Here is a 60,948-nt window from a genome sequence, read left to right as displayed (position 1 = left end):
GTCGGGTTTAAAATCCACACATCATAAGTGAGTTCAGGAAAACAGCTGTTTTGGTGGTCTATTGGACCTATGTCAAGAGCAAAAACAATGGGGGTTTGGTTATATAATCAAATCAGAGGATAAAATATGTTTGCTCTTCAAACAAACAACATCAGTCAAACTTCTTACACGGTAACAGAGTTGTTAGATGAGGCATCAGAACCACTGAAATCATCGTCACAAGTCAACACAGGAAATAAGTCGGGTTTTTGAGATGAAAGACAACATTTGTTATCATGCAAGTGAGGAGCCGAAGGCGATTTCATCATAGAGATAGAATCAGCATCATTTACACATCTTCTGAGCAGCGGCACAGCACAAGAGGAAATAACCATGAGAACGACTAGTGCAATCAAAACAGGAGTCAGGAGTCTGATCAGCAAAGCCGTCCAGTTCCCAGAAGTCAACCAGGAAAACCAATCAATATTCTATAATAGTCAGATTGGTCAAAGTCATGATTCGAAAATGTAAAGTATCAGCGAGGAGAAGAGCTTTTGCGACGGAAACAAAGACAAAACAACCCTGTTTCCTGAGCTAAACCTTAGTTAGTGGAAGCACATCATGCTTCAGGTTTGACTGGCAGAATAATTGCCAGGTTTTTGTTTGTTTCTTAACCTTCACCTTCATCTTCATCAGCTTCTTTCTGCTGCAGTCTGAGCACGTTCCTGTTGACTTCATTGACTTGATGACTTTTGACTCAGTGAGCCCTTGTTTTTACCAAAGTCACCTTCATCATCAAGTTTGACTGAGTACCTTCCTGTTGGCCTGTTGCATTGTTGACTTGATAACTTTTTGAATTGTTGACTTGATGACTTCACTGACCTGACGACTTGTGACCCGGTGAGCCCTTGTTTTTACCAAAGTCACCTTCATCATCAACTTTGACTGAGTACCTTCCTGTTGGCTTTTTGCATTGTTGACTTGATAACTTGGGGACTTGAAGACTGGATGACTTGTTGACTTGATGACTTGTTGACTTGAAGACTTAGGACTTGTTGACTTGTTGACTTTCACTCCCTGCTGTATGTCAGGTGTTGTTCTCGCTGATGTTGCTATCAGATCAAAACCTTGTGGCTGCGGCTGCTGTAGAAGTCAGAGAGTGGTGACCATCGCTGGAGGAAACTTGTAAAATTCACTTGTTGTTGCTTGTTAGAAACACACTTGGCCTTTGTCTCATGATGACTTGAAGGTGTGTTGCTACTGGCTCACTTCTTTTCTTCAAATCATTGTTTCGCACTTATGTGTGCGTCACTAAGTTTCTGTTTGGCTCAATTACTGTTTAGGCGGCGAATCAGGCATCAGTGTTCTCAGTATCTCATGTCGTATCTCTCACTGTTTGTCACCTAATGCATGAAAGCTGCACCTGTGCAGTTGCTACATACTGACCTGCCTACCTATGTGTGTTCAGCACTGCATTGTTATCAGTAGCATCTTGATGTTTGAGCTTTCATCGCGTGTCGCTTCCCCTTCATGCCGGAAACGATGCAGCGGTTTTGTGTCAACCAGATGCACAACAACACCTCAAACAGCCTCAAGGTCAACAAACATTATTGGCTTCAAGAGTAGATTTTAATTCAGCAGGACAGTCAAAACAGTCTTCGTGTCTAAACAGAGGTCATTATCCAAACAGAGACAAAATACACATTCTCACTGCAGGTACTTTCACATTTGAACTGAGTTTCAGTGCTAAGTGTTGTTCAGACAGAATACAGTTTAGTCTTTCTTAACAGGCTTATTCACTAAACGTTGGATCCTGATGCCACCCCTGATGTCTTTGCTGGTCACTGGCTGAAATAGAACCACACTGTAGATGGATTCATCATTGTAGTCTGGGAAAACAGAGAAATAAGTCATTATTATATACTGCATGTTAAATTTGAGCTATTAAGCATCTTAACAGTGGGTTACATAAACAACAAACAAACACTGAATAACACTTGGAGGTTTATGTTAATTGGAAATCGTTGTGCTAAATCCTGTCAAGTAAAATGTGACGTTTGCAGATGAGACCCACTTGGTTCTAATAAACAAAGAATGTGAAAACATGCAGAGAAAACTAGCAACACAATGCAAGTTTTAGTAGAGGGAAATAGAATAGATCAATTGTGATCATAGATATTTTATAATTGCGTAGAAGTAAAGGGGTGATTCAGAATTTGGATCATCATTGGAGACCATTTCTACACATTTCATCCAGTCTAATAGTTTTTGCAGAGTTGACGGGTGCTAGGCTAACTCAAGTCAATGGTTTCCTCCAGCCTGCCAGTAAAATCAGTCCTCCCCACTCCACAGTGGATAAGACTAGTTTCTCAGCAGCGGCGGAGTTTTACTTTTCTCTGGTTAGTAGCGTAACGCCGAAAGGTAAACAGAGGAGACCAATAATATCAGTCTGCCTATGTTGCAGGGTTAGGATGGCTACCACCAACTACAGGAAGTACAGCCACGCGCTACCTGCACATGAATCACTAGTCCCTCAAAATGCAATGTGATCGTTGCTATGGAAGAGTAGTTGTATTTCCCCACATTGTTCCATCAACACAGACATGGACATCAGTCCTGCTCACCATCAGCAGCTGCTCCTGGTTTGAAGTTTCTCTTCTCAAGATAAACAGCTGCAAGAAGGACGAGGACACCTCCGACAGTCATCGCTACCACAGTCGCAGTCACCAAGTGAGGAGAAAAGACAAATGCACGACCATACAACCACCTGCAGGATACATTCACCGAACGCAGATCCTGCTGTTGGCTGAAGTGGTTCCAGACAGTGCACACCAGCATTCCCGTCCTGTTGCCGGGAAGCATAATGCTTCGTGACCCTGGACGACCTTGTTTGAGCTGCAGCAGTTCTCCATCCAGCGTGAGGTTGAAGTTCAGCTGGTCACCCTCAGCATAGCAGGTGACGATCCTATTCTCTGCTGACTTGCACCACTGTGACAGGTACACCATGGACACAGCAGCTGCCAGAGACATTCAATCTCACTTCAATGTCTGTCTGCTGTAGACATTGTATCTCATCTTCTCTTCACTTACCTTGTATCTGGACATGCATGACTTCCCTCTGAATAGTTCCATTGTTTCCATGCCGCTCCAAGGTGTATTTTCCAGAGTGGGACGTCTTGGCACGTCCCAACATCAGTGTTCCATTGCTGAGGAACTTTGTTTCGTTGGTATATTTCATATACAGTGTGCCCGTGCCATTTATTGGGATTTCCAGAATTCTATCACTCTCATCTTTCTTCAGCATGATGCCTGATTTTGGTAAGTGGAAGAGCAGAAGCTGCCCAGATGCTCCTGAACATTCTGTCTGAGGTGGAGTGATTACAAAATTGCACTCAATGGAACCTAAAATGAGCAGTAAAATAAAGGAGTTGAGTAAAAGGATTACACACATAAAAGGATTGAGTTGGGCACGATGGAAGAACCTTTCGCCTGGGCTGAAGATGTCAGCACCATGAAGACGGCCAAGATGGAGATCATCTTTCATCTGTTCAAATACGGTGATGATGTTGAAATGACGACTCTGTGTTACAGAATTAAGTTGTTTTTTTAAAATCTGTAAATGAGCAACTCACCTGTTTCACTGACGCAGTGGACCCTCAAACTCCTCTTTTGTCCTCCTTCTCTTCTTGAGTGAAACTCGTCCAGGAAGTGGCCGTTAGTTCATTTGCAGCCCCAGAGGAGGCGGAGACTTCTTCATCTATTCCAGTCAGTGACGTCCTGCTGCTGATGGCTGATGGTGACGATGGTGGCGGTCAGTAAATACTCCCTTAATGTTACTGTGCTCTGTTACTGTACTTGGGTAGGTTTTTCAGGTCCAACTCGAGTTGAAACAAAAGCTGGCTATGGAGTTTCATTTCAGATCCTGTACTTTGTACTTTTAATTGAGTAGACATTTGTATCAGTACTTTTTAGTTTTACTCAAGTCAACGCATTTTATACTTTACTTCTACTCAGTCATATTTTACTTGGTGATGATGATGATGATGATGGTTGTGGTGGTGATGGTGATGATGATGGTGGTCTTGGTGGTGGTGATGTTGATGGTGATGATGATGGTTGTGGTGGTGATGGTGATGATGATGGTGGTGTTGATGGTGGTCTTGGTCACAGCCATGAAATGTTGTCTCTTTGCTGTGTAGCCTCGTGTGGCTTCCAACAGGCGACTGGGTCACAAATTGAAATAGAAAACCACGACCATCTAACTCAGGGCTATTTATTTGTGTCACAGACGCTGCAGTCGACCACCTGGCTGAATGTTTTCAGACACGGGTCTCTCGGCTTCAAAATAAGACTGCAGCTGGTGAAAATGGGAGTCTCCGTTCTACTGTAGATGGAACATGTTTTTTGGTTCTTCTCCATTGGTTTGTGGTTCACGTCCAGTTGATCAGGGATGGAGAAGCAGCAGGATGCGTTCACACCTGAACGGCCTTCTGCTCTCCTTTGATCGGCAGCGACGTGCACGCAGGCCAGAGCCAAGGAACTAATGGTAAAATGAATAATATAAAAGCATTGATGACCAGTGACTATAATGGCACTAACCGGTATACTGGTACACGGTATACCAATGCTGTTTTTCTCAGGGGTAAGAAAAAATTCAGAAAAAGTACTTACAGTAGCTCAAAGCTCTCCGAGATTATTGTACAATGATAATTTTGCAGGAGACGGAGTGGTAGAACGCAAACTCTAAAATCAAAAGCATGTCCAAAGATAGAAAACTCGACACACTAGACACACTACAGTGGCAGGAGTTGCCAACCTTTTTGGCACTGAGAGCAACTTCATGGGTCCTGGGTCACATGAAGGGTTACTAGTCTGCTAGACTCTCCTGAAATAACAAACTCTCAGAGTTATATATTGATGATACACATCTACTGTGTGTGTGAAGACACTTATCAAGTTAATGAGTTCTGAATAATTATCAACAATGACTTGACAAGGTTGAGAGAACCAATTGAAAGGCTTGTCAATAGGAAGGCTCGGTTTGAGAGGGCCAATATCAAGATTCAACTCTGAGTCGCTGCACCATCCTTTATACAGTGAATCTTAAAACTTTAAATAGGTAAACAGCCTTTACACATGACAATGTGTTCATTCAAAGGAACAGAAACCTTAAGTAGGGCAACACGGTGGCGCATGTGGTTAGTGCTGCCGCCTCACAGCAAGAAGGTCGTGGGTTCGATTCCGGGGGCCCGGACCTGGGACCTTTCCGTGTGGAGTTTGCATGTTCTCCCTGTGTCTGCGTGGGTTCTCTCCGGGTTCTCCGGCTTCCTCCCACACTCCAAAAACATGCATGTGAGGTGAATTGAAGACTCTAAATTGTCCGTAGGTGTGCATGTGAGTGTGAATGGTTGTCTGTCTCTATGTGGCCCTGCGATGAACTGGCGACTTGTCCAGGGTGTCACCCTGCCTTCGCCCTAAGACAGCTGGGAGAGGCTCCAGCAGACCCCCGTGACCCTGAATAGGAATAAGCGGGTATAGGAGATGAATGAATGAATGAATGAGAAACCTTGCTCGACTCGTGTCTGCCTTCATGACCACTGGACCAGTGAGAGGAGGCGCCAGAGAGGAGAGGAAGCAAAGACGACAACACGCAGGGGCATTTGTAACAGAGCCTGTATATTTTCTTTTTCTGCAAAATACAAATACTCGCACATTTGTGAGTGAAGGAGTTGCTGTACATGAGACCGTGACAGCTGGGGTGCACTTTCGTTAGGTTTTTTTTTTGTTTTTGTTTTTGTTTTTGTTTTTTTCATTTTCTTCTTCTTCTGAGACACATTGTCTGCAAGTGGCGACAAAGGCCAGCTTATGCCGCTAACAATCTCTACGAACATTCTCCCGGCGGTTATTAGAAGCATTTTAGTGCATGTAACAGATGGCTACAAGGTCATAATACAGCCCAACGTGTACAGTTATAATACAGAGGGGACATTCAAGTCATGTGGCCAAATTCAAAGCAACAGAAACTATTTAATCTGGAGGGAGGGTGGGGGGAAGGGGGAGGGGTGTATTTGACAGATACAGATAAAATGCAGGCAGTTACTCATTAAAGAAACCAAACCAAAAAACACAAGTAAAAGAGCGCATTTCACACACGGGGTTAGTTTTACATTTCACGTTGCACCTCCGGAGGCCCACCCGCCCGGAGACAACATGGTCTTGGTAAAAGAAAGACAAAAATAAAGAAGAAGAGTGCGAATCAAATGGTCGGGCTCTGCCCTTTTTTTTTTTTTTTTTTTAAACCTACAGCAGCTACTGCGGGGGGGGGGGGGGGGGGGAGTGATTGGCTGGTGGGGGGTGAAAGCGGCGCGGCCGAGGGTCCAAAGCTCCAAATATACAGTTTGAGAAACCAAAATATTCAAATGTGAACGACCCTTCGGCTGCCCGCCCTTCTCTCAGAGAAAACAAAACGCCGACCAATCGGTTGACTCTTAGCCGCGGCGGCGCGTCTGACCACGGCGGTGGGGTGGTGGTGGTGGTGGTGGTAGGGGAGGGGTTTACAAGGCACAGGGTCTTTTTTTTTTTCCAAATGTTTCATGATGCCCCTTGTAGAGTCACAGGCAAGATCCAGCGGGTTGGAGGAGAACTGAGAGCGCCTGCTCAAGTCGAGCACTGACGACTACCGCTAGCTTTCCTGCGTGCGGACAAATCGAGTCGTTGAGAACTAAGCGATTGTTCTACTTTCCTCCAATGAGCTGCGAGAAATGATTTCAGATTTGCAGACTGGCCCTTGAGTGATTTGCCCTCAGTGCTCCTCCACCGCTGGAAGTGCTGCATATTTCAACACTCGCCACATAAATATTACTGCGTCTTGTACGGACGCGGGGTTTCGAAATAGCAGATTGTCATTCGTCTCGACAACAAAAGAGCCAGCTGAACTTTCAAGGCTGACCTTGAGTTGTTGTGATTTTTTTTTTTTCAGTTTAAACCAAAAATCTCCCTGAATGCTTCATATAAAAACATTGTGCATCTCTCTTTTTTTTTTTTTTTTTTAAATATATATTTATATATATATATATATAATCACCGCTAATCTAATTTAAACAAAGCTTGCTGACATCCGAGAATATCTTTAGGAGTCTAAAAACACGACGCTTAAAAAAAAGAACAAAAAAAAAACAACAAACTTTTGTGCAGCAGAGCATCACCGTCCGGTTGAATATGGCTTCGTAAAAGAGCGCAAATCGTCACTCTGCGGGTCTACCAGCGCATGCGGACCCTCGGCGTGCACAGCAAGGCCCCGAGGGAGCTTCTCCTCGCCACTCCAGTATCAATGTTCCTGCCGTCCGATACGTCCAACCGTAACCTGCACCATACAGGACTTCAAGTGTGGAAGCAAATGAAGGGAAAGCCATCTGATTTTTTTCCTCGCCGCAACACTGAAAGACCACCGAAATAGAAAATAGGTCGCAATGCTGACATTGCCATGAACCTCCTTTTTTTCTCCCCCCCATGGGACAGTACAAGTAAAAATATAGAATACGGGCATTGTTGGGATACTTAGTATACAAAGTACAAAGTATGAAAAAAGGTTTAAGTCTTTTTTTAAATATCTGAAATTGGGAGAAGTCTTTGAACATTTTCACAATTTTTAAAAAATAAATTTAAATAAAAATAATACTCGATGTAAAAATGTATTTTTTTACAAATTCAATTTGGATGCAGAGGTTCCCTTTTTCGGAAACAAGTGGTATTTTATCTGTATTATCTGACTTTAACTACACTGTCCCTTCCCCGTCCCCTTGAAATGACAGCTCCACTTTTAAGTGCAAATTCAATCAGTGAACTCTAGATGCCGGGGCATCTCAAAGCGCTCTTTCTTTTTAAATATAATATTCCTATTTGAATTGAACTTCACTTTCACCTTTCAACTTCGGATGCAGCTTTTAGTAATTTCTTTCTCATAATATCAACCTTACTGACGTGCATCAGTATACCGACTTTTGATGAAAAGTCTTTAATCATCATTTTAATTCAGTTCTTTGGCCAATTATTCTTTCTATTCCTAAAACAAACAGTAAACTCTACAGTTTGGCAGATCCCTCAGCCTTTATTTGCTTCCATACAGTCGTGTATGCCAATAAAATTCCCTGAAAATTGCGTTTTCTTTCCTTTCCTTTTACTCCTTCCTCTTAAACAGCTCAGAAAACTACGCATTACTAATAAGCTTCATCTCATCTAGCGATCTTACAAATGCAACCTGTTGCAAAGAAAACAAACTCCTTCCGTTCATCCGCTCCGAAACCTCCTCTCTCTCTCTCCCTCTTTCTCTGTCTCTCGGCCGTCTCCAACTCTCTCGCTGCTCTCCGTCCCTCTCAGCTCCTCTTCCTTTCTCCTTCCTGCCCGCTTCCGTCCTCGAGCTCCACCTGCTTCCGTACAATCGTAGTAAAGTGTGCTATGTGTTTTTTTTTTTTAAATGTGTGCAAACATGTTGAACCTGCAACGCGGCGTGGAGCGGGGCGAGGCGAGGCGGCCTGGGCCTCCCCTCGGCGCTCCAGGTGTTTGTTAGCTTCTCTGATTGGAGTACCAGACTTCTTCACTTCTTTGTTTTTCCTTTTAGCCTTCTTGTTAGCTTGCGTACGTGCGCACATTGCGCGAATGTGCATATAACACGTTATGACGTTTGCAGATATGCTAACCACCTCCAACTTCTCCTGCACGCACGCACACGTGCGCCCACACACACACACACAAACACACACACGTACACAGAAAAACTAGCACTAACGGGTACGCCGACAGACTCTGCTTCAGTGCACCTTCGTCCTGGACGATTTTCAAGTCAAGCTGCTTAAAGGAGACGCTTGGGAGTTAAACTCCCGACTCACAGGAATAAATATGCTCGTAACGCCGACCACGTGCGCTGGGTGAAAACCGGAGTTGCTCTCGAGGGCGACGGCTGCTATCGCTGCAGTCTCCCTCCACAACTGATTTCACGGGCTAACGATTCAATTTGAGTTTCACGAAAAAAAACAACAACAAAAAAAAACAGTCCCTTCTCTAGTTTCAGGCCAAACAGATGCTGCACCCAAAGCGTGAGCAAACTCTTGCCGGGGACTTGGGATCAGATTTATATTGATGAAACCGAAAGGGGCCGGCGGGTCGTTTTTGGGGATCAGGTTAAACTTCTTTGAAGTGTTGGATGCATTTTTTTTTTTTTTTTTTTTTTTTTTTTTTTGGCGTCCTGAACTCTCGGTTCTCTCTCTGTCTGCTCTCTCGGCGCACATGCGGAGGTGCGGTCCAGACTGGAACTACAGCAGCCTCGGGTACATGTTACAATGACACATATAGCACGCCCACTCAGTACAAGAAGAGTATGTAGATGATAATAATAATAATAATAATTATAATGATAATAATAATAATAATAATAATAATAATAATAATAACACTATGTGGTAACTTTGCTAACACCCCCTCCGCCCTGCGGCTGTGACCTGGCTCCCATCATGTGGCCCAGCCCTCTGATAACCTCATTCGCTTCACTGACGGGCTGTGGTGCTCGTCCTGGGCGGACAGCGGTCGGAGGAGGAAGCCGTCGCCTGCGTGGAGGTCCTCGCGGTCCTCGCTGCCGTCGTACGAGCTCCCGCAGCTGGACACGCTGTCGCCGGGCGAGTGGCCGGCCTCGGTGGGGGCACGGCCCATGGCTGAGTAGGCGGAGGCGTTCATGCCGCCGGCGAGCCCGGCGCCCATCATGCCCACGCCGCGGTCCCTGGGCGGGGAGGCCGGCTCTGACTTGATGTGGAGGTGCTGGTGGGCGGAGTTCAGGTTCAGGTTGGAGTTCTGACACATGTTCCTGGAGGCACGGAGGAGGGAGAGAGGGAGGTGATTAGCTTCCCGGCGGGCGTAGTTGGAGGGGAAATGGCGCCAACGCCTGGTTTCCTGGAGCGGCACAGTGGTCCGAGCGCGACCTGCTAGCCCAGGCATGGCCAAACTATGGCCCAGGGGCCATATGCGGCCCTTTAGACTTATTAATCTGGCACACCGGAGAAGAAACAACGACATCAAGTGGTCGCATTTTAGAGTTCAGCGCTCGCCCTCACCCTCCCTCTCCTGAGCTTGCCAGTAAACTACGGTGGCCTGCACACACAAAACCTGGAAACATCGTCCGCCTTCTCCTTCGTTGGTTTATTGGAGGACACCAGCGTTCACCCTAAATGTGCAGCACGCTGTCAGGAGGGCTGGATTGTCCACACTGCAAGATGGCAGCTAACTGGCAGCCAGACCTTTGCTCCATGTATATTATTATAGATGTATTAGAACCGCTCTATGGGTAGAAAAAGCAAATTGCTTTTAATTGTACTGCGGATATATACACCTTTATTATTATTTTTTGGCCAGTATATTGAGCTTTTGCCAAAATAACAATTGTACATCAGGCCATTTATTACACACTTGACCTGTAACGTAAGTGAAGCATGACGGAGAGCTGCAACCAGAGCAGAGACACGCCACCGTGATGAGACGCACACTCACCCCATGTGTCCGAGGGCCGACGGCTGCATGTTCTGAAGCTGCTGCTGCCAGTTTGTTACTGATCCCAGACCAGATCCCCCGAACCCAGACAGAGCGGACAGGTCGGTGTTGAGTGAAAACTCTGAGGGTGGGGTGGGAGTGGAGGTGGAGGTGGGGGGGGGAAAGAAATATTAAAAAAATGCATCGGTAGCAGGTGGGACGAGCGGCCGAGTTTGCGGAGGTGTCCTGGCGTTGCTGCTCACCTGTGCCGTAGGGGGAGGACAGCGAGGACGGGTAGCCGCCCATCCCCTGGCCAGGGAGAGTCTGAGCGGCGATGGACACGGCCGGGGTGGACAGAGTCTGAGCGCTCTGGGAGTGATTTATTCTCTGGTTCTGCGGGGACAGAGAACACATCTGTAAAATATGCAGCGAAACATGCAGCTCAATCTGACTTGAGTTGAAGGTCCAGTGTGGAATATTTGGCTGAAGCTTGATATACTTTGCATGAATACATTAATTAAAGTGTGTAATCCCAGTACAATCAAAGTAATTTGGTTTTCCTGCCCTTAAACGGTTCCTATGTCTGTGTGTGTGTATATATATGTGTATGTACATATATATATATATATGTACACACATATATATATATATATATATATATATATATATATATATATATATATATATATATATATATATATATATATATATATACATATATACATATATATATGTACATATATATATATATGTGTATGTACATATGTGTAAGTATATATGTGTATGTACATATGTGTATGTACATATGTGTATGTACATATATATATATATATATGTATATATATATATATATATACATATATATACATATATATATATGTATATGTACATACACATGTATACACACACACAGACACAGACTTTGTAATGTACAACCGTTTAATATATATATATATATATATATATATATATACATATACATATATATGTATGTGTGTTGTGTATATATATTCATATACATACATATATACACATACTACACATATACATACACACACATACATATATATGTATATTATACATATACATACACACACACACATATATGTATATATATATATATACACACATATATATATATGTATATACACATATACATATACATATGTATACATATATAAAAGAAGAGCATTGTGCAAGGTTTTTGCTCCTGGTTCGCTGTCATCTTGCGCCGTCATAATTCTAAGGAAGCCTGGTCTGGACAATCCCGCCCACCTGACAGCGCATTTTGTAATTAGAGTAATTGCTTCAAATCATCTTCAAATAAACCAACAAAATAGAAGGTGGACGAGGTATCCTGGCGTGGGTGCGCTGGCCGCCGGCAAGCTCAAGAGTGGGACGGAGAGTTAAAGACGCTGCAATCTAAAATGTAACCACTCGATGTCGCCATTTCTTCCTCAATAGCTCTAAATATTACACACTTGACCTTTAAAAAAAGGAGACGGACGGCGGTGTTTGACTTTCATATCCAGTCTGCACCTCATCTACGCAAGTTTATGACATTTGTTTGAGCTGCTTCCCATTTCTGGTTTTGAGGAAACTCAAAATTACAGCGAATCAGGACGTAGCGCATTGAGCAGCGCTGAGTGGAAGCATGATGATGGGTGAGGAAGTGGCTGTGCCTCCAATGCGGCACGCCGACTAAAAGCCCCTTTCTTTACATTCCACTGCGGGGCAAATGTCGGGATCAGCTGCTGCTGCTGCTGCTGCTGCTGCTGCTGCTGCTGCTGCTGCTGCTGCTGCTGCTGCTGCTGCTGCGTCTCGCTCCGAGCCCGACACAACACGGAGCTGCGCCTCCGTCCCGCCATTGGCCGGAAAGACATTCCGCTCCCATTTCTGTTTACATTCACCGGATTCCAGTTGGCCGTGCCCGACACCTTCAGCTGCTGCAGACCGCAGACCTGAGGTCGGGTTTCAGCAGGGTGTGTGTGTGTGTGTGCGCTATTTTTAACTTTATTCCACTTTCCAGCCCCAAGTCGCCGCATCTAAAATTGGAATTCGCTCGTTTCGCTTTGGTGGGAGCTCGAAGGACAAATAAGCAGGAAAAACTGGTCGAAGATGGAACACAATTTAACTGACTGTGGTTGCTCTGTGGCCAATGTGCTTTTACAGCAATAGCCATGTTGAAGGGTTGTTGTGTCTGTGTGCTCTTATTGCTATTTCTTATTGCCTTACTGCCTACTTTTGCTCTCTATTTCTACTTTTGCAGGCGATGAGTTGGATTTGCAACAAAAAGTTTTTTTCATTCTGACTCTGATTTTCACTAACTATTTGAATGATAGAAGCGAAATAAATCTCTTCACTTGACCCCTCACACCTTGATAGAATTTTTATGGCCGTTTGTTTTTCTTAATCTATGAAAGACAAAGTGACACATACACGTACACCAGCGCTCAGAAGTTTGGGGCCACTGGCTCATTACTGCATTGAACTCCATTATAACCAGTGTTAGGAAATAATGATCTTGAGTGCTCTGCGGTCATTATGAGTGCACGAAAATCAGTCAAGATGAGTATGGGAACATTTTAGTCTAAAATGTCAAATTAAAAGTGATTGATAGAATTCCAAGTGTGCAAAATTCTGTGTGAACACAGTAAAAGTCGGCTGCTTTAAAGAGCCTGACATGTAAGCCATGATGCTTTGTTTACTCTTTTATGGCTTGGCATTTATAATATACCAAAACCATACAATTCTAATACAAAGCTGTGTTTTAGAAATGTTTACTTTCATTTTTTTTATAACAATTTTAAAGCATTGAACTTCTGTAACGATGGCTGCATATTGGCACACTCAATATCCATTCTCTAAAATCACATTCAGTTGCAACAACTGTCAAAGCCATCCCGTATGTGCTCAGCACATCCTGGCTGATGCACCGGTAACGTTCTTGGAGCGTTCCAGTACATTATTTTATGACGCTGGTTCTAATGGAGATCAATGCAGGATTGAGTCGGCGACCCCAAAACTTCTGAGCTACAGACAGTTGGAAGCACTTACCAGCATCAGATCAAAGTCCTCACACTGGCAGGGCGGCATTAAAGCACAGACTCACAGTGAGCACACACACAGACACACAAAAAAAAACAAAAAACAACAAAAGCAAGTGGGTTTTGTGGGAGAGGTGCGGCTGTGGGTGCAGCGACTCACGATGGCCGGCATGTTGCCGCACTTGTTGGCGGGCGGCATCAGCGTGCGCAGGTCGGGCTTGCGGCTCATGCCGCCAGCGGCGGCGGGGGGGCTCTTGTCCTGCATGCTCTTGGACACGGCGCCGGGCGACAGCAGCCCAGAGGAGGCGCAGTGGCTGCCGAAGCCGCCGTTCCCTGGACACACGGGCGGGAAGGGGACGACAGACGGTCAAACAAACAAATCGAAGCTGTGTGTTTTTTTTTGGTTTGTTTTTTTCCGACGACATTTCAGGAAACACTGCGATTCCATGCGCAGCGCTAACGAGATTTGTCCCGATTTGACTTTCTGGGACGAGACGTCCCGAAACATTCTTTACTGTACGTTGGTGACAAAGAGCGCCGCTGCGCTCTGATTGTACTCGTCAACTTGATGCTTTCAGGCACGCAGAGTTTCTATCTTTGGATTCGTCCGCTGACGTTTTGTCACTTTTTCCTTTTTATTTATAGACCGGCGTCGCGCTGCAGCGGAATCGTTTACCTTGAAAAGCTGCGTCGAGTCAGAGACTCTCTGTCGCCGGCTTTGTGGGTTTTTTAGTTTTTTTTACAAGGAGAAATACTCCAGAGAAAAGAGAACAGAAGGCTCGGGATGAGGCGACAGACAGACAGACAGGAAGTAGATCACATGTCTGCTGAGCAGGTCAACCCAAAAACTCATTTGAGTAGTGTTGTAGTACTCCAGATTGGTCTGGGTCTCGGGACCACTCGGTCATCGTCTCGGACTCTGGGTTTTTGATTAAGACCGGTCGACACTCAGCCAGAACTGCAACGGCACGATAACAACAGCAAAGAATCCAGCTGCTGCCTTCGTTTCGCTCTGTTTGTGACACCCAGAGTGACACGCCCCCTTATTCCTGGTTCATTTATTTGTTCAATTTCATGATGCAAAGTTGTTTTTTTCTTTAAAAATGGTTCAAAATAGCTGGCAAAGCAAGCAAAAATACTAAAAAGAAATATTAAAACTGCTGAAAAAATGATGCTGTTCCATTTATGTAGAAGCAAACTTGAATTTTAAAAAAATATACTGGACATATTTTCTGCTTTGCTGTTATTTTTCTTTGATATCTCGATCTCGACGCTCTCTAGTCCTGTTAATGTCTTGGTCTGGTCTCGGTTGGTGCAGTCTTGACTAGAACGCCAAGAATGCTGTCATTTATTTAAATAATAAAGATTTCTAACGTAAACGGGTCTTCGGACAGGACGAATCATCAGGATGTGAAAAGATGCGCGTTAATAGAACTTCCTCTTACCCACGGTGGAGACCACAGTGCTCGTCAGCTCTGAACCCATCAGCCCTGCAGAAACACACACACACACACACGCACACAGCGTTACACACACACCACAGGTCCACAAGTGCCGCGCCAGCTTGGCTTTTGGCTCTGGCACGCACCTGCGTTGCCGGTGCTGGAGGGCCGCTGGGGCGACATGCTGTTCCTCTGCAGGTGTGTGTGCGCGACGGGCAGCAGGTTGTGGCTGTTGACGGTGCAGCCCAGGCCCGGCTGGGAGTACAGCAGGCCGCCGGGGTTGCCGGCGGGGAGGGACACGCCCATGTCGTAGTTGGAGGAGGGCAGACCCTGCTGGGACGGGACGATGGGCAGGTTAGCGTCGCGGGTGCGGGGCTGGGAGGAGGGGCTGGGGGGGGGGTTGGGGGGCAACTTACGCAGATCCGCTGTCTGTTGATCATCAGGTCGATGTCTTCGTTGATTTTGCGATACTTGTCGTCCGACTCTGGGCTCTGGCCAGCAGAGTCGTCGGCCTCGATGTCGGGGCTGTCGCAGCCGTTTAAGCCTTTCTTGCGCAGCGTCTGGAGGAGGGAAGCCACACGGATGAAGAAAAAAGGCAATTGCTAAAAAAGGAAAAGTTGCCAATTTCTTACAGAAAAGCATTTGTTGGTTCCGTCGACCCGGAAGGGAACATTTTCCAATTTGTTATTCCAAATGTTATCTCAGAGATGCTGAAAACACAGATATTTAATAAAGAAGATATCTGTATTTTATTAAAAGGGTGGGAACTTAAACACAATAATTTAATATATTAAATATATAAACACAATAAATGTAGTTTATCTAAAAATGTATCATCAGGGGCCTCTATTGGAAGACGTTATCCTTCTCATTGGCTAAATAATATCCATCTACAGAAGTAATTGTTCATCACAATAATACATATTGTCCTGCACGGTGAGCGGGTTTGATTCACAGAGAGTATTTATCTGTCATATTTGCAGCGGACAACCTGACTTGAGCACAGCGATGTCCTGGCGGTAGAGAGGGGGAGACACGGAGCAAGGTCCGATTCAAACACAAGAGGGCGCCACCGGAGCGCGAATCTCCACAGCTCAGACTCGTCCCGCGCCTCGCGCCCTGACTGACGGCCCGAGTTGTGCAACAGTGAGCAGTCAGCACAACATCTCTGATAACACGCGGTTTAGTTTGTCTTGTGATTTACTGACGCCACTGTCAACCTTTTGCAAAAGACTCATCGGTCAGGACTTCTGAATGACCCCCCCCCAAAAAATGCCGGAAGTGACGACGATGACCATGTGTTGGTTTGGGAACAAACAAACAAAAAAAAGCAGGAGTAGAAATGTGTTTCTGCGCGTAAACAAATGACGATGCAAAAGCTCCAGCTGACGACCTCGTCTGCTTCGAGTCAACTTGACATCTTTTATATGATTTAGTGCGTCTGTGTGTGTGTCCTTGCTGGTGTGTGTGTGTGTGTTTGTACAGTATGCGGTTTGGCTCCGACTGCCCCGCTTCAGCACTTCGCAGCCCATTAGTCCAGTCTGTCACTGGATGGTTGCGACACACACACACACACACACACACACACACACACACACACACACACACACACACACACACACACACACACACACACACACACTGTGGTTGGCCTGGCGCAGTTATCCCCGTCATCCCAGTCATGTCCACCTGTTTGGTTTTGGGAGGGGAGGGGGCGGAGGGTCTTGGGGGGAGGGGCGGTTGAGGAGGAGGAGGAGGAGGTGAGGAAGAGGGGAGGCGGACGCCACCAATGCTGGCGGCGCTGCCGCACCGATGGCCGTAGAAGGCTATTTTTTGCTCGGCCGCTGGCTTCTCGTCCCTCCCTCCCTCCCTCGCAATCTGTCAATCTGGCTCGTCTATTAAAACAGAGACGCGACTCCGGCAGCCCCCTCCCCCCTCCCCCCAGGACACACCCACAGTATTTTTTTTAAGATGAAAAATAAAAACCTCGACGCAGCCAGAAGGAAATATTCAGGTCCTTCCTTTCAACCTACAGCAGAACTTTTAATCATCATCATTATTATTATCATCGTCGTTTTTTGGTTCTGCTAGTTCTGATCAGAAATATTCTAAGGAAGCAATCCGATCCGTTTTAAGGTCATTCTGGCCGTTTCACCTCGTCTCTCCGTGGCGCCTGACTTTAAATGACCACTTCAAGTCCAATTTGGTGGCGCTTCAGAACTAAATTCAAAAAAGACTTTCGTCGACGACGGGGTTGGAAGCCGCCACCGAGCGGAACCGAAGCGGTTTGGCTAAATCCTCCATGTTACTTTCCACCGGCCAGGAATGCGTGTGTGGCAGCAGGTGGTTTGGACATCGTCCTGGAGCCACTTGAGAGGATGACAGCTGAGAAGGCACAGAGGGAGGTGGTGGTGGTGGTCTCTCCCCTCACACCCTCCACCTCCCCACCTCCCCACCTCCCCCTGAAATCCATCCGCGTCTCCACCTTTCACTGCTTCTCTCGCGCTCCCTTTTCATTTCCCCCGTTTATTTCACTTCCTTCGTGCAGGTGGAGCTGCTCCTCCTCGCTGAGAACAGCAGCTGGACCTGAACTGGATGATGGGGAGAGGGGGTGAGTGGGGGGGTGTTAGCGCTGAAGCAGCGACTGAAAAATTAAAAATTAAAACTAAATAGTGAGTTGTGAAGACTCTGTCTGTTTGTCTGTTTGTCGTTAGCAGAGCAGCTAGCAGCCGTTTTGGCTTAAAAAAAAAACTGTATTAAGTGCTCCGGTATTGATAGACGAGCTCCTGTCAATGTCTGTAAGAACTTCATCACACTTTTTATTCCAGACGTGTCCATTTTAACATTGGGCAGATATTTTGCTGGAGGTCTTTCATGAAAAGCTTCTGCTTAAACGCCACATACAACTTTGTTTTATGTGGCGTTTTCTTTTGGCTTTTTTTTTTTAAATTTAAACGTACTGGATCGGAAGTTTTAAAACACCTCCGCAAAAAATAAATGTCCTCCTCCACTGTGTTGAGGCGCAAACCGCAGTAATCAGAAGAGAAAGAAGGAGAAGAAGAAGAAGAAGAAGAAGAAGAAGAAGAAGAAGGAGGAAGGAGGAGGAGGAGGAAGGAGTTTATGGGGAACTAAGACGTGGTTACTCAGCCTCCAGTTGCTTCTCTTCCTCCTCCACAGTTTTTTTTCCCTTCCTCCAGTGGCTCACACGCGTATACGTACACACGCACAGGCCAACCACAGTCTCTCACACACACACACACACACACACACTCACTCACTCACTCCCAGCTCCGTCACGGCTATTCTTAGCCGTGTACCGGGCTATTTTTAGCCCACTACCGGTTTCCAGCCATTTAGAGGGGCGGGAGTGCAGCCAATACAAAGGAACTGGACTTGCTCCGCGAGCATGTGCGAGCGCCAGTGTGTCTTTCAGTGTGACTGTGCGCGAGTGTGCGTGGTGTGTGCGAGTCCCTGTGCGAGCGTGGGTGCCTGGCGCAACCAAAATAAATAAAATGAAACAAACAAACAAAACAAAAAAAAAAAAAAACTTCATCTGCTTCTCGTCCGCCGGATCTCCTACGCAAAAAACGGACGCCGCACGAAAACAACAAAAAAAAAAAAACGAGGCCAAGAGTAAACGTGAGGAATGCAGAACAGTTGCATAAATATCAACAAGGCTCCGAGGCTCAATGAATACAATATAACGAGCCGATGGTTATCAAGCATGGCCTCCGCGCGCACACACACACACACACACACACACACACAGACACAGACACAGACACAGACACAGACACAGACACACACACACACACACACACACAGGCAAAATGCCAACATGCCACATGAGGGGGTGGGGGGGGGGGGGGAAGAGGAAAAAAAAAAAAAGATGACCAAAACAAAGGAGCCTCTCTTCTACCAAATTCCTGTCCGGCAGATATTTCATTGGTGCAGAGGGTTTTTTTTTTTTTTTTTTGTTCACGGCTCCAGGGGCCGAATGCCACAGTGAAACTCCCCCTCTTCCCGCTCGGCAGGGGCAGGAGGAAAACTGGAGGTCTGGGGGGTGGGGGGGGGGGGTCGATCGAAAGGCACCAGCTGCTTTCCGTACCGTTGCGTTGTTTTTTGTTTGTTTTTTTAAAGAAAAGTAAAGAAAAGCTAACGGAGAAGGTGTTTCATTTTAAACTTGAAGACTGGATAGAAAAAAAACCAAACATCCAGTTTGAGACTTGTACACCAGGAGCACAAAACCAGTCAAACATTCTCGTTTCCTCCTTAAAAAGTGCTTCACGAATGAGGGCAATGCAAAGATTTTTGTTTAAAACTACAAAAATGGCTGCGATGGCCAGGTGTCGCTCGCTATTCCTCCTCCCTGCAGCCGAGAGGAGCTCCACACCTCGGTCCTTGTGTTCCTTCTCACCGTGGGACAGCAAGTGTGTGTGTGTGTGTGTGTGTGTGTGTGTGTGTGTGTGTGTGTGACCTTGGCACGACTGTCCCGCCACCATGTTGTACCATGTGTTGTCATCGTCGTCGTCGTCGTCGTCACCTCACATCGGGAGGCCACGAGCTCTCGATCTCTCTCTCTCTCTTTCTCACACACACACACACACAAGGTCTCCCGGCCCTCGCGTCAGCCAATCACAGAGTGGCGCGATTAAGTACCGTAGGTGAGCCGGCCGGGAGTCAAGCGGTTAGCAGCGAGAGAGAGAGAGAGTGAGAGAGAGGACTCGAAGAAGCACATGAGCTTCGTGCAAGTGAAGCTTTTGCACCAACCCAATGTATATTTAAACAAAAACAAAACTTGGAAAGTCTACTTTTTTTAAAAGCATGAACTGGGCCTTGCAGCTGCGGCTAGCGCCGGCTACCGCTAGAGCGTTGCACGCGCTAAAGACGAGCTTCCTGACAGCTTCAAAGCGCGTCAAACCGATTCGTTGGTAAGTGGCGGAGGAGTGGCGGAGGGGACAGCGGACACGTGCGCAGAAAGTGTGTCAACGATGTTTGTCAGGAAGTCGCGCTAAATGACCGGAACATGAGCGGCCGAACTGTGCCGAAGCGAGCGCTTCGTAGGGAAGCTAGCTAGCGCTAACCTAAGATTAGCCATGTAAAAAAGGAAAGTAACCCCCTGTGAGATATACACAGACAGTCATACTTATAGACAGACAGACAGGCAGATAGATAGACAGATGGATAGATGGATAGATAGACAGATAGATGGATAGATGATAGATGGATAGATAGAACGATGGACAGATAGATAGATAGATGGATAGACAGATAGATGGATAGATAGATAGACAGACAGATAGATGGATAGATGGATAGACAGACAGACAGATAGATAAATAGACGGATAGATGCATAGATATATAGATTGACAGATAGACAGATGGACAGACAGATAGACAGATAGACAGATAGATGGATAGATAGAAAGAGACAGATAGACGGATAGACGGATAGATGGATAGATAGACAGATAGACAGATAGATGGATAGATAGATAGATAAACAGATAGATAAACAGATAGATAAACAGATAGATAGATAGATAGATAGATAGATAGATAGATAGAGATTCTGGAATTGGATTGGTGGGAAAAAGAACACCATAAGAAAAAGGAAACCTCAGTCTGGGGTGGGGAGGGGTGGGGTGGGGTGAGGCAGGTGTCATGCAGAGCCACCAGGTGGACGCGGCGGCGCATCACCTGGCCGGTTCACGGTGTGCGGCGGTGGCGCCGGTGAGGAGGCTGACTAGGCAGATTAGACTAATGAGCTAAACTGGATTGTGATGGATTATGGAGGATAAACCCCGCTCCCCCCTCATCCCCCAACCCCGTGTGTGAGCCTGGCTTGTGACGGGCTGTGTGTGTGTGTGTGTGTGTGTGCGGTGGGGCCGCGTGGCGGGAAAAGCCGCGGGGAAACGCGTCAGCGCCGCTTGACAACGACAACAACAACGACAACAACAACAACAAAAGAGGCCCGCAGACGACTTTTCCTTCTTCTTTTGCGGGAGTTCACACCTGGTCTGACGTGTTTGTGCATATGGGCGTGTGTGTGTGTGATCTTGCCATGCACGTGCACCAAAACAGGAAAACCGTCTTTTAACAGGACAAAAGCCCAAAGAGAATCTGTCTTTTACCTCAGCAGGTGGCAATCGGACGCCTCGTGTTGATCACAGAGAGATCCAGCCAGACCGCCCACCTGCTCTTTGACTCCAGGCAGATTAGCTTTAACCCCGGTGACATGGCGTGCTTAAGTTGTGCGCGTGTGCGCCCGCATGCTTGCCTGGCCTGCGTGGCCAGAGAGCCACATACACCTGCCATTGTGTTCTAACGCCGTTGCATAAGTCTGGGCTTGCAACGAGGCTTCCCATTAATCCGGGCCGAGGTTTCCCCGCTTGGGGCGCAACGTTGTCGTTTCATTTGTGTCATTTTCATTTTGGAGGAACTGAAGCGTTTGTGTGTTGTTTTGTTTTTTTTTCGTGCGTGCAACTCACATCCACAATGTCGGAGTTGGTGCGGCTCTCGTGCGGCTCGTTGTACTCGGTGTACTTGAGCAGAACCTTGTCCATGTCCGTGCTGGCGTACTGGAAGAGCTTGTTGGTGCTGTTGAAGATGATGAGGGCGATCTCGCAGTCGCACAGCACGCTCAGCTCGTACGCCTTCTTCATCAGGCCAAACTTGCGCTTCGTGAAGGTCACCTGGTGGCCGACGAGAAAGGGAAGGGGAGACAAGAGTCAAACTGGACTGGCAGTGTGGCCGCTGACTTCCCCGGTCTCACTTGGCTAATGTGAGGAGCCAAAAGCTGGCGGGTTGTTGGGCAGCTCTGAAAACGGGGGCACCTGAGGTGTTTGGCTGAGGCCCGGGTGACGCAGGAAGACTGTGTTAGCGCCACTGTAAACAAAGTGGGTCAAAGTTGAAGCGGGAAGTCGGTCCTCTTGGGAAGTTTACAACAGTTGGTTTTGGTCAGAGACACCCCCACCTGTCTGTCTTTGGCTTATGACCAAGTAATACTGGGTAATACTTGGTCATTAGGCTGCTTTTACGCGATGCAACTGCAACATTTTCTGTTTTTTTTTTCTTTGCTCTTGTGATTTCGTCATCGTATCCTAAAGAGTTTGTAAATAAAAGTTGAGAGGAAGCGCGGCGTCTCCTCCAGCGCCACAACACGAAGCCGAATCCCCGCCTCAACTCTGCGACTCGTCTCTTCAAACGCACTCGCAACTCACCGCACGACCGCATGAGGGTCTAAGCCGGATTGTGACGAGGTCAGCGCTGCCCCGCCACAGGAAGCATATGTGCCTGCATTTCCTGTCATAACAGGAAGAGAGGAACCGCTCCTCCGGATGAGTTGCCGGAGGAGCGGTAGGTGCGTGCGCACGCCCGCGCGCGTGGACGCGAGCTCGTCACCTCTGCGCCAGAGGACGGTCTGAGCAAAGAAATCAACGGGAAAAAGGCGCAAATTGAATTTTCCTCGCTCACGTGCGCGGATCGTTTGACAGAATCCTGCACGCTGCCTGCAGCACAACTGTTGTTATCAGTTCTATTGGATCAAACTGGTCAGCCATGGTAGAAAATGTGTATATGTGCCTTACAGTAGCGTAAATTTGATAAACTAGCTTAAATTTTATCGACAATTAAAAAGGCTACTGTGGCGACGCAGTATTCTATTGGCTTACAATCCTAATGATTCACAAATAGATCAAAGCCAGACGAGTCTCTTTCCAAATGTGAATTCTTCAACGCGTCCCCCTCAGATGGCAAAGTACTTTTTTTCACGCCTGCGTGGGACAGTTTGCAGAAACTGGACCAAATTTCTCTGTAATTCCGCCCTTAATTCCTTGGGGAATTTCAAACCCTTGGAATATCTCTAGAGCGCGGCCAGCTCACATTTCCCATGGGAAGATTGCTGGAGAGTCTCGAGAAGTTCGCCAGAACTCGGGTGCACTTCTGCAAACGGATGGCGCGACCCTTCGCAAGTAACCGTCGGACTATCTCGACACATCTCGACGATCGTCAGGTTTTAGCTTCCTGGTGAAACCACCACCTGGCTGGGGCTCTCACCTGGGGATAGAATCACTGCCCTTTGTGACATCACAAGAGCACAGCGAGCTGAAAAAATGTAAGAGTTCACGAACAGCCTACGGACACATGCCGTTGCAAGTACAGCACTGGTACGTGGAATGTGTTTATTGATTTGGGAATATGGAATTCACAGAATAGGTCCAAGCCATACGCTGAGTGGTAGACACTTGTTTACTCACGTGTCTATTCCGTTCATCCATGATCCGCGCTATCTGAATCTTCTTCCTCCCCATCCTGGCAAACTTCTGAGTGCTCCCTCTCGCGTCGCTAACGTCTTTTTTTTTTATTTCCTTTTGCCTTCTTCGCTCAACGTTCTGGTCCGTCCAAACTTTTTTTTTTTTCCCGTTGTCGTCGTCGCAGTAGTAATTGTCTCCTGCGAAAACAAAACAGAAACGAAACATGAGGGTTGTGCCGTCACTGGAAGACAATTAAGCTCAAGGACAGGCCCGCAGCAGAGAAGGGGACGAACTGGTTTGTGCTGGTTCGTCTTCGCCTTCGTAGAAGATTCCAGAAAGCGGGAATAAATGTAACAGGTACGCGTGCCGACTGGGTTCATTAACGCCCCTCCAAAAACGGAATGCGAGTGGGCGTCGCGTCATTATGTAAATGAAACTGCCGTGCAGGCAGGCGGCGACAGGCCACACTGTTATTGTTGCTTTGTCTCCACATCCAATTTCATGTGGCTGCGTCCCGCCGACACACCCGGAAATGCGGCGGCGGCGGCGGCAGCCGTACTTCTCCCCTCCTGCGGGCGTATTGCGTCAGCAAAAAGCGCCGCGACAGAATTCAAACAGGAGGACCGGCAGTGGAGCCGCGGAACCACGTGCGGTTCAGCGGTCGTTGCCGCGAACAACACGACAACATCGCCGCGTCGTCTCGCGTTGCAAAGGTGGGATCACCCAAAATACACCGGCGCGCGCTAAAGTGCAAGAAACAACCTGGGAGAGGATGAAGCCCTAAACGAGTGAAACCACCGGCGACGGAAGAAATGCTTGGAAGTTAGTGAGGAAAAAAAAAACGAACAAAGAAAACCTGGTTCTCCCGCCATGAGCTGCTCTGAGCTAAATACCGGCCAAACAAATAAAGTTCTGTTCCGTTTATGATCAGAAGGTAACATACTCTCCCATAAAAATAATAATAAAAAAAAACTTCTTCTTTTTTTTTTTTAACAGTTTTGGGAAAAATTGAAAATATACATAAAAGAAGGGAGAGCAAGGTGCCACATTTATGACAGGTAAACCGTTTCTCGACTGTTGTAGCCCCAAATTCACTTCAAAGTGAACACACGCCCGCACCTTCACCGCTGACCGGTGGAGTGGCAGTCGGCTCAGCTGAGCCGTGTGTGGAGATTTCAGAGGCAGCACGTGACCTAAGGTCACTTGTAAGCCCCTGCTCTGCTTAGTCTTGCGTGGATGTGCAGCTGCATCTTTAAAAATAATAATAATAAATAATATGTATATATATATATATATGCATGTATAGGCTGAACATCACACTTTAGGAGGAGACTTTAGATTTTATTTTTGATTAAAGTACTTGTGGCATTAGATGAAACGGTTAACAGCACAAATGAAAAAACAAACAAACAAAAAACACTGACTGTCTTGAAAGGGCTGCAACGGTGGCTCCGAGTCACGCTCGTGGCGCAGGCCGCTCCGGCATCATGTGTGTATGACTAATGAGTGTCGGAGCATGTGCAAGTGGCCGCGCACACTGGCACTCTTCTTTAAAGGCGGAAAGAAAAAAAAAAAAAAAAAAAAAAACACGCCGGCGGCTGTGCCCTCGACGCTCGGCCTCATCCGAAGCTCTCGCTGGCACCGCCACCGTCAGGCACGCAGCCACCCATCATACGCAGGGGTGTCGAAAGAACGAGCAGCAGGGGAAGGAGGAGGAGAGATAGATAAAGATTTTTTTGATTTTTGAAAAATAACATTTATTTGCCGCTCTCATTTCCATTAATCAATCAAACTAAATAAATAAATAAATAATTTTCTTGTTGTTTTTTTTTTACACAAGCACGTCACTAAAGAAGAAGAAGAAGAAGACGAAGAAGAAGACGAAGAAGAAGACGAAGAAGAAGCTCCTCCAGCCTCTTTAGAAGGAATGTGTTGTTCTCCTGCCGCGGTAAACAAACCACGTCCCATGCTGCGTCCCAATGCCACGGGGCATTGGGACGCAGCATGAAAGAGCGCACAGAAAGATGTGATGTACTGTTGTCAGATCCTGTGTGCATGCGTGTGCCTATGGGTGCGTACGCGCTCCATGTGACCCATGTGTTGCTCCCGCAGCTGAGCTTAAGAGCTCTGGTCAATGAGTTAACTGGATGTTCACACACACGCGTCGAGGCGCGCGCACACAAACACAAAAGGGACACGCGGGGACACACACACACACACACACACACATGAACACATGCGACAGGTTTTCTCGGCAGCCGTCAGCCGGCGTCATTGCTGCGACACAAGGCGTGCCGCCCCCTCGGGCACGCACGGCAGAGCAGCAGACTGAGCTGGGACGGGACGGGGAGGGGAGGGGAGAAGACGTAACAGGGTGACGCAGGTGTGCGTTTCACTTTTGGCTGCAGGTGCTGGTAATAATGTTTTACGTCCTGCTCAAACTCCCTAATCATGTAATTATTATCATTATTATTATTATCATCATCATTATTATTGTTATTATCAGTAGTAGTTGTAGTAGTAATATCTTTATTATTATCATCATTATTATTATTATTATTATTATCATCATCATCATCATCATCATCATCATCATTATTATTATTATTATTATTGTTATTATCAGTAGTAGTAGTAGTAGTATCTTTATTATTATCATTATTATTATTATCATTATTATTACGGATGCACTGATACCGATATCAGTATTGGTATTGGTACCGATACCGGGGTCGAGTACTCTACTTGTTCTCGTAAAATATATGCCAATACCATGACACTAATGCCAGTTGGTTATGCATGTCTATGAGAAGTTTGTTACCAGTGTTGTTGGGATTACTCCATAAAAGTAATCCAACTACTGATTACTCCTTTAAAAAGTAATCTAATTACTTCTTTAACTACTTGGTTTAATAAGTAATCAATTACTAATCACTAATTACTTTAGTTAAAAAAAGAGAAAGCAACAAATGAGTCTGTCTTGTTCCCTGCACATAACGTGCAACGAACCACAATATTCTTTCATTTAAACGACATGAACTCAAAACAATGTTTGTATTTCCAGCTACAAACGCAATCGTTTTTTTCTTATCAAACGCAATCGTTTTTTTCTTATGCCGCCGTCATGCATGTTTTGGTGCATCGTCACATATCGATGACGTTGCATGCACGGCTGCATCACCAATCTGCGACATTGTTGTTTTTCTAAATTTCATTTGTTTCATTTTGTGGATAATAGACATTTTTAGCTTGTAAAATATTTCAGAAAAGTAACGGAATCGTTACTTGATAAAGTAATTATGATATAACTATGTGTTTTGCCACAGTAATCCTGTAACATTACTCCGTTACTCAAAAAGTAGTTTAATTACAGTCGTGGATTACTTAGTAATAGCCAACACTGTTTGTTACATTTGTGTTTGTACTGCAGTGAAACTTGTGACAATCATCCCAATGTCCTAGAAAAACGCTGAGGAATGTTGTTCAAACATCAGAACATCTGTGTAAAACTAAAAAAAACAATAAATCTATAATGTGTAATGCCCTTATTAAGTACTTAGTATTTGGTGAATACCAAAATAAAAGCACCTGTCCCTTAATAATCATTATTATCGATTGGAGCAGATTAAAACAGGAAGAGAAAGTGGCTGATGCTCTCTGGTTTCGTATTTCGAAGTTCCAGTCAGTTTGATGAATTTTTCTAAAAATATCCATCACAGAGTTCAAGGGTGACACTACTGAATGTCTTCTTTTGTTTCCTCCTCCGATGAATCTTAAAAACATTCGGTCAGTTGTGAGGAGATCTAAAGAAGACGGATTTCTCCGGCTCTTTTGCTTGAAAAATTGATTTTGGAACTTTGGAATGCTTTCGCTCCGGGCCCCGGCTCATGACGACGCGTCCGCAGGGAGTTTCTCTGCTGCTGCAGCCGCCCATTCTTTTTTGGGTTCTGCGACTGCGAAGTGAGCCGTTGTCACTGGATGACGCGCCGTAATGATTCGAATTAGCCGGAGAGGCTCGCAAAAGCCGCATGGGCGAGCGCGACTGAAGGGATGCTACGTTGAGTATATGAGATGCTTTTGTAAGCAAAAGGGGAAGAAAACTGATGACAGATTTCAGACTCCAGTTGAGCCACGTTATACAATAATCGTAAAAAAATGAAATGAATTATAAAACAAAAACCTGTCAGGTTCTTAGAATACTGCAAATTTAACTGTCCACCCAAAACTGCTGCTAATGCGCAAACGTTTGTTTTTTTAAGTGTGGGAAATAGGTTGGACGGGCTAAAGAAACGCACGATTATTAAAAAATAAGGGGGACGTATACGATAATAGTGAAGAGGGCGTAGAGGGCAGAGGTCGGATGGAAGCAGATGATTGGCTGCGGCCACACCTGAAGGGAACAGCCGAGAGGAAGAGATGAAGATGAAGAAGAGGGGAAAAGGGAAACGTTTCCAAAACAACAGAGCTCATTACTGTAAAACGGCAACAACACAATATTGAATAACAACATTAATGTGCCTTAGTGGATTAGTGGGCGTCATTCCTCCAATCACCGTGCAATTCCCCTGCTCCTCCCCTGCTGCGAGCGCAGAGACAGATGAACTTGAGCCGACAGCTTCTGTCATGAAGTCTGAGTCCGTCGACGTGTTTTGCCACAACAAAGCCAACAGGGGGGGGGGGGGGGGGCAGGGAGGGAGTGATGAAGCTGTGCGATGCAGGACGAGGCTCGGCAACTCGCTCCCCGCTCTCCAGCCGGAGGAGCATTACATGAATATCGAGCGTCTGAGTCACGCTGCCGTGCGCCCACCTCACTCCAGGAGAAACAGCGCAGGGATCAACCCGGTGTAAATATAGAGGCGCTCGCAGACAAGCGCACTCAGCATGTTGTCGCTGAGGGGAATTTTAGGCCAGATTGGGAAGTGAGACGTTCAAGGGACCCACTGCATAAATCAATGAGAGCCCGGCCCTCCCTCCCTCTCTCTCTCCCTCTCCCTCTGTGTGTGTGCTGCTATCTTGTAGGTGTGATTTAACGCAGAGTTTGATCTTTTTTCCAGGATGACAGCGAAGCTCCACCCAATTCGCCCTCCAACAACATCCCACGCACAAACCAGCCGGCTATTTATAGGCACAGCGTAAAGCAGAAGGACTCCAAAAATAAAAGAATGAACTTTTTACCCCAAACAACAATACAATCGTTTTCCCGGTTCACAGACAGACAGAGGGAGGCATAGAGAGAGAGAGAGAGAGAGAGAGAGCGACTGGAGAACAGAGGAAGAGATGGAAATCAGCCATCTCGCGCACAGTCCTCAGCTTTTCCCTTCTCTTATCGCTGCCTTGACAGTGATATTTTTTTTCCTGCTCCCCCCCCCCCCCCCCCGGCCGCCCCACCTCCCCAGCATACCTTCGCGTCACAGGAGGCGTTTCTGTTTCAGTTGCAAAGCAGCAACGAGGTGACATGTCTCCATGACGCGACACTCTGCCGCGTCGCTGGCGTCACGAAAAGGCAGCAGAGGGCGGGCCGGTGTGCAAAAGAGCGACGGGGTGACGGGTCGGAGCCAGGAGGCCAGTGGGGGGGCAGGGGTGTAGGTCGACAGTGCAGGGTCAACAGGATGCGGGTGAACAGTCGTAAAGTGTCCCAGAGTTCAGGCGTTCAGGAAGTTTGACGTCCCCCCCCCCCGAAAAAAAAGTCCCTGTATCGCAGAACTCAATGGATTGGAAGGGCAGGAGGAGGCGAAAGCAGCGTCTTGTAGCTGGAGGAATACATGGTAGCTTACACAAGATGTGCAAATCTTAGATGGAAGATTGTAGAAATTGTTCACACTGTTCCTAGCTAGTGCTAGCCGCTGGCTTGCTTGGTTCAGCGTGTCAGCAGGAAATGGGGAGACACAGCTGATTCTTAACAAACGTTTGTGGGAAAAAAATAAATACAACAAATAAAAACCATACTTATTGTCATTTTCTTCCAACAAAATGTCACCCAACAGCTGCCACTTCTCTTCGATGGACAGAAACGCACATCTTGCACAACAGCGTAGCCGTGATCAAAGCATTTTCACAGTCGCCGTAAACATTGAACCTCAGCTGATCCGAAATGATGTTGACAAAGAGCCGCGAGAAAGGGAGTGCGCAAAGTGTGTGCCTGCCTGCGTGCGTGCCTGCGTGCGTGCGTGCGTGCGTGCGCTCCCAGAAATATCCGAAAACAAAGAGCATCGCGAGCAAAGTCGGCGTTTCAATAAAGTTCTCGTAAACGGCTAATTGAGCCCCTTTTCGGTTCCTCGGATGACGCGGCGGGCAACCCGATCTGAGCGTCACGTGCCACATATGGGCCCATATGCTGGGCATGTGTGGGCAATAACACACAGACATGTGCAGCCTCCGTAGAACAAATGATCGGTCAACCTGCCGTCATCGCGCCGACGCCTGAAGAAGCCGGCTCTCTGAGAGAACAGAGGGCCAGGGCCACTCTCAGATACGCATTCTTCACTTTCCAAAGTCAACGATGCGTCAAATAGGCGGTCATGGCCACGGTATATGTGTGTCTTTGTTGCGTAAGAAGCTGCTGACTGTTCCTTCCGTCGCGTCCCCCCGAGGAAGAACGTCTACATCAAAAGTGCTTTTTGGCAAGCCAATAAAAACACGACTGTCAAGTCTGGACTAGACTCCCGCGTAAAGGTGTATCTGCCAGGTACAACTTTGATCTACGTTTTGTTCCCCCCCCCCCGACGTGATGAGTCACTAGGAATGTAGTCACAACAACAAAAAAAACAAAACAAAACACGGCACTCGCGTTACAATATTTTGCTTCGTACAAATAGGAGCCAATAAATATATTCTAAAATATCCCAATGCATATATCAAACACTTTGATCATTTGATATAAACAGCGGTGACAGTGGAAAGGCGGAGATGATGTCCGAGATAAAGTCAATACACTGATTATATCCTCTTTTCCAAGTCTTAAGTTTAACAGATGGAAGCACGGATGCACGAACCAAACTGAGGTCATGCGAAAGCGAACTTTGGTTAAAGTGTAAGAAGGAGAAAAAAAAATCTTCAAGCCCTTTGAATGGCTTACTCAGCACCACTGGGTGATGTTGATGAACTACTGCGGCTCCTCACCGCGACAACACTCATGTATCGGAGGGACCACAGGGGAGACCCTGTCCCCCGGGGGTCTGTCTAGGGCCACCAGCCATGAGACCCAAAATGAATTTTCATACATTGTTGAATCACACGGGAACACATTTCAAAAAGCCTCCATTTAACTCTACTGAAACAAGCAGCTAAACAAGATATTAATGGAATTTCGTCTAAGAAACAGAAATAATTGACTTTTCTTTGGCTTTTCCACAACCAATAACAAACTTGCATTCCGACCATATGGTAAAGTTATACTTTGGAATTCTCTTACCAAGTGTAACAGCAGAAGAGTTTGTGTTTTTGATTCCTCTACACCCGCGCTCCTACTCCTCACATGGCACGACGATGCTCCAAAGGAAGAAGAAGAAGAAGAAAAAAAAAAAAACAACTTCCCGGGTGTTTCCACCAGCCGTCCGAACCGGTGGGGAGGTGGGTGGAAGCCGACCCGGTTCACGGCTCCGCACTAAAGCCCGTCACTGGAAGCCTCGGCTGCGGACTCTCAACTCGAAGCCGAAGCGGAGAAGTGCGACCGAAACACAAGTTTCTTTCTCCACACCGGGACGCGGATAAACTGATGAGTTCTAGAGCGGCTCAATGATCTGACGCAGGGGAGGGCACGCGAGCGCGCGCGCACACATGCACTCAGAAGCCACTCAGAAGGAAAGGCACGAAGAAGAAGAAGAAGAAGAAGAAGAAGAAGAAGGGATTATTCCCGCTGTTTACCCGTCAAATGGCACGTCACGTCTCAATCTCGGTGTCGTCCCGCCAAATAAAGCTTGTTAAAGGACGAGAAGGACGGTAGGAGACGGTTGGAAACGTTACCTCTGCGCTCAGCTCCGCATGGTTTCCCACCGCACTTTTCTGTCCCTGTCTTCTTCCCGTGCGTGTCTCCGTCCAGCGGTTCAGTCCATCGGCGTGTGTCCTGGAGCACGCGCTCTTCGTGGTCTTGTCAGCAGCGAGCACCTGGACGCGATGAGGCGGGCGGACGGGCGCGCGGAAACACACACACACACACACACACACACACACACACACACACACACACACACACACACACACACACGGAGAGAGAGAAAGAAATAATTCCATCATTAAATTCGTGGATAAATTGAAAATCAAGAGTAAACACCGTAGGCATACTTTCGCGTGCACATCCTGTGGTAAGGTAACGTCAGTCTATGTTATCAACAGGTTGATGTACTCACTATAACGTTCAAAAAAAAGTCGCTTGGGAGCCGTCGTGTTTTTTGATAAGTCTCAATACTGCCACCCAGCGGAAAGTATTACAACTCAAGTTTTACCGTCTGTTCACCTGTTCAGTGGGGCGCCCCCCAAACGCTCGCTGTTTTCAAAGTCAATTGGTGCATGTTAGAGTAATAGGGGAATTTTAACACTTATCGTGTTAAAGCACCGTTTTTAAGGAGCCTGCGTAACTGGTCAATTGAATTCGACACAATCTGGCAGGCTCGAGTTACGTCTTATTAAGAATGTAGCCAACAGTTTATAGAAAAAAGGAAACCTTGAAGTCACTAACTAGTTGACTGACAACAATGTTAGCTCTCATAACACACTTTTTCAGGTGTAAATAAAAAAAATACCCCTGCATCGGGGCATATATATATATAGTACTACTACTAAACTTTTATATAAGATAAAAACAGCATCAGTGTGTTAGAATGATCATTCAAATGTAATAGTTAAATATTAGTCTTTTAAACCCATATGTTGCAAAGTATTAGTTAAAGACAGGTTATATAAGTTATACTGACGTATATTAACATACATTTCATCAGCACAAACAAGTTTTAAAAAGTCTATTAGCTGGCAGTGAGAAAGAATGCAAATTCAGAACTTCACTCTCATGGCCAAAAAAAAATTGTGTGTATTTTTTTTTAACAGCACTACTTTTAATGACAAAACTATAGTTTCATTCTCCTACAACAACTACTGATAACACAATCTAAATAAATTGACTACTGCCTATGCAAAAATGATAATACAAGACACTCAAACAACTAATGGTCACCTTGCACTTAATAATTGATAATGGATGAAATGGCGGCTACTGTTATATTGGAAATCTGACCAGCTTCAATTTTATATCCAGATAATTTTTTTCTCTTTTCTGATTTAAAACCACCTTTGACCCAATGCACACAAATATGCTGCAGTTAAATAGTCAATAAAAATGCACATTAATAGCAACCACAAATTAAACAAATGAGTAAATACTAAGAAGCAGGTCGTTTCTAAAAAAAAAGAGAGCTCAAAGTGCAGAACTAAGGCTGGACAACTTAGTGCTGACATTATCTTTCAATATGACCTATTGCTTCTGCATTCACAGACTCATTATACTGCCACCCAGTGGTTCAAACAATCTGAGCCTCACAGTTTCCTCCGAGTCCTCCCTCTAAACTTTTCTCCTCATCCTCTGGCCCTCGGCCCCTAAGTGAAACCACTGCCCACGTCTCCGAAAGCCATCAACCGCCGCACGGCCTCACTCACCAGCGCTCCTCGTTGCGTCTTCTTCGCCTGGAAGATTTCCCAGCAGCTCCAGCTGAGGGTCCACTCAGTCAACTCCTTGTATCAAACAAGAAAGGGCCGAGGAGTCAGGAAAAGTAAAAACCAGTGACTTTAAGCCAGACCAGCTGGCTTAGAGAAGAGGGGGGGGGGGGCACCCACGGCTGGGCTGCGTTTGGATCTGAGGCCAGTCCACACTGAGCCGTGGTAGTCTACAATCGGGGCAGACCCTGACGTCCAAACGCCACCCCCTCTGTCCCGCGCACGCACACACGCACGCTCACACGCTCACACCCTGTGACCTCCCATGTCCGAGCTCGCCGGCCTGCGGAGGAGCCTGCTCACCTGTCGTTGCCACTCGCCGGTATATTTAGCTCCGAGGTGTCAGTGATGCTGCCCGTGTGTGCGTGTGTGTTCATCTGTGCGCTTCGCTCTGCACACGTACGAGCAAACGCGCGTGTGTGTGCGTGCACGCGTGGGCGGGGAAAAGAGAAATGTGTTGCTGACACTCAGGGCCTCCAGGGGCCCTTGGTGCAAGAGCCCAGGATTACTGGCCCAAAGATCAGCAGCTCTACACATTACATAGAGGAGGAGGAGGTTTTTGAAGGGGTAGAGAGAGACAGAGAGAGAGAGAGAGACAGTGAGAGATCAAACCTACAGGCATGTCCTAGATATCAGTGCTGCGAGCATCTGCTTGGCGGAGGATTTACCCTCAGCTGTCTGCTCCCATCACTGGGCGGAAAAGGAGGCCAGCGGGCTCCTTTGACTTCCACAGGCCGAAAAGTTTACCCAATACCCCTCCCCCATCATAAAAATAAATAAATAAAAATCAACACGCCCACTGCCGCTGGTCTCTCAGACATGAGAAAAGGTAGAAAGTCCTACAGGACCATGTGTGTGTGTGTGTGTGTGTGTCTTACGTGATCTCATTAATGTGACATTCTAAAGGGAAGGGCCTACAAGTGTAGCCGGACAACAAATGTAAGCAGAGGATAAGCGCGCTAGCGGCTAGCATAGTCAGCTGTTGCTCTGACAGAATTCCTCTCAGTCTTTCTTCTGACACATCGTCTGGGGCCCGCTGGCATTACTTCTCCTCATCTTAAGTTAGCGGGATCAAAAGCCGAAAACCATGAAGCCTCCTTTTTTTTCATGGCAGGTTTAGCCTGACTATGCGCTTTCGACCACCAGTAGTTTTTTTTTTTTTTTCTTCGCTGTAGTCGCAATAAAACACTTAATTTATCTGTCAGTATAATGTAGATAACTTGTAAGTAGTCCAGCTGTCCTTAAGATGTAAATATCTTGTTTGTTATTTTCATTTCTTATCCTATACATATTTTATTTTATGTCTTTATTTCTTTCGAATTAATATATTTTTTCTTCTCCTTGCACTATATTTTTCCTGTAATTATGCAAATTTCTCCAATGTGGGATTAATAAAGGCATTTTATTGTAGTGTAGTTTCCCAGTTTGGGATCAATAAAGCACATCTATTCTATTCTATTCTATTCTAACCAGAGATTTCAAAGTTTTGTTTTTCCTTGGTTGACTTGCTGCAGGTCAGCGACTTTCAGTCAAAGTTGTCCAAGTGATGGAGCGGCGACTGTTTGAGTGTAAAGGACGATTCCACCTCAAAATAAATTCAGCACACGATTTCCCTCCCACAGCAAGCCAAGGCGGAGGGTGAGGGGAAAGGGATTGTTTGCGTTTCAGCTGGAAGGAATTTTTATGTCCCGCCGTGTCGGGAGTTGCATGTTTTGATTCCCTCGCCCTTTGGTTTGCATCCATCTGCACAGTGTACCTCCTCCCGGAAAAGAAAAACACTGGCCGACTGCAAAGCCTGCAGGCCGCCCACCCCCCGGTGGACGGACGCCTGTCTGCGCCACTGTAGCAGCAGCGACAATTACAGGAGAGGCATCGTATAGACCAGGGGTGGGCAAACTGGGCCTGCCCGGTGGGCCACAATAGGTTCTAAAATTTGACAGAGGGGCCGGAGCAGGAGCGGATGGATGGAGCGTTTTGGTGACCCACCTCAGAAAAAATATATATCGTGGGATATGTAAAAAAAAAAAAAACGTGCTCTAATGTCTATTTGAAAATGAGGTTTTACAACAGAATATCTGCAGCCCAACAGTAACTAATTCTTTATTGAAATGACTCTTAAGACACTGAAAAAATGGATCAAATACAGCTACTTTATTACTTACTTACTATTAACATAATTTCTTCAAGTTGGACGGGCCAGGTTGAAAAGCTTAACGGGCCACATATGGACCCCGGGCCATAGTTTGGCCATGCCTGGTATAGAGGGAGAAAGAAAATGACAGCCAAAGGGGAAGCCGAATCTATCAATTTAAGTTGGACAGAAAGGAAGACTTGGAAAAATGAACAAATTAATCACTATTCATGACCTACTTCCGGCGAGTCATGAATTTGGCTAATTTGCTTTTTTAACCAAACTATTTGTGAATTATTTTACTGCTATTCCTTCAGATCTGCACTGAACATCCAGACACAACTGGCCACAACTGTCTGTTTTACTGCAGGTTCACTGTCATTTTTACTACGGCTTGGAAAAGGCCGCTGTGAGTTCTGGCACTGGCGGTGTTACTTTTGGTTAAAGAACGGCGGGCCGTCGTCGACTGCTCGTCGGAAACGGGCAGTGGACGGCGGTCTGACGTGTTGATGCTCCGTGTTCCGTGGAGCTGCTCCATCCACACGCAGCCCCCTCCCTTTGTGGCTTCCGCGGTGCCGTATTCACGTCACCTCGGCTCTTCCTTTGCCTCCTGACAGAGCCTGTTATTGAATTGGACATGACAAACTAGCCACTAAAAGCCTCAGAAGAAAAAGAAGAGAGAGGAACACATGGCGAGGCCAGCTGCTGTTAGCAAGAGACTGATGCATATGCTGCAATATTTTTTAAATGTAATAAAAAAGGCTAATTTTTGCCCCCCAAATTTGCATTAGGAGTGAAGTGTCCCCTCGAGATTTTATTCTAATTTATTAGAACTAAAATATGACCAAACTGAGGTACAAACTTTACAAATGACCAGCAAGCAGATTAAAAGTGGGAGGAAATACTTGGAATAAAAACAGAATTCACAAAACAGCTTCTAATTGTTGCCGTTCGCCTCAAAATTTCTAACACACAGCTCCTTGTAGATGTTTTCTCTGCATTATATTCCAGTATGTAGGCGGATAAATTCATACAAGAACAACATTTTCCCCCCTCCTTATTTATAGGCAAGTTCAGCTCACCTTAAAGTCTCAGGATGTGCTGTCTCAGGAAAATGTCTCACCTAGTCCATAACAGGCGCGCATCCGTGCTTGCTGCCTGCGTGGGCAGATAGTGTAGGACTTGGATGAAGGTGTGAGGGAAGAATAAACAAGCACCGGCAGGAGCAATAAGCTCAGTCTAAACTTGAAGAGAACCAGATGTCTGTGGAGAAAGATCCCAAAAATATTATTATTGGAGTTTGTTTTTTTTTGGACATTCTTCCTCATCCGCCTCTTCATCGGGCAGCTGAAGGAGATCGTTGAGAGGGTTCATTATTGTAGTTTAACATTTACTTGACTCCTCTGCTTCACTTATATTTCGATTGCATTTATCAGAAAATGTTCAAATTGTTTAAACCAAAATGCATCTGAAAAAAAATCCTACACATCTTTAAATATTTTTGTTATTTATTTACGCAGAATTATTGATAAACGTAAGATTATTTATGTCAGGGTGAAAAAATCGCTGAGCATTGTTGCTATGGTTTTTTTGTTTGTTTGTTTTGTTGTATTGTTCTGGCAAAATTTGTGACTTTTTGTCCCTTGAGGCAAGTAATAAGCAGATTTTTCGACATCAAAATGATCACTAGTTACAGCCACAGCAAAAAGTAAATAAATAGCTGCATGTGTATCTTGTATACTATCATCATGTCCATGTTGCCACATCTGCTTGAGTTATCAGGTTGCACATCACAGTTAAACTGGATCAGCCGTGTTTTCTGATGGCCCTGATGTTGGGTAAATACATCTGTTCACAAGGAAGATCTACATCCTGCATCATCCCTGCTTGATCAGGGTGCAATAAAAATCTCTTAGTAGTTTCACATTCCTGGTCAATGTGGACTTAATTGTGAGAAGTGAACTTAATTGTGAGACTGCTGTATATGTAGATATGTACAATATGTGTAAGCGCTATTGAAACTTTACTTTTGGTTTTTTGATTTCACAATTTCCGAACAGATGCATTCTTTTCCATTTTCCTATCTGTGTATGTGCTACACATTGTGTCCCCTAGGATTATTATTATTATTATTTTTTTACTGCACTAAATACCTCATTCTTGAACATACCTCTGCACTTTCTTTTTTTAAAATCCTTTATCAATAATATTTCATTACTTGACTCTCACAAGGTTTGGCATCTGGACGTTCCCTGTATAGGGTAATTCTGCACAAACAGGGTTGTTTGGCTCTCATACGAGTGCTGGCCGAGGTGTGTGTCTGCCTGGGTGAAGCTGTGCTAGCTGGGGAGGGACTATAGAGTTACTGTGAAAGCCATGAGCGTGTGTAAACTAATCCATCCTCACCCAACTGCCGGGCATAGTCGGCAATCCACAGCATGTCTCGAGGCATTCCCCCTTCGTGTCTGTGTCCGCTCCCCTTCCACATGATGGGAGTCCACACTTTCTGTCATTAAACGCAGCACAGTTTATGTAATAACTCTCAAGTAAGGGGCAAAAACACAGGTACCTTTTTTTTTTTTCTTTTTTGTTTCTTCACACATCCAAGCCAGTATTCTATGCATTTTCATTTGAAACTAAATTTGTCATTAAGCTTCTGTTAATGTCATAGAAACTGAGTGAAAATGATGTGCTGTCTTTAAATGCGAGTGAGAAACGAAAGAGTTCTTGAGGTTTTGAGAACAATCTATTTATATTTCTATTCTCAGCCTGGATATCCCCTATAAGGACTCAACACCCACATGATTATGACCTTTCATCATGGGCCCAGGAAGAGCAGACTCAAATGTTTAGTAATACCGCGAAACATAACTTATTTAGCCTTTTGTTTGCAGCCTCCGTTGAGATAAAACAGTTTTTTTTATTTTTTTTATTTATTTTTTTAATTGAACCTTCTGCTAAGACGTTTGGAAAACGAGAAAAGCTAGACGGCATTGAAGAAGTCCGGGAGTCCACCAAGCTGGAAGTGAAACTTGGGACCTTTGTGACATCACAAAAGGTCAGAATTTTCCAAAACCTTTTTTGAAAAGTAGAGTGACCTAAAGAAACAAAGGAGAAACTCTGGGGAGTTTATTGACAGGCCAGCAACTCACTCATTGGCAGAAAACATTGATGAAGGGAATTTTGTGTACCATGTGACATTAGAAATGTTTCTGTGATGGCTTTTAAATTAAGCCGAAGCCACAAAGGGGCTACGTTTGAGATGATGACTGTGGCGAGCACGGAAGTTCAAGAAACGAGTCAACGAAAAACGGAGCTTCTGCCTTCGCTTTTTGTCCGTCTATCAAATCCTGACGGAAGACGCTGAATAAAGAAATGCTCATCTTTAGAGATTCATGCGAACGGTGATGAGCTACTCAAAATGCCGAACGTGTTACGGCCGCCGCTCCAGCCGCGGCGGCCGCGTCCGTCGGGGTCATCCTTGTGAGGGCGGGGGGGGGGGGGTCGGAGGGGGTCGGAGGGGTCACGTGCTGGTGTCACAGCCCAGCTGACTCATGTCGCAAACGCTCCAAATCACCCCCAGCGGCAAACGGCCCGATTTCACCTCAGCGTCATTTAATTGAGAGGATGGACTTGTTTCTGCGCCGTGGGACACTTTCTGGGGGGGGGGGAGGGAAAGACTGTGTTACTTTGTGGCGTTGCACACTGAACCACATGGACACGGAACCGACCCCCACCCCCTCCCCTCGCCACGTCCCCTTGTCTCGGCGAGGGCCAGGGGCCAAGTGTTGTCACATGGTCGGCATAACTGGCCTAATGACTGACAGGTGGACACAAGAGCTGAACTCTGACTCTGGTTACCGACAAGGCGCTTTAGGGGCGCCCACTGTGCAAACAGGACCCTCAGCTGTGATTGGGTTCACACGGAACAAAAAGGAAAAGGAAGTGGGGAGAGACACAAGCGATAGAGGTTTTTCTCCTCCTCCTCCTCTTCCTCCTCCTCTTCCTCCTCCCGCGCCAACTTTTCATTTCAGCGTTCCGCAGCAGCAGCACGGTTGAGCGAGTGAGGGGCGGGTGCGCTAATTGTTTGGATCAAAAAGGAAATTAACGAATTAGAGCGGCCCATAGTACATGAGAAATATGTGTGAAACTTCCAAAGTGCTTCTAGTGGGCCAGGCCTTGCTGTTTAAAGCTCAAGTTCAGACTTGCAAAAACCCAATCCTTTCAAATACTTAGGCAAACAACAAAATATAAAACACATAGAAATATAAATACAAAATATTTATGTAGATAAGGTTAATGGTTGTTATGGTTAAAAGATTTTTAGTTCGAGTTCGCATTGAAAAACCTCACTAAACCCCCCCCCCCCCCAAGCTTGCTTATATTATGTAATATGTGCAGAACTTTCCTGTTGATTATGTTTTGCATCCTAGATTACCAAAGCTATCAGATATCTTCCCTTGAGTATGAAGTGCAATGCCGCACCCTGGAGCTCACAAGATAAATGGGGTGGGGGGTGGGGGGGGTGCATAGAAAAGCACATACATATCTTCAAGCACATTTACCTTATTGTTTTGTTTTCCAAGAACTGGCCGTACTTGTGTGCGGAACTCAGACACAGCTTATCCGTATCAAGTTCCACTTAGTTGGTAAACAGAAACCTCAATTACAGGAGCACCGCAGCGTGAAACATCAGTTCCCCGAAGGCTGCGGGAAGCTATCGGCGCTAACCGTAGTAGAGCAATCAGCCGCCCCGACAGGGTCCGGCCCATTGGGGTATTTTTAGAAGCCTTGCACACAAAGAAAAACACGAGCAATAGTCAAGAGAGTGAACATTATGTGTGAGCTCACGAATGCGGGCTGGTCGGATTAAACACACACACACACACACACACACAGACACAGACACAGAGTGGGGGCCGACTCTGAGGTTGTAACTGGGGAGTAACTGGGTTGGTTTATTTCTGGAGCGCGGCTCGCTCCGGTGTGGGGCCTAACAGCTGAGCATGTGCCAGTACAAGGGCAAGTCGTGATGTCTGTCCCTGCAGTAATGACCAGATGCAAGTTTCTGATAATCAGCATGGGCGCTCGCTGACCTTCAGCATGAGCAGCACGAGTCCCTGCAGTGTGTGTGTGTGTGTGTGTGTGTAGGTGCGTGCTCATGCTCGTGTGCCATTCGCCGCTGTGCATCACTCTCGTCGGCCTCCCTAAAGAAACCACAGACCTCGATTGCAGAGGAGGGGAAAACCACCAAGTCCTCTAGTCTGTCATTATGTGATTCGCTCTGGCTATTACCAAAGCAAATTGGGTTAGCCTGCCGCAGTCCTCTTCATCATCTGAGTGGATAAAAAAAAAAAAAAAAAAGGGGAAGCGGGCGGGTGTTCTCGTATGGACGTCTGCGACCAAACCAACACGTGACGGTCTGTCAAAGGACGGGGAGGAGGGCTGCCGAAAGAATTGTCCCGTGTTCGGCTTCCGCACCGTGCCCATGCTACCATCCACACCCAGCTTCAGTTACTTAACCACTGGAATGTGTTCTCAAAGCTGTTTACGCTCAGTTTGATGCGTTTTAAGTCACCGGCTGTTGTTAAACTGGCACTGCACAGCGGACGAATGTCTTTTGGGACTCAAAACGTCAATGTACCTTTTTGGATTATGGGGTGTAACCATGACTGAGTGGCTCCCTCTGGTGGACAGAAAAGGTACTACGGGAATTCCGCTGCCTGAGGTACTGCAAGCCGTTCACGCAAGTGAACTGCTTGCAATGACCTCGATGGAACCGGATTGTCAAATTTCATAAAGGGCAGCTGCCACTTGGACACACAACTCAGCGGTAGTGTTACAAATATTTCATGGTGTTAAAAATGACAAACGGGTTGCAAAACGTGACACACATCACACTCTTCCCACTGACGTTACTACGTGAACACAGACGTGGCATCAATGCGATGCTCAGCCCGGTCTTTCAGGGTGCGTGGCAGTAGAAATGAGAGATTGATGTCAGGTGCAAACTACAGAACAGAACATGGGCAAGGGAAAAAAGTAGAGAGCTTGCAACAAGATTTTATTTTGTATAAAATAAATAACATAAAAATCTTTTGCTACTGTAAACTGGAAAACGGGTAAAACAATTACAGCATCTTTAAATTCAAGTCCGAATGTGCTGAGGGAGGTTTCCAAGCTCCCCCAAAAAAACAATGCAGAAAATTAAAAAGGACCTTCTCTCGAGGACATTTTGAGAAAAAAAAAACACTTAGAAGGTAAACACCTGCTCAGTGATAAAACAGACAAAGAAAAGCTTGAATCACCTCTTTCGATTTTGTTGAACAGTCTGTGCGAGCCTGAACTGATTTGTCACACTCAACTTGGTAGACGTGGTCCACGTCATGCTCCAAGCAAAAGTCCACACGGCGAATGAATCCTTCTGGTCTGAGGCAGCTCACCATGCTGTCACGCTGTTCACCCACACTAAGGGACGTTCTGTCACTTGGACAGTTTAATGAGATACTCATCATAATGAGTCTCCGGTCATTATGGACAGGAACTCCTCTTGATTGACTGCGTGAACAATGAAATACAAAGTCAGCGTGTTGCAACTTACATTGATGCTAATTAAAAAAAAAAAAAAAAAAGTTTTAAGCAAGAACCTCTAATTTAGACAATCTAGATCCTCACAGACACACAATCTCTAGGTTTGGTGCAATGGCGTTGAATTATGGTTATTTTTTTCTTTAAAGAAGGTGGGAATGGCTTTTATAACAGAAATAAAAAAAGACTGTGACTCACTTTCACCATCTCCATCGGTGTCAAACTCGTCGATCATGCTGCGCAGCTCCTCATCAGTGACGTTCTCCCCGAGCTCTCGCGCTACTCGCCTCAGGTTCCGCAGGCTGATCTTCCCCGATTCGTCATCATCGAACAGCTTGAAAGCTTTCAGGACCTCCTCCTTAGGGTCTCGGTCCAGGATGCGGTCGGTCACTGTGTACGGACAAACACAGTAAAGAGTTTATATAGAAATAGTGGCAGTCTAGGCTAGCGCTAGATTACTTTTTCGAAATAACGTCTGGCACTTTGCCAGTCGTGTATCATCATCTTTCACCTTGCTCGAGGCAGAGAAGATATTTTTGTGAGCTTACCCACTTCGCTGAAATCCTCAAATGTTATTTTGCCCGTTCCTTCTCTGTCGTAGTCTTTAAGGATCTTCAAAACATCGACTTTCTTCACCTCGAATCCGAGTGCTCGCATAGCCACCTGTTGCGATGATCAGACAAGAAATTCAGGAACGGGTGACGTTCAGTAAAAGCAATTCAGTTTCGTCACTCCTCATCTCTCACCTTCAGCTCGTGGTAGTCAATAGCCTGGTCTTTGTCGGTGTCAAACAAATCAAAGGCTTCCTTAATCTCGTGTTTCTGCTCCTCAGTCAGCTCTCTCTTCTTCTTGCGCTTGTTTTTGTCTGCCACAAGCTCAGTCCTTAAAACACATTTCCCCCATTAAATCAACCTTGTCCACAGGGTGAAAACTCAGAAACACATGGGGACTTCAACATTTCATAATAGTTAACTTGTGACACGTTCTTTCTGCAGCTGTTGGTTGCGAGAAAACAGTCATAATATTAACGATACAGTCACTAACTGGTTTACTTTGTGCTCGGGTGCATTTATGAGATTGTATAGCTACATAGGTGTTGTAGTCACATCGCGATAAATCTGATATCAATGTATTCATTTTACAAGACAAATTTTAAATATCAATACAAGCGCGACTTTTATAACATTGTGCAATGAACTTTATATTACTGCAAAACAAAAAATACTGTTAAAAGAAACAACAACAACAACAACAAAAAAAGACTCGTATTTCGGACTAAGTCGATGTACCGCAAAAATAGCAACACACTATTACATTATGATATCACAAAAACGCAAAACAAAACTAAGCATCCGAAGCTGTGTGACACTTTCGCCACTAAACAGTCCAACAATGACTGGAAAAAAAAAAAAGCCAACCACGCTAACATTAGCTTGAGCCTATTAGCTTGCTACTCTTTCTTTGATGCCTTAAACTCATCTACAGCACAGAAACGAGACAGTTCAAAGAGCCGGGGCGGCATTACCGTATAGCCACACTCATTGTGGGGGGTTAACAGGTATTTCAGCACAAAGTTGTGGTCACCAGACGCAGAGAAAGCGCTGCAACACAACTACACAACAAATCCGTCCAACCGCACTTACATTGTGGGTTTCTATTGGTCGCTGGACTGCCGGTACATAGTGAGACGTCCTTTGATTGGTTCGTATGACAAGCGCTGTGTTCTTCTTTTAGGCGCGGAGGCATCTGTCAGCCTGGAGTTCCTTTTAAGATCTACCGCCCTCTGCTGGCGTCTGTGCCGCATTAGTCAAACAGGGATAAATTGAGCCGAAAGCGCAGAATCATGTTGGACGTGAGCGTGAGTGGATGGCTCATCATGATCCTTGTAGAAAATCCATAGGTGCCAGACCAGCTTAATGCAAACAAACAAACAAACAAACAGACAAACAAACAAAATAATATATTTTTTAGAAATCTTATACATGGATCTAGAAATACAACAAAGTATCGGCAAGGAAGCAAGAGTTTGAAGCTGTTTTGGTTTTGGTATTGAATAACAATAACAGTAATACAAACTCAAAGTAACCCTCAATGTCAATGAACTTCTCTTGGAAATATTTTCCAGTGTCATTTACTCTCTCTCTCTCTCTCTCTCTCTCTCTCTCTCTCTCTCTCGTCTTTCACAAAGTTTCACTTTCTTCCCACGGTCACCCGTGACACCCATTTCACCACTCACTTATTTTCCACGGCGAACTCTCCCCAGCCGTGACAGCGGCGCGTCACATGTAGGTGCCACTGAGTCTCTGCCTATCTCAGATTGGCTTCCTAAGTTCTGAACGTGTCTTCCGAGACAGGATGAGACGTATGTGAACCCAGGAAAGACCCAGCACTGTCGACATCCTTCAGTTTGACTCTTTTCTTCTGTTCTGCCCCCCTGGTCAGAGGAGATAAGACATCGGCCGTTTTGAAAGTTTGCGCACACACGAAAAACCTCAACCATGACCTCAGCTTAGTGGGAGACCATTTAGGATCCAGCTGTCTGAATCTGCCTCTTTGTCTTTGTCTTTTTTTTTTTTTTTTTTAAATCACAATCACAACAACAACGACAGAAATGCACTGTTAAAGAGATACACCCAGTTGTGAAAGTTGATCTTCCAAAACCGAGGCCATGAAAGAGAGCTGGGTGGGACTGATTTCAAGCAAATATGGCCTAGTTTCTGGAACCACTAAATGTGATAAAAAAGATGGACGCCACTGAAAAAAACGAAACAAAAAAAAGGTCAACCAACCTAATCTCTGTTTTCAACTTTCAAGATTTTAAAAAGAAAAAAAGCTCCCGCAGACTGCTCGACTCTCTTCCTTTGGTTTTTATTGCAACGTTTCGGTCAGAGGACCTTCATCAGGCCTCACATAATCACTTTCAAGATTCAGAAATGAGTCAACAATGGTGTTATTGATTACTTGGGACTTAAGGTATCCAGTTTGTCAATGCGCTTATTAGTTAATCAGGTCTCATTACTGATGACACATAAGGGATGCAATTCATTTTGCAGGTAAATGACACCGAAGATGGTATAGAAGGTGTTTCCTAAAACACATCAATTTATTCAATAAACCTGACAAAGAGCCCTGAGGAAGCTTTTTTTTTTTTTGCAAAAAAAAAACTTTAAGCAACTTTAAGTTCTTTATAGTGAACGTACCGACTTCCGATAACTGTGATAAGTGCCGCTTTGTTTCACAGTAGCCAGGCCAGCAGTTGCTTCCTGTTTTTATTGTTCCCTTGTTTTTTTTTTTTGCTGCTTGGAGCAGTTACTTCCTGCGTTGTCTCAACTTGGCTGACTGGTTATGGAATCCTCGACCGGACCGAAAACATTTTCTCTTGGATGTCGTCATCGTGGATGAGACGACATTTCACAACTTGAAAGCTTTGCAATCCGGCAGCCGTCCAGCGTTGCTCACAAGCAAATCACCGTTCGTTCCCTGATTGAATCGATGTGTCCAAGACACGAGGGGTTAGGACGCATGAGGTCAGCGAGAAGATTTTCCGCCGCTGTCCGGCGTGTGAACTCCGGCTTCCTGTCTATCAGGGCTCTCAGACAGAGGTCCCGTTTCACACGTCTTCCTCCTCCGTGGTCGTGCACGGGCGATGGTGAACTCGGCCCTTGTTGCCGAGGTGAACACGAGGCGGGGAGGCACACTGACCGCGGACCTGTGTTTACCTTCCCCGGGAGCAGCCGACTGCACAGAGGCAGCTTTCTGAGGCGGCCACAGGTGAGGTGGAACTTTAAAGTGAGTCGGGCGGGTGGAATAGGAGCAGGAGGAGGAGGAGAAGGAGGAAGAGGAGGAGGAAGAGGAGGAGGAGGGAAGGTTGCAGTGCTGCTCTCAAAAAGTGGAGTCTTGTTTGACTTGGACAAGGTTTAATTCAGTCTTTCTCTCTCTCTCTTTTTTTTTTTTTTTTTTAAAGCTCAGCCTCACTTGGAGGGAGTTCACTGAAGGTCCACGTCAGAGCTCCACACAAGGCCTGCTCTGGTTTTACATGATTCATGAGTGAACCCAATCTGATTCTTTTGAATGAAATCTGTACTAAATTCATTTATCGAGCCCTTCAACGTTAAATTCAAATTCTTTAAAAACTTTTTTTTAGACCACAAGCTGTTTAGAAAGAGCAGCAACATCCCCAGTACATCTTTTAAAAACGCTTAACACTTAAAAAAAATAAAAAAAATAAAAAAAAAACCTAAACTTGTGTTTGAGTGTGAAGATTTATGTTGTGGGAATTATTAAATCTTTGACTTTAAAGTCATTTTGAAATGAAATGAAATGAAAATTTCTAAAGAAAAAAAAAAACACTTTTAACAGAAAACATGTCTTTTAAAGGCTGACTAGGTTCTCCTGCATCTCGGTGAGACGGGCAAAATTAAAACTCTGTGGTTGTTGGGAACTTGGGGAAAAGGCACGTTTAAACACTTTCATCTTGCGACTACTACACTGCCTCCACACTTGAAGTGTTATTGTAAATGCAGTTTACAGCAGAAAGGACTGAATTAGCTCCGCTTGGTGGAGCTCATTCGGCTTCAAATAGATTCCTTGTGATAAGATCAACGGCTGTTTGTTTACACGCAGATTCAATTTAAGAAACAATAATGACACACAAAAGAGATGAAGAACGCAGTTAAAGCTGTACATTCAAATGGAAAAAGGAATAAAAAGATGGAAGCAGTTAAAAACAGCTATTTTTGCCCTTTGGGTTCTTGTGCAGCATGAATTGTGAATAGTCTTGTATACCCTGGGGGAGGGGCTGGAGCGTGTTTCAGTCTCAGTACGCTGTATGTGGATGCTCATGGCTTTAAAACGTTGAACCCCAACCCGAGTGAGTACAAAGACCCCCTGTACACGCAACTCTGTGCGAGGGCGTAGACGCCTCCAGACGCAGTGTTTGGTTTAACGCAGACTTTATGACCTGTGAAAGACGGCGTTTCCTAAAAATCCGGCTCCTGCAGCAGCTCGTTCCGATTTTACGAAACGCCGGAAACTGAACTTTTACCCACAAAAAAATAGATTTGCACGCTATGTCACGCACCATCTATGGCAGGGGTGGGCAAACTTTTTGACTGGTGGGCTACAATGGGTTGACTTAGGTGCTGGAGCAGGAGCAGATGGATGGAGTGTTTTGGTGACCCGCCTCATAGGAGAAAAAAACATATCATGGGATGTATAGAAACCTGTGGTTTAATGTCTATTGAAAATGAACAAAAGCATTACAACAAAATATGTCTCTTTGAAGCCCCGCGGTATTTAGCTCTTTATTGAAATGTCTCTTAAAAAAACTGAAAAAATGGGTGGAATACAGCTATTGTATGACTTCCTTCATATTAACATCATTTCTTCAAGTTTGGTGGGCCGGATTAAACAGTTTAGCGGGCCGCAAATGGCCACCGGGCCGTAGTTTGGCCATGCTTGATCTATGGGGTCGCTGTGTTTGTCACAGATGTTCACGAGGCCTGAATAAGGTAGCACACATATGTCGAACACATGATTTATATAAATAGATTTTATTTTACTTTTTTTATTTTATTTTTTTACTGTAAACAATCACAAATCAATGCAGTAATTACGCTATTTTGCTATGAACACGTGACAAAAAGGCCATTATCTGAACCCAAATTTCTGTTTCGATTCATAAATTCCACCTGAGTTCATTTGACGAGATTATGTCAATGAAAATAAAAGTTGCAGACATGTATGTAAAACCAGGCACGCTGACATATCCATCTTGTTAATTAATGTGAAAATAGCATCCTAAAGATACCACCCTGTTCTTCTAAAACCATTCTTATAGCAGAATCACTGTCGAAGCAGCCATTCCACTCAGTTATTTCTACATTCTAGGCTTCTTACATTCCCCCCCTTCAAAGTTGTTGACAACACCTTCTATTGGAGGCTGGCATGATGGATGACCTGGAGTTTAGAGATGAAATCCGAGCCATCCAGCTGCTAAGAACAATGAAAGTTTTGTTAAAGGGGCAAAGAAATAACCTTGAAGAGATTTCCCATCTTGGGAGCTTTTAATCTCAGCTGCACTCGGACTGCTGAGGAACTTTTCGTCATCCTTTAAGGAAAAAAGAAGCATTAGCCTTGGCCATAGTTTGACTGTAATCAAAACAGGAAGCTGGGGCAAGCCTTTTAAATGGCAGCAGTTTTTTATCAGGCAACGGGTTTGTTCCTTAATGACAGGAAGAACAAAGATGAGCACTTAATGCTTTCCTTTCCTCCAGACAAGACCGAAAAAACATTGCGGCATCCTGGTTCGCACCGAGCGAGCGCCGCTCTCGATAGCAACCGGAGACCTCATGGTCTTTTAGGTTAGCTAACAGCAACAACAAGTTGTATCCAACTCATATCTGTACTCATGAGATCCAGAGACACTTGGAGGATAACATGGAACCTGGGAAGCAGAACAAACATTGTCAAATACTAATGAAGCGGCTGGACAAAAACTAAGAGACTAGAGCTAGCATGAAAAAAAAAAAAAGCTAATTACATTTGCATGTACAATAAAAAAAATAAAAGGTTTTAACATTTAGCCACCGGCTTTAATAATAAATCAACTCAACACTTGAGTTGAGGGTCAACCCCAACACTCTTGTGTTGTGTCCACATGATTTGTCGCGCTGACCGTCGGCCTATCGTCACAGCACAACAGCTTACCAAGCCTGAAACCTCATTAAGCCCAGACAAGATTTACTCTCCTGGATGGACTTCTTGTTGGGGTGCTGCTGCAGCTCAGCCCTGAGTGATGACCCTTTTTTCTTTGACTCTTTATTACTTTAACCTTTCGCCGTAAAGCCCGCTGACCGCGACCGTTTCGTAGTTAATGGCGCACTTTTTAGCGGAGTTGATGCATGAAGATCATTTAGCTTTACAGCCTGGAAACCTGAGTCCTGCAGACCCACAGCAACTTTAAACAAATAAATCTTTTATTATTATTATTATATAACTGGCTCAAGGGAAGCTTGGCATCTCTTGACGCTAGGGTGCGAATTGGCGGTGGATGCAAACAAAAAAATCAGCTGATTGTTTCTGGCCATCCTGAGACTGTGCACGATCCCTAACACATCAATTTGGAAGTCCAAGCAGACGAGTGGGACAATAAAGCTGAAGAAGAAGACAAAGAGGAAGCGACTTCGAGCCATGATGTTGCTGCCGTAAACTGAATTTTCACATAAAATACAAGAACAAAGGCTGTGACCACAGGCTTTTCTTGGGGAAATAAGGTGTTTTTGTTCAGACTCCCCAACGATCCCTTTAACGAGTCTCGTTAGACGCCACGGCGCATTGTGGCGAGCGGCGTAGCGCCGATGCTAACCTCGCCTCTCACACCAATAGGAAGCCGACAGCAAATCTCATTGATCCCCTTTAAACATCAGAAAGTTCTTGCAGTCACCTTCCAAGTGTTTCCTCCACTTTGCAAACACTTTCTATTGGCCCAGACGAAATAAAACACATTCCAATCAGATCGTATTACATTTTTAAACAAGTCCTCCACTTAATTTTCAGTCCGCCAGAGAAAACAATAGTTTCCAAACCACTGCAAGAACACATCATGTCCACATGTGTCAACACGGCAGACAGGCGATGAATTAATTTGGCTCGCTGCTGTTGTTGATATTAATTCAATATCCTGGCAGCATCGTCCGTAACAGCACAAGGCTAAAGGGTCTGACATCAAGGGTCTGACTTAAGAGGCTCTGTGCCGCTTAAGCCTTCACACGTCTCGCAACGTGACGAGCCTTGAAACAACAACAGATGTGTAAGTCGAGGAGACGGTGAGGAGACAATAAAAAACAGGGAGGCTGGTGTCACTACAGTGTCATATACATCAGGTGATGGCCGGGCAGTTTGGTGGAGATAAGCAGGGATAGACGGTGTGAGAGATGGTTGGTTGAGGTCTGAGGTGCGTGCATGCGTGTGTGTGTGTGTGAGAGTGTGTGTCTCCCCGGACCATGTGGCTCGTCTAATGCAACACCCAGTCGCTGGTCCTCATTAAACAGAACACTGGATTCACAGACGTGAACATCTGGAGGGCGGCCTCCTCTGCGACGCGCTCCGTTCAAGATCTGATGATTCACCAACGGTTGAGCAGTGATTTACGTTTGTTTTTGTCACTCACTGGGCACGGGGCGGGAAACAACACACAAGGGTTCACAAGAAGTAAGTTAAGTAAAGCAAATCTGAGCGAGGGCGGGTCTAATGGCTCCTGTCGTGGACAGACAGGAAGGAGGATCTCTGAGAAACTCCTCGTTGAACACTCCCTCATCTGGGCAGATCCCAGAGTGTCTTCCAGTATTTGTTTTTGCTCCCCCCCCACCCCCCGCCCCCCACCCCATTTGATTGATTGGATAACATGGACCATCTCTTGATAATTTAGCCCCGCAACCTTTCTTATCTGCAATTGATTCATTAACATAGAAAAATGCAAATGTGTAAAAAATGCATTGCAACGTGAAGCGTCGTCTCCTCCTCGTCTTTAAGTGAAATGATGCTTAAATGTCTTGAAACGGCACAACGAGATGCTTCCAGATGCTGAGGTGGAGGTCGAAGCCTCCGCTGCTGTGCCCGGGCTTCCACATCTGCCGTGGATGACATCCAACCGGATGATGTGCAAGGAGGCAGGAGAGGGGACCGGGCCGCCTGCCCCTTGCGTGAGGGATGAAGTCAGGCCCTCGATCCAATAAACCCGCTGGAAACCAACTAAATCTACGCCAGTCACCTGACTGATGATCGGCAAAGTTGTTGCGTTGGAGCAGATCGACTGTGTGGGGGAGCGAGAAAGAGCCCGGAGGAGGCACAGCGGAGGGGAATTCACTCTCGGTCCACTGTTGTCATGGCATGTTGAGCAACACAGGGGCTGGGTCCTCAGTTTTTTGGCACCCCCCCAAAAAAGAATAAATAAAAAAAATAAATAAATTAAAACCAAAATCTGGAAGACTCCAGGTTCAGCAGGACCTCTGTTATCTCCCTCCGACACTCTACGCGCTGATGTCTTTCCTGCTCTGGCACCAACTTATTTGGAGAGTCTGAACAAGTCCCGCGATTTCACCTGCGTGCGTCACCCTCACTGCGTGCGAGCGAGATGCGCGCATGTCCGTTGCAGCGGCCCCCGCCTGAGAGTTGCTTCACTCACTCACGAGAGAGAGAGAGAGAGAGAGAGAGAGAGAGAGAGCATCCCCGCGTGGTGCGCTCGCTCGTTCCGTGCTACCTTGGCGTGCGTGACCACCGCGCGCTCCATTCCGCATCTGGACGGTCAGAGAGTTCAGACCTCCACCGCGACGCTCATATATAAGGTACAGAACTGTCACTTTCTTTTCTTTTTTTTTTTTTCTCTTCTCTACTTTCTTTATCTTTTGCCGTGTTCTCAGCGCGACTGCGACACTTGTTTGGCGGAATGTCCTGCTTGGTTTTTTTTTTTTTTTGGGGGGGGGGGGGGGGTCGCCTGGCGCGAGATTAGAACGAATTGTTTTCGATACACAGCAACGGAGTGCGTGTTGCTGTCGGCGCACTTTTCTTAACGGTCAGCGCGTCACGGTGTCACCTCACATACTGTGAAATGTTTGACTAGTTTACTGGGACAGTTGGATTTGAGTTGTGATCCCTCTTCAAGTTTTCTAAAAAAGCGCCTTGTTAATTGCATTTTGATTAAAAAAAAAAAAAAAAAAAAAAAAGGACAATGTCTGTAAATTAAAAATAAATAAATAATAATAATAATAATAATAATGGAAAAGCAAAGGCAAACCACCCCTAACATATTACTCGTAACCAATCACATTCCTTCAAATGTAATTGTAAAAAACTGACACATATTCACTGATGAAGTGTTATTGACCAGCAGAGCAGCTTTGCGTGACTTTTGACCTGAACGACACACTGCCGGGTCCTTTTATTGACTGGGTCACCCAAGAAGATTATCTCCCTGTTCTGCACTCCTTGCCCGTGTGATGCAGACGCCGGTGCTTGCGCGTGTGTCGCTGTCACGGCGTGTTGTTGTGTTTTCTTTCTCAGCGTGTAATGTTGGAGAGGTTTTGGCAGCTGGTCCCACATTGAAACAGGGCTCGATTTGAAATGATACAAAAAAAAATATATATATATATATGTATGAAATACACAAACGTGAGTGGAGTGACAGTTGTGCAATGATGTGAGATTACATGCATACAATTTGACATTTAAGCAGTTTATCTAAGCAGTTAGCTCTTTGGTAGCTTTTTTTTTGGAACAGTGTTTTCTTTACGATGAAGGAGTTTTTCCACTGTTTGCACTGCAGCGACAGCTCGTAGTGTCTTTTACCTTCATGCCATGGGTTTCTGTTTGGATGAGATTATTTCCACCACCAACATCAACGCCTTTACTGTGAAACAGCACCGTGAGCTGAGCTCTGATCTCCGCCACAGTTTATCTGTTTTGCAAGGGGTGGGGGGGGGATAAAAATGCGGGACTGTGTCTCAGCCCAACAACCCCTTTCTGTGTGCTGTGTGCTTAGACTTGGCGGCTCCACCCTGACTCCCCCACCCCTACCCCACCCATTATCCCCACAGCACCCCCACCAGCACCCCAACCTTCAAAATAAACGAAGGGCGCATGTTCTAGCATCGGCACAAAAGGGGTTCAGTCAACTTTGATTTCGATGGAGAGGAAGCAGGTCAAGGGGACACGTGTGTGTGTGTGTGTGTGTGTGTGTGTGTGTGTGTGTGTTTGCCAGGGTCCTTTCTGCCTCCTGCAGGGAGGTGTGGTTTTCAATTAAGACAAAGTCTCTCCTTTTGCTTTCTGAATAGACGCTCCTGTCGAGTTGAGCAGCGTGTTTGTCGTTCGGTGGCCGGAGCTTGAAAAGGAAAAGCTCCCTCTAAATAGCAGGTGTGTGTTTGTTTGTCTGTGTGTGTTTTAAGATTATTTGTGTTGGGAACAATGAACAATGAACAGAGTTCATTTTCTGAACTCTGTTTGGAAAAAATACACACGTGCAAAAAGAAAAAAAGAACTGAGTTGAAAACTTGCCCACTTAGAGCGACGGCGCGCAAAAGAACAACTTTCCCTCTCTGACCCAAAACAAACGAAGCTCCGCCGTGGAAAATACGCGGCAACACGACTTCCCGTGAGCGGCTCCGTGACGCTTTCCGTCTGATGACGTCGCGCAGTTCCAGAAAGACGACAAGCCCACAACCTGAACTGAAAAAGGCTCCTGTAGCAACTGACAGTAGGAGCTGCTGAGGTGTTCTATTTTTAGTCAACCGTTAATATTTTGAAGGAAGTGCAGTATTTAATGAAGCCCCTGTTTCATGTATTGGACCCTGTCAGGTGGACTTCCTTAAAAAAATGTTCTTATACAAGAACTGCTCTAAGGGTAGGAAAACCAAATGGAACCAAATGAGTTTTTATTTGTACGGCGAGTGTACACTTGTATTAATGCATTTGTCTGCAGTATGTTGAGCTTTTACCAATGTAAAAATCATAAATCAAGCCAAATGTTACACACAGCTTCATGGATCCCCTTTGCAACGTCAACTTAAGCGGTTGTCTTCTTACTAAAGACTGTTTATGGGTCGTCTTTGGAGGGAGATTAGTTGAGAGGCCAGAGAAGAAGTCTTTATCCCAACTGCCAGATTTTTTTGTTTTACTTTTATCGAGATCCATGTAGCTTCCTGTATGCTCCCTGCCGGTCGCTGGGAGTGTATTCGCATCCAAAAAAAGGTTGTGATGGGAGACAAATGAATGGCTCTGAGTCCATCCTTCAAACTGCATTTCTGTTTGGCTCTTGCTGTAAACAGAGAAGCCCGTGAGGAGATGGGTCACGACCCCGGGGCTTAAATTCTTACCCTGTTTAATAGAATTTGCAGCGCTGCACTTTGACCCACGGGCCTCAGCCCCGGCCACCCTCAGAGGGGGAAGCGGGACAACCTGCAGACGCGTCCTTCCCCAAAAAACACAACTCCACGGCGCGACGATAAACCAGCTTGGCCTCCGCGTCGCCGTGTTGCTCGGGGTCAAGGCAGACAGTAAACACCGGGTCATATAGAACTCATCGCAGTGGGGAGGGGCCGGGCAGGCAGAGAGGTGAACAGTGTGAGGGACGGTTAAGAGTGATGGGGGGTTTGGAGGGGCTTTAAACAGCGTCTCAAGGCGCCGATTATTGAGAGGAGGCTGACAGCTGCCGGCCTTCAACTGGAAAACGTGAAGTTCAAAGGTTTTGTAATCAAGATACTTCACTTTTCTTAAGCAACACAATGACGTTTAATTTATACAAAAAGGGGGCACAAAGCCAGGCCAGAATCTACTTTTCAGATTTTATCTTTCGTCTTGTTTTTTTTTTAAGCTGAATTGAATTTCCAAAAGTTTCTGTGTGCAGCGACCGTCAGATGTCACGTTTACCTAAAGGGCCTTAATAGACATGAATTGCACGACTGTTAGCAGGGTTCCCAACTCTGTCAGACACAAGATCAAGGTCAAGTTTCCGACACACCCGTTCATCTGCTGCCAACCCTGTGATGGTTGATCACGTGATCATTGAAGCAAAGTTGATTTGGCAGTTGGGGCAACTTCTACCTTGCCAGAAATAGATTTTGCTTCAACGCCGTTGGATTGCATTACATAGCTTGAGTGATCCAATTCCCAAGGTGGGAATTGGATCATTGGAAACATGTACAGATATATATGGAATTGTGCAAGAAGCATGGCCACAACAACTTAAGACAGTGTTGATAAGTTTAAGCCCTTGTTTTCTATGTGTTTGTGCACATGCATCCGTCTCTCTTGATAAGAGGAGTTGTGTGATGAACATGCAAACCTTTTGACTGACCACAGGTGGGCGCCGTCTGTGATAATACTTACATTCACACGTCCTCAGATCATTTTGATAATGTTCTACTCCTTAAACCCGTGGAGTTTTACCTTCATGGATCCCAGTGTAACTGGATCGGCAGCGAAAACATTTTTATCAGGCGTGTTTAAATGCGTTGCGCGCTGCTGTTACCGCAGATATTTGCCGCGGCCAACTTTTAAGATGAGCTGCTGACAGGTCAGAGAACTGATAAGAGCTCGAGCATGATCGTGGTTGCGTTGTTTAAACGAAGCCTAGCGGAGTGAAGTGAAAATGTGTCCTTATTAAGATGAGTAATCTTATATGCGGCACGTTGAAGAATTTTTATTTGAAAGTGAAAGGACATATAATAGGATTGTTTATGGGAAGGTTAGAGTGTAGCTCCAGTTAATAAGTCACGTTGAAAGAGCTCAGACGTGAAGATTACATCGATCGCTTCTGCCAAGGAACAAGAAGGCCATTTCAGAGCTAATTAAACCACTTCAGACACACAGTGGCACTCTGTGCGACGCTGGCCAGAGGGTGTGGCCCAGAGAGTCTGCAGCAAAGACCCTCCTGTGCTGACTGCCGTTTAATAAATATGTTATTACAGTTTATTTTTGTAACTACAGAAGTGCCCTCAACAAACAAACAACCTTTTTTTTTTAAACCTGAAACAAAACCAACACGTTTCAAATATAGTGCAACATCATTTTTTGACTGGTACTTGGATCTGCATTGACTGCGCTTTTTAGCTCATATTCAGGCACTCACATCATTCAGGATCATTTAGAATTCAGCGCTGAAATCTTATTCATCCATCCATCCATTTTCAGAGAATCTTGAAATTTCTGTGGATTCCAGAAGAAATCCGCTTCCTTTATAGTTAAGATGCGCTGGAAGTTCGAAGAAAACCGCTCCAAACTGCTCTGAAAGAAAGAAAAATCTGAAATATCACAAAATGATAGTTTTTGCTGTAGTCCTCGCGGGACGAGAGTTTTTGTCTGTAGAAACGTTTTGTTCATCTTTCAGGACAGCCGGAATTAAAACAGTACGGCGATACAACTTTACGCTTGGCGGCTGGATGACGACAAGGTTGTCTTTTTTGCTTCCTGCAAAGTTAAAACAGTGAATGGCGTGTCGCAGAAAGTCGTAGGGGCGGTGCGGGCCCTTCCTGATTGGGCGGATCGGAGCCGTTGAGCTTACGTCCCACTCCGGCTGCCTTGAGCGGTGCTTGAAAGCGGCCCTCACTGGGCCACTGTGCTCCTCACTGAAGACTCTTTGTGGCGGCCGCGGGGGCGTGAGGCTGACGTGTTGCTAGGTGGGCCGCCGACCGCCCCGGGACGCGGCGCTACGACCGCGGGGAGGAAAATACATGCACCAGCGTGGAAAGTGACTGCGCTATTTGTGCATATTGTAAATACTCCACCCAACACTTCCCACCCCACCCACCTTTTTTTAAAATATTTTTTTTAAGTATTTTTTTTTTGCAAGCGTGCACCGCGGAGCAGGTTGTCTCACCCGCTGCTGGGAGCGGTTACATCATGGCGTTCCTCGTCAGAGAGCTGGCGAACACAGTGGATGCCTTCACATTTTTTCAGTCGTCTGTTGGTTGAGTGTTCAGTTTCTGCAGCCGTGCCTAAAATAACGCTGCATCCTGATTTTAGTAATTAGGAACACCTTTTCTTAACCTGAAAGGTTATGCCCGATCTGTTTCGCATATGAAAGAGCCATATTCATTTGCCCATATAAGCTGGGTTAGAGCCAGCGGTCTTGGCTGTGGTGAGGTCTTACCTTCCCTCACCACTAACAACTAAAGACTCTTTAAGTGGGATTTGGCAAACTGTCTGTCCCCAGTCAAAATGAACCAATCAGATTTTTATTTTTATTTTTTACCACCAGGTGAGCAAGTTGACACTGCCACCCAATGCCTATTGGTGCGGGGGGGGCAACACTTTTGGAGGATGCTACAGATGATCATTTGAAACGTGATGATTTGATGTTTGAATAAAGACTTTGCATAGCCAGTTCGGAGAACATAAAAAATATACTGCTCTTTATTTAAAAAAAAAATTGAAAATTGAAAATTTGCGTAGTTCCCTATTGTTCCATCAGGTCTCAAACCACTTGTTAATGGATTACTGTGTTTGGGCAAAGAAGAAAAAAAAAAAAAAAGTTCATGGACCTTTTCTACATGGATCATGACTTCATGCCCACAATAGGTGCCCTGCAAGGTTGAAGCCCTTATCCAGAAGGCAAGAAACTCTTTCTGGAACCCGCAAAGCTTCGAAAAACAACCCGAAAGCTGAGGGGTGTGCGCACTCTACCAAAACACCCGACAGCTGCGCAGAGTGACACTGAGAAACTAAACAAACATCCAAACATCACTTTGGTTCCCCTCCAGCCCCTGCGTTGCCGTCCCACCAGATAAATAGAACCTGGCCGTTTTCCAGTCATGCAACAGAGAATGAATCCACCAATCCACACTGTGAAACCACAACTACCACGGCAACAAAGACCCCCCCCCCCCTTCCCCCCCGCTTTTGACATGACCGAGGAAGAAATGTAATACGCCGCTTGTCATCGGCGGCAACGTCAACGACACACGCGTGTAATGGGATCCAGAGCCGAACCTCAACCCCGACCCTCCACCCCCCAACATCCCATAAACACAGACTCTTGAGGGGCCCCGCTTGTCTCATCATGTAAAGTTGGATTGCTTCAACACTTAAGTGAAACATCTTGGGAGTTAAAAAAAAAAAAAAAAAAAACCCACATCTGGAGTAAAGCATCATTTTCTGAGAGGATGCTCCTCATTCGTTTTTTTTTTAAATGCTATTCAAGAACAAATGACTGTTGTTCGTTTTCAAGATCAATCCATGATGTATTCATAATGATTCTGATGTCCATAAAAAAGTAAATATTAAATTATAAGTGTGTTTTTTTTAAGTATAGAACCTCAACACGGTGAGACGTGGCCGCAAATTGTCAACATTTTGACAAATTTATCATGAAATTTCAGAGTGACTGCTTAGAGGCAAGGTGTGTGTTTGTGTGTGTTAGTGAAGTTCACAGTCTTAGGAAGATGGATGTTTTCCTCCACAGTCGTGGATAGAGTTTCGTCGTCAAAACATTTATGGAGCTGTTAGCGCCGCACAGATACTCTTTAAATTTGATTAATGGACTGGCAGTTACAGTTGCTCATTTTTTTTTTTACCTCGTGGAACCCCAAACTACACACACATTGTTGTCTTAAACCTTTGCACTTCCACGCTGATGTCCGCTCCGTTGTCCCTCTATATAAACGTACAAAAAAAATGACGTTCCTGCCCCTTGTGGGAGTCGCGTAAAACATCAGTCAGCAGGAGCAATAAACCATTGAGGCAAGAAAACAATGATTTTCCTCAAACTGACCTTCAACTTGACCTTTGGTCCACCGCTTCGCCTCAGTCCTCAAACATCAAAGGCATCAGGCTGGCAGGATCAAACAGGCCGCTGGACATGATACCTGCCGAACGTCAGCTTCAAAAAATACCTGTGAGTGCCCACCAGGGGGCTTCACAGGACGTACACATAATCACGTGCTCTTTAATTAGTTGTCACTGTTGAGTTTTAGGGTAAAGTTGGTCAAAAAGCTCTGTAAAGCAGCATAGACTTAAATTTTAGGAATCCTCTTAATCTCCGGCAGGCTGTATAAAATGACACAGCATCAAGGAACAAAGGTGGTTGGTTATTTTCTACTCTCAGTCATTAATTAGGCAACGCAGCGATGTTTTGGTGACAATTTGTACTGGACAGACTTTTAAATCCAGACTCAGGCGAGCGAGTTCGCGGCAGAGCAGGTGTTCCCCCTCTCTGTGACGGCGGATGTATCTTTAAAAGGAAAAAGAAAAAAACTGCCAGCCGATTAACGGGGCACGTCGCGCACCCGCGCAGGCAGCACATCAAAGACTTTCAACGGTATCAGCGAGCGCGTCAAGGTGCAGTGGAGAAGAAAGACTTCCAGCTGTGTGGTTGGGTCAACAGTGAGGTTTGGCGTGAGGCGATCCAGCCGAGGCTGCGGGGCTCCTTAATGACCGCTCTTTAGGACTTAAAGAACGGTTACGTAGTGAAATGCACGAAGAGCCCTTTAAACGTGCCGTCAAGACTATGACCGTTGACATCCCCGGTCTCCTCAGAGCCTTTCTACACCAAAATATTTAGTTTTGGTTTTTTTTTTTTAAAGATTTTGAAGGGTTCAGAGGTCATATCAACATCTAATAAGAGTCCATGAGTGTTTGGTATTGTTTTAATACTGTTCAAAGGCAGTGGACTAACAAGTAGAACCAAAGAAGGAATGGAAACTCTGAGAGTGTGTGTGCACCCGAGGCACTACTTTGTGACATTTTAACTCAAATGCCTTGTTCTTGTTACTGTCATTGTGTAACACTCACTGGAGAACACACACACACACACACACACACACACACACACACACACACACACACACACACAAAAAAAAACATCCTTAATACCCAACGTATTTAGGAGGTTTTACTGTCCGTGTGTGTGTCTGAGGTTGTCCTTCAGAACGTCCCTCTGGTAAAAGCCAGTGGACATCTCCAGAGACTCCAGCAGGCAGGTTTTCATTTCCACAGGTGATTTCTACTACGACCCTGATAGCAGGTCGTTTAAACATGAGTATATCAATGCGCATGTTATATAGTGAAGAGCTCAGTGGCATTAAAGCACATGAGCGTCTCAGCAGGGGGTGTCAGCAAAATGTCAAAATGTCAATGTTGTAAAGGTGTTTAAATAAAAAATTCAATGTTGGAGCTCGCTAGCTAGCTAGCTAGCTAGTTTTAGATGTCCAAAAAGAAGGACATATAAAACTGATTGTGTTTCATAATGCTAAACTTTGCTAAGGTCCTCCATAAACAATAGTAAAGTCAGCTTAGTTTTTCCCCAGCTGCATTATTAATGCTAAAACAATACCTAACAAAATGTATTCTACTTAAGTTTTTTAGTCACTTCTCTGGGAAAAAGTGGCCCATCCAGTTTTTTACCAGCCCACCCAAATCACACTCTGCCGACGCCAGTGTGGAGTGTTACACTTCTGTTGGCTAATTGACTTCCAGAAATGATGACTTACAGGGTTAAAAGGTTGGAAGATGTTATTGTTTTTTTTTTCCCCCTTTGCGGCCTTTCAAAATAAATGGACTCTGTGTGTATCAGTGGATGTTGTTTGTGTTGGCGCGTTACAGGCCCATTACTTGGCATCCCGGCGAAATTCTTAATTCCCAGAGACGAGGGACTGGGAGGGGTCCCGCACTCGGACAAAAGATTGCTTCAGAGCCAATTGCACTAAAACCTTCATGGTCGTGGACCACAGGGATTCTAGCGCCCTCTGCATATGTTCTCACGCTGTCGCTGTCGCTTCGCTTACTGAACCTCCTTTATGTCATTTAATTCCTGTCAAGTTAAGGTTCCTCGCGGCCAAAACTCTCGCAGTGATCAGAACGCTTTCAGTGTCTGAACTCGGCTCACTTGTTTTCTGCTTGCTAGTCTGCTCTGCACCTTCAACGTGTCAGATGCACTTTCCACGGCAAAGCATGCTGGGATTTTGACTGTTTGGCACCTCTAGATGCGTCCCAAGTATTTGACCAGGTTGCTGCAGTTTTCCTGTAGTTCGATACAGCGTCCGCACTTGCTGCAAGGATGCCAGTGAGGTTTCCACGGGGCTGCAGATTGAGAGCAGCACATGCAAAAAGACAAGATTCAAGCAGATCAACAACATCCCCATCATCTCGTCAACATTCGCCCAACACGCAGGCGGTCGAGAAGGAATCGCCTGTGGCTGCTGCGCAGTTCGTGACTCACAGTGCCAGGCCAACTATTTCTTTGAAAAGAATTGGTGGTAATTGAATTTGGCCAGCAGCTGATTAGGACTGAGTCATAATTGCACAACAAGCGATTGCGTTCACAAGGTTGCAAATGAACAGGATTCGCCGCAGTGAACAAACATCTTGTGAACAAACGCGGGGCCCATAAAATGGACATCAGGTTGCGCAAGAGGCGAAACCTCAGTGGCGGGAAGAGAGTCCAGCAGAAATGTTTCTTTTATGTGGTGACTTTATTTACAGCTTGTTTATCGTCAGAGGTTGAGGTTCGCCTATTTGCATTACTCCTTGCCACTTTTACAGGGCTGAACTCGCTGACTTTGAATACAAATACCAGCGTTTGCTAGAAGAGCAGCAAACTAAAAAAAAAAAAGTCTCCAAGAAACTCCCAATCAACCAGTCTAACACACACACGTTTGTCTCTCTATTTTTGTGAGGACTTGCTTTAGCCTTTATAAACCGAACCCTAATGTGCCTCAGCCTAAATCTCAACACAACCTAAATGCACAGTTTGCCTGTACAATTTAATGGTAGTTGTGAAGTTTTGACAGAAAGTGGGGACTT

The 60,948-nt window shown here is 45.6% G+C and overlaps 4 protein-coding genes across 6 annotated transcripts in view; 1 reads left to right on the top strand and 3 right to left on the bottom strand.

The window, feature by feature from the left end:
• Positions 1-1,540: 1,540 nt before the first annotated feature.
• LOC142890607 (uncharacterized) lies at positions 1,541-3,727 on the bottom strand. The gene is made up of 5 exons (XM_076029803.1): positions 3,612-3,727; positions 3,462-3,523; positions 3,070-3,381; positions 2,604-2,996; positions 1,541-1,868 (listed from the first exon to the last, which is right to left on the bottom strand). Exons 2-5 carry the CDS (start codon positions 3,514-3,516, stop codon positions 1,753-1,755), a joined length of 876 nt encoding a protein of 291 aa, XP_075885918.1. The 5' UTR covers positions 3,517-3,523; positions 3,612-3,727; the 3' UTR covers positions 1,541-1,752.
• Positions 3,728-5,636: 1,909 nt separating this feature from the next.
• mef2ca (myocyte enhancer factor 2ca) lies at positions 5,637-31,361 on the bottom strand. 2 transcript variants are annotated; one of them, XM_076029802.1, is made up of 10 exons: positions 31,200-31,361; positions 23,241-23,434; positions 21,474-21,677; positions 15,397-15,540; positions 15,127-15,310; positions 14,984-15,028; positions 13,699-13,871; positions 10,755-10,884; positions 10,513-10,633; positions 5,637-9,832 (listed from the first exon to the last, which is right to left on the bottom strand). In XM_076029802.1, exons 2-10 carry the CDS (start codon positions 23,292-23,294, stop codon positions 9,484-9,486), a joined length of 1,404 nt encoding a protein of 467 aa, XP_075885917.1. In that variant the 5' UTR covers positions 23,295-23,434; positions 31,200-31,361; the 3' UTR covers positions 5,637-9,483. The 2 variants fall into 2 exon arrangements, with proteins under 2 accessions (XP_075885917.1, XP_075885916.1); XM_076029801.1 differs by having other exon boundaries at positions 15,127-15,313; positions 31,200-31,360.
• Positions 31,362-41,113: 9,752 nt separating this feature from the next.
• On the bottom strand, positions 41,114-44,090 carry cetn3 (centrin 3). Of its 2 annotated transcripts, XM_076029799.1 has the most exons (6): positions 43,895-44,090; positions 43,184-43,451; positions 42,405-42,540; positions 42,207-42,321; positions 41,857-42,048; positions 41,114-41,628 (listed from the first exon to the last, which is right to left on the bottom strand). In XM_076029799.1, exons 2-6 carry the CDS (start codon positions 43,198-43,200, stop codon positions 41,582-41,584), a joined length of 507 nt encoding a protein of 168 aa, XP_075885914.1. In that variant the 5' UTR covers positions 43,201-43,451; positions 43,895-44,090; the 3' UTR covers positions 41,114-41,581. The 2 variants fall into 2 exon arrangements, with proteins under 2 accessions (XP_075885914.1, XP_075885915.1); XM_076029800.1 differs by lacking the exon at positions 43,895-44,090 and having other exon boundaries at positions 43,302-43,570.
• A 6,798-nt stretch (positions 44,091-50,888) lies between these two features.
• LOC142890599 (hyaluronan and proteoglycan link protein 1-like) overlaps positions 50,889-60,948 on the top strand; it is a 19,566-nt gene continuing 9,506 nt past the window's right edge. Inside the window, exon 1 of the mRNA XM_076029793.1 lies at positions 50,889-51,002. The gene's annotated coding sequence lies outside the window, so the exon portion shown is untranslated. The remainder of the gene's footprint in view (positions 51,003-60,948) is intronic.

This window comes from Nelusetta ayraudi, unplaced genomic scaffold, assembly GCF_046127955.1.
Source record: "Nelusetta ayraudi isolate G7.1 ecotype Tasmania unplaced genomic scaffold, CSIRO-AGI_Nayr_v1 ptg000026l, whole genome shotgun sequence".
Taxonomy (NCBI): Eukaryota; Metazoa; Chordata; class Actinopteri; order Tetraodontiformes; family Monacanthidae; genus Nelusetta; species Nelusetta ayraudi.
Note: the sequence above shows the minus strand (reverse complement) of the source record. Positions and strands in the feature narration are given on the sequence as shown.

Bases quoted from the DNA above. Each gene is read 5' to 3' on its own strand.
- LOC142890607 (XM_076029803.1), bottom strand. From the start codon at position 3,516: ATGATCTCCATCTTGGCCGTCTTCATGGTGCTGACATCTTCAGCCCAG. The intron at 3,382-3,461 runs GTTCTTCCATCG...TGCTCATTTTAG, and splicing joins ATCTTCAGCCCAGGCGAAAG to GTTCCATTGAGTGCAATTTT. The intron at 2,997-3,069 runs GTAAGTGAAGAG...TGTCTCTGGCAG, and splicing joins CATGCATGTCCAGATACAAG to CTGCTGTGTCCATGGTGTAC.
- mef2ca (XM_076029801.1), bottom strand. From the start codon at position 23,294: ATGGGGAGGAAGAAGATTCAGATAGCGCGGATCATGGATGAACGGAAT. The intron at 15,029-15,126 runs GTGCGTGCCAGA...GTGTTTCTGCAG, and splicing joins CTCCAGCACCGGCAACGCAG to GGCTGATGGGTTCAGAGCTG. The intron at 9,833-10,512 runs GTGAGTGTGCGT...CCGTGCCTCCAG, and splicing joins TCGGCCCTCGGACACATGGG to GAACATGTGTCAGAACTCCA.
- cetn3 (XM_076029799.1), bottom strand. The intron at 42,049-42,206 runs GTAAGCTCACAA...GTCCGTACACAG, and splicing joins TGAGGATTTCAGCGAAGTGG to TGACCGACCGCATCCTGGAC. The intron at 41,629-41,856 runs GTGAGTCACAGT...TTGTTCACGCAG, and splicing joins CACCGATGGAGATGGTGAAA to TCAATCAAGAGGAGTTCCTG.